The sequence below is a fragment of the Camellia sinensis genome, chromosome 8, assembly GCF_055761805.1.
Source record: "Camellia sinensis isolate YWXY chromosome 8, ASM5576180v1, whole genome shotgun sequence".
NCBI lineage: Eukaryota > Viridiplantae > Streptophyta > Magnoliopsida > Ericales > Theaceae > Camellia > Camellia sinensis.
This window is the reverse complement of record NC_138968.1, coordinates 125,467,133-125,539,221: the sequence shown is the minus strand read 5'-3', so window position 1 is coordinate 125,539,221 and position 72,089 is coordinate 125,467,133. Positions and strand designations below refer to the sequence as shown.

At 35.6% G+C, this 72,089-nt stretch overlaps 2 protein-coding genes and 2 long non-coding RNA genes across 14 annotated transcripts; 1 reads left to right on the top strand and 3 right to left on the bottom strand.

The window, feature by feature from the left end:
• Positions 1–6,717: 6,717 nt before the first annotated feature.
• LOC114311281 ((-)-germacrene D synthase-like) lies at positions 6,718–12,106 on the bottom strand. Of its 3 annotated transcripts, none has more exons than XM_082883364.1 (7): positions 11,859–12,106; positions 10,990–11,275; positions 10,478–10,850; positions 10,030–10,248; positions 9,798–9,936; positions 9,438–9,686; positions 6,718–7,319 (listed from the first exon to the last, which is right to left on the bottom strand). In XM_082883364.1, the coding sequence occupies exons 1-7, from the start codon at positions 11,991–11,993 to the stop codon at positions 7,011–7,013; spliced, it is 1,710 nt and encodes a 569-aa protein (XP_082739490.1). In that variant the 5' UTR covers positions 11,994–12,106; the 3' UTR covers positions 6,718–7,010. The 3 variants fall into 3 exon arrangements, with proteins under 3 accessions (XP_082739490.1, XP_082739491.1, XP_082739492.1); XM_082883365.1 differs by having other exon boundaries at positions 11,822–12,095; XM_082883366.1 differs by lacking the exon at positions 9,438–9,686.
• Positions 12,107–15,872: 3,766 nt separating this feature from the next.
• LOC145797096 (uncharacterized) lies at positions 15,873–17,993 on the top strand. The gene is made up of 3 exons (XR_014338176.1): positions 15,873–16,031; positions 16,964–17,017; positions 17,784–17,993. It is a non-coding gene; the product is annotated as an uncharacterized LOC145797096 (long non-coding RNA).
• A 38,620-nt stretch (positions 17,994–56,613) lies between these two features.
• On the bottom strand, positions 56,614–59,556 carry LOC114311279 (aconitate hydratase). Of its 5 annotated transcripts, none has more exons than XM_082883361.1 (6): positions 59,369–59,550; positions 58,862–59,023; positions 58,101–58,243; positions 57,921–57,977; positions 57,563–57,741; positions 56,614–57,010 (listed from the first exon to the last, which is right to left on the bottom strand). In XM_082883361.1, the coding sequence occupies exons 1-3, from the start codon at positions 59,405–59,407 to the stop codon at positions 58,166–58,168; spliced, it is 279 nt and encodes a 92-aa protein (XP_082739487.1). In that variant the 5' UTR covers positions 59,408–59,550; the 3' UTR covers positions 56,614–57,010; positions 57,563–57,741; positions 57,921–57,977; positions 58,101–58,165. The 5 variants fall into 5 exon arrangements, 4 of the variants coding, with proteins under 4 accessions (XP_082739487.1, XP_082739489.1, XP_082739488.1 ...); XR_014338172.1 differs by having other exon boundaries at positions 56,615–57,010; positions 57,646–57,741; positions 59,529–59,556; XM_082883363.1 differs by lacking the exon at positions 57,563–57,741.
• LOC145797095 (uncharacterized) lies at positions 59,557–64,418 on the bottom strand. 5 transcript variants are annotated; one of them, XR_014338168.1, is made up of 6 exons: positions 63,937–64,418; positions 62,693–63,785; positions 61,520–61,573; positions 60,893–61,160; positions 59,683–60,791; positions 59,557–59,596 (listed from the first exon to the last, which is right to left on the bottom strand). It is a non-coding gene; the product is annotated as an uncharacterized LOC145797095 (long non-coding RNA). The 5 variants fall into 5 exon arrangements; XR_014338167.1 differs by having other exon boundaries at positions 62,693–64,418; XR_014338170.1 differs by having other exon boundaries at positions 60,893–61,157; positions 62,693–64,418.
• Positions 64,419–72,089: the final 7,671 nt, after the last annotated feature.

Here is a 72,089-nt window from a genome sequence, read left to right as displayed (position 1 = left end):
CGGACTCTCAGACCAACTTATTCAATATCATCTACACCACCTATCAAGACTTACCAACGTATTTACCCCAAAACCGTTCCATGAAAACTTGTTTCTCAACATTCTTTTCTCAATGCAAATTTTCAAATCAACTTTCAAAGTTTAATGTAATCAAATGAATTGATATGTCAATTTCACAAGATGAATATAAATACTTTTATTCCAATTCATCACACAAGGAATAACACAATTCCCTCTTCTCAAGTATCCTCGACAATTAGTTATTTCAAGACTATTTCAACGTTTTGAACAATAATTTCCAAAATTAACAACAATTCTCATATTCCCTGAAATTCATCATTTATATAAATATAAATAAGAAATTTTCAAACATCCATTTATTTTGACACACAAAATAAATATAACAATATCATTCATGGATTTTCAATCTCTTTTAAAAATCCCTAACTTCTAGGTTTTCTCACCAAAACTATACAACTCAAATCCTTTGAAAGAAAACTTTTCAAAATCATATTTTCTTCAATCAACGAAGATCAAAACCCATAAGATCATTTTAAAAGAACAAGAGACAAACCCACTTTCAAAATCGCTCATCTTCTTGAATTAACAATCAATTTTGAAAGCCATCGAAAGATGATTTTGAAAATCATATAGATCTTGCAAATATATATATATATATATATATAACTCTAAGAAAATCCCTACCTCAAGCTTTGAAGAAGAAATGAGATGAAACCCCCAAAATCAACAGTGTCGAAACTCGATCTTCACCGCACACAATGAAACCCTTGAGAAGTTAACCAACTTTGATGAAGAACTTATGGCAAAACTCTAATGGATCTTGAGAAATCAAGGTTTTGATCCAATTTGACGTAGGGAAATGTAGATAGAAGGGAGAGGAAAGGTTTTTTTTTAGAGAGAGAGATATACAAAGTGATCTGAAATATCAGATTCACAAACTGATATAACATGGTCTGCTCAAGCGTGGAAAGCCCCGCTCGAGCGTCAAATACACTTTCCCAGTACTTTTGCAAACAGGTCAAACTTCTGAAACCAAACATTCTCCGCTCGAGTGCATAAACGGCCACTCGAGCAGACAAGCAACTTCTAATGGATTTTTCATTTTTGCTTCAGGGGCGCTTCCTTACGACCCACCAAGGGACGCTGCCCCTTGGACCCCCGCGAGCTGACCGGGCAGCTCGATCCCGACATACTCAGCAGAGTGGCAAAACTGAGATCGCTACAAGCAAAGTCTAGAGATTCAAGCTATCATGTAGGCTATAGTAGCAGATGTTGTTACTTCTCACCTTAGGTGATCAAGAGTAACTAGATTTTTCCCCTTCACTATCAATTTCACCATCTTCAAATGTGTGTTCATACTAATATCCACACCTACAGCAAACCATCCAAACCATCAATGCTTATATATGTGTTTGCACTTCTCAAATGTTTCCAAAAAAGCTCCTTCTAGCTTTTCCACATGGTTTTGACATAACATTGAAGCCCTCCTGAAATTTCTAAAAATTTCTAAAATTTGAAAGGCTTTTGTTAGTTACATTACATGTATCATTAATGTGAAAATTCTTTGTGCTCACCCTCAAATTTTGATGAAAATTTGGGTAAAATTGAGGAAAATATGGTGATCTCTACTGGGCGAAATTTTCAAAAGTAGTTTTTGGACAACTTTCGGCATACCAAAACCGCCCATTACACAAAGAAGTGAGAAAGTGAGGTAGTGTAGGGCGAAGTAGGAAGTGAGATGAAGAGAATGGTGAAAGATTGAAGTAGAACCGTCAAGAATCGAAAATGATATGAAGTCTGAAAGATGGCTCAAAGAAAAATGAAAAATGAGAAGAAAAGTCTTACTTTTTTATCAACTTTTAGAGCTCCGATAGCATACAAAAATAGGAAGAACGAGACATGTAAGATGTGATACAAAAACAAGACCGTGAGTTGAATCCAACGACATAAAAATGAGGCGAAACGGAGTTATGACGACGGAGATAGAAGGGCTTGAAGTGGTGGTTGGTAGTGGTGGTTTGCTGGTATAGGAAAGGGTGGGTTTGCATCTTTCTTTTGAAATTTGGGGCTAAAATGTAATTTTTTGAACTTTTTTCATTTCAAATATGACGGCAGGGACTGAATTGATAATAACTTAAATAGCATGGGGGTACGCGTGAAAATAAGAGTAGTTGGGGGGTCATTGAAAATCATGTAAAAATATAGAAGTAAAAATGAAATAATCTCATTCTTGACTGCTCTACTTTATTCTTTTGCCATTCTCTTCACCTCACTTCCTACTTCGCCCTACACTACCGCGCTTTCTCACTTCTTCGTTTAATTGGCGGTTTTGGTATGTCGAAAGTTATCCGAAAACTAATTTTGAAAATTTCAAAACATTACAACCCATATGGTGCAATTCTATGAAAAAAAGTGTTTGGTACCCTTCCCTTGCATCTCTCGCCACCATATCTTGACACTTCCGTTTGCGGAGCCGGTGAAGACCAACCCATCAAATCCGACAACCACCGCATTCACTGTGTCATCATGAACATGAATCGATTCCAAGCATTTTGAATTCGATGCTCTCCAAACCTTCATTGTCTTATCCCAAGAAGCTGAGTATAACAAAGATTTGTCTTCACTCAGACTAAGATACGAAATCACATCGAAATGTTTGATCCAAACCCTATTTCGATTCCTTCTCATCTCAACATAATTGCTCAAGAAGTGGCAAGCGAGTATATATGGCCTTTTTCGCGAACAAGAGAACCCATTAGGCCTGTGTATGAATAGTAATCATCAATTTGAGCGGCGTGAGAGGACCATGGAGATTTCGATAATGGAAAGGATTCGTCCCCAGAAGTCGCGTTTGTGGAGAAGTGTTAGGAGGGCTAGTGTCGACATTGCTGAATTGAAACGATTCATTTGTGGGCTAGAGAAGTGTTAGGAGTGCTGGTTTGCATCTTTCTTTTGAAATTTGGGGCCAAAATGTAACTTTTTTTAATGTTTTCCGTTTCAAATGTGACGGTAGGGGCAAAATTGATAGTAATTTAAATAGTATGGGGGTACGCGTGAAAATAAGAGTAGTCCAAGGGGTCATTGAAAATTATGTAAAAGTATATGGATAAAAATGAAATAATCTCTTTTTTAATTAATATATCAGTTTATCCCCTCTATATTGAAATCTTACGTCTATCTATGTCACCAAGTATCAAAGTCTAACGCTTTATTTTTGCATATGTGAGGCTAATAAAAAATAAAAAAGAATGGAAAATGGAAAATGCCTTCTCATGAAAAGCCTAAGACCACATGCAATATTTTCTTATTAAAAAATATCAATGGTGACCATCAAACCATGGTGTACGAATAGAATGCCACTTCTTTTCCTAAAAAAATAAAAACAAAAATAGAATGCGACTTGGGAAGACAAAATAAGAAAAATGTGTACACCATTCGGCCACACATTGTCGATTATATCCTAGTGGGAAATTTGTGGTGCATAGTTGCTACCTGATTAAAATAAAATAAATTAAATAAATTAAAGATATTTTAAGAAATCAAAAGTCCAAACCCAAATTTATGATGAATGGTTCAGATGCAAAATGCTCGTCATGTAACTAGGCCCAGACCAACCTAGATCTGTTTCCTAATGGAGTTGAACGATTGAGTCTAGCCCAAACTTATCTAGCAAGATTAGTTTCAAATTTGGCTTTTATGGGCTTGAATCTAAAAACCTAGTCCAATCCATGCAACGAAAGTTACTGTTGACTTCCATTCGCACGGGTGAGTGAGATCGAGATATTAGGATATCTCTTACCTAGTTCATGACAATATGGCCACGATTGGTTGGTAGATTAGGTTGGAGGGGATTATTAGTAAGAGAATGGTTAGTGAAAAGATTGTTAACATGAGAATTGTTAGTGAGAGGATTAAGTAAAAGTGTGTTTATTTTGATAATAGTGTCGGAGATGATTAATGATGGGATTGTTAAATTATTTTTAAATAAAATAAATTAAAAAATTATTTCTATATTAGAAAAATTAAAATAAATATTAAAACAAAAGGTGCACTTGGGATTGTTAAACAAAAAAATGTTGGCCGGCCAGCTATTTTTTTGTCTGTCTGAATATTGTTTTGGTTGGCCGACTATGTTTAAAAAAAATAAAAAAAATTGCACTGTACCGGAAGTCTGGGCGGCCGACTGGATTGAATGAAGCCGCTCACTATTTTCTTAATCTCACTCATTTCCCAACCAAGCTAATCCCCTTATTGAGGAGGATTACTAAGCCACTCAGACTGTGAAGCTGACCTTTCCAAACAACACCAAACATGCTATGAGTAGGACCCATAGCAATCCTACTCTAATTCGGCCAAACAAATGGGGCCTAAATAACAGGGCAAATCTGCTCACCAAACTTATCTATCTAGAATTTTTTCAGTGGGTGTTTATGTGGTAGAGATTAATTTGTAGTGTAGGGTTTACATGGGATTCATATAAGGTGCGGTGGAGATTTTTTTTTTAGATAATTTCTGGGTTAATAAAGGCAGGTATTAGAATATCTCCAACAGTGTATCAAATGTTTCACCAAATCTGAGTAAAAATTTAAGGAATTCCTCTACCTGATATCCATCTCTCCAACGGTGAATTTTTGGCTATCAACAAAACGTCGGTCGACTAGGGAGACGACAGGCCTTCTGCCGGTCGATCGACAAATACAATTCTTCATCTAATTATGCTTCAAGCTTCCTTGAAATTCATGTAATCACCAAAACCAGCCCAATTCTTATCTGGTCATCCCCATAAACAGAACTCCTATGGTATGCTGCACTATCCCCAGTAGCGCAGATAGATGCACGGGTGTGAAGAATAATAATTAATTTAGTTTAGGGAACAAACAATGGACGATCGAGACAAATGTATAAGCATGTCAATTTCTCAGCTATGCACAAGAGAACAAAAGTAAACCCATCTACCATATCATCATAATTTAACCTCAACAAAGATGAGATTATAGGTATCCGAGAACATGGACAAACAAATGGCAAAACCCATAATTAACACTATGCATTAAAGTAATCAAATCGCAAAAAAGAAAAAAGAAAAAAACAAAGTGAATTTAGAACTTACAGAAAGGGAAGAATCGATGTTCTCGAGGGAAGAGGAGGTAGAGGAAGGACAAAGGTGGTGGAGAAGAACTCTCTTTCTCTCTCTCTCTCTCTCTCTCACACACACACACACACACACACACACTAACTTTCTCTCTCTAGAACTATTGTGTGTAAAATACGTAAAGTTGAAGCAAAAAATGAGAGAGGAAGATACAGATACTCAAGTAACAGGATGACCGGGTAGACATCCAGCCGGTCATCTAGTGGGCCTAATACTCAACTGCTATTTATAGTAAAACGCTGAAAGGTGCCAAACATTCTCAGTTTGGTGAAACATTTGTTATATTCTGAATTTGATATATGTTTGATGAAACCATTGAAGCAAAAAAAAAAAAAAAAAAAGGATATTTTTCACCAAATTTAAATTTGGTGATGGATTTGGTACAACATTGGAAATGGCCTTACTTTAAATAAAAAGGTAAATGCTTATGTTGGTTAGGATGAAAATAATAGAAAATGAAAAAAAAAATCTAAATTTGTTTAGCATGAAAGTGGTGAAAGTTACAAGGAAGTCAATTTTCTTGTACGACTCATAATAGTATGGTAACTAGGCTTGTAATTCTTGCAAAAAAATACTAAAAAATACAAGAAAGTTTAAATTTGTTGTAAAAGTAGTCACTTATAATTAGGATTCTTATTTTCCTGCAAATTTTCATCCTAATTAAATTCATACAAGAAAATTTATTTTCTTTCTTTTTACTTCACTTTATACTATTTTCTCTTTTCGTCATTTATTTCTTTCTAATCAAATAGAGCCTTAAAAAATAATAATAATAATTCAAAGTTTGACCTTTTAATAAAACGAATCTTTAGTTTTTTATTTTTAAAATTTTGATTATTTTCAATATAAACAATTTTTCTATTTTCATTAAATAAAATTGATAAAAAAGGGTATTTAATTATTAAACTCAAAAAAAAAAATATTTAGATATTTTATGTACACCAATATTAAGTTTAATAATTAAAGTATCAATTTTTTGCTGATTTTACTTAATGAAAATGGACAAATAATTTAAATTAAAAACAAATCAATTGACTTTAGTGCAGTTGATTTGGACCCATCTCCAATTTTTAGTCACAGAGAATTGTCTTGCTCTCTACTTCGGCTGAGGTTTCAATGGGTCCGAGAAAAGTGGTAGAAATTGATTTGATTTGCTCCAATTGAGGGAAATATTTAATATCTAATCAAAATATAAAATTTCACCCAAAAAAAAAAAAGAAAAATGAAGAAAAATGGTGATTGCTTTATAAATGTATTATTTTTCTTCTTTTTATTTTAGCATTAATTGCTTATTTTTTAACACTTATATAATCAAAATATAAAATCATTTTGCTATAGTAATTTATTTTCAAACCGGTACCAAAAACTAAAATTCAGTTGATCTCGAAGCTTGGTTCACCAATTTTTTCTTACAGTCCTAGGAATATCACAACTTGGAAATAATTCCAAGCTCGATTCATTGTTTTCCACTTGTCACAAATTAGACTACTTAACTCAGTTATTTTCAAATATTTCTTTGAGTTTGAGATGTACAAATATGATGATGCTAACAAAAAAATTCCTTTCCTAAAAATGATTTCATATCATATTACAATCTTTCAGGAAAGAGATTAATTCGGACTTCTCGTTACAAAGAGAATTATTTGTAGCGTAATGCTAGTTCTGTTACAAATATAAAAATCAAATAACCCAAAAAAAAAAAAAAAAAAAACACACACACACACACACACACACAATATATATGTATAAATAAGATTTTATAGAATTTATTGGTGGATCTATTTTTGAAAAATCTTGTCAGTCCATAGACATTATGTCTCCAATTTGTAATTCGCTTTTATGCTTTGTATGTTGATGTTGGCACCGAATCGATAAGCACCGAGGTCACAAAACCTTTGAGCTTGGTTCCAGAATGTGTGTATCCATCTTCGTCCTTGTATAAAACATCCATCACTCGTGCAAGATTGACTACTCGCAACAAGAGAGGCATTGGGACTACTGTTGGGCGAAGACACTCTTGATTTATGTCTTTCCATGCATTAGTAACCTGCTTTCGAAATTCAACGAGCACTTCTTCCTCTGATGCACCATATTGTTTCATGTAACATTCGACAGAAGAGACTACGTGACCTCTTTTTTGCTCAAACTACAATTAGTGTTATCATCAAGTTAGAGGATATGATATAAAATTAATAATCTCTTCAAATTTCATAAATATTGTAATGTATTGTAATTTATCTATTTTAATTTAGAGAAATAAATTTTTTTACACCTACATAGACCAAATCTGTCAAAATATTATATTTAAATATTTTTATATTCACATTTTGAATTAAAATTTAGGAGAGGCATTTACAGAGCATTCTCTTCCATCTCTTTTCATTTACTTATGATATTGGATTCTAGAAAATTTTATAAAATCCTTAAAATTTCTAGTAAATAATCATTTATTTACATAAATTGAAAAACTGAAGGGTAAACTATCAATAGGTTTTACTAGTTAGACTTAATCATCATTAAGTCCTATTGAAAATAAGTCTAAGTAAAATCCTTGCTAAAAATAATTTTTTGTGATGATTTTTTACAAATGTCGCTAAAAATTGAATTAGTGACTTTTTTTCTTATGATTTTTATAAATTGTAGCTAAAACTTACAATTAGTGACTTTTTTTATAACGAATTTTTCAAACTATTGCTAAAAGTTGAAAATTAATGACATTTTATTGTGACAATTTTTTTAAACTATTGCTAAAACATATAATTAGTAATATTTTTTTTTTTGTGACAATTTTTAAACTATCCCTGAAAATTAACAATTAGTAACGTTTTAATAATATTTGATGAAAAACGCTATTAATTATTATAAGACCTATTGGATAATAAATTCACCTATTAAGACCTACATATAAGTCTCTCAAAACTAAATAACCCAAAGCATAAAACATTGATTAGTTCACGTATTGATTAGTTTTAGTTTCTCAATTAACAAAATTAAAAATTTTGAGTCCACATTACATTTTTTTTCTTAACACCAACTGAACCGAAGTACTTACTCTGATAACTATCGAAATCAAACCAAACAAAAAATTGGAATTAACTTAAACTTGTTTTGGTAAGTTGGTTAAAAGCTGATTTTTTAGTTTTTAGTTTTTTTTTTTTTTTTTGAAAAAACGTGTAAAAAAGTTGATAAAGTTCCCAAATTAAGCCTTAGTGCTCGTTTGACATGTGAGTTTGGGTTAGTTTTGGGTTATTTTAGTTGCAAAAAGATAAAATAGACTTTATAGTGGGTTTGGGTTAGTTTTGAGCTATTTTAGTTACAAAAAGATAAAATAGACTGTTAGTCTTGGCTAAAAGTTGTTATATTCAAACTATAATTATTTTTTTTTTCCACAAAAGTCAAAAAATAAAAAAAACTCATCCCAAACGAGACCATCTTAACTCCAGGCTAGAATAGTTAAAAAATCAAAAAATTAAAAGCGAACCCCACATCCCTAACGAAACCTTAAGTCGGCGATGAATTAGCCACAATGATGAGGGCTCACTGTAGACTGATTAGTACCCACAAGCATCATTACACATGTGCAGAGTCGAAGTTAGTGACGATGGGTTTGCCTTATTTTCTTCTTGGATTTTACAAGCTATTAAAAGAAAGGAAAATGTTTGAGGGTCAAAATTTTTGTGGCCATAATGGCTCAAAACTGTTAAAACGATGTCGTTTTGGGTGCAAAACATGCCAAAACGACGTTATTTTGACAATTTTGAGCCATTATGGCCACAAAAATTGTGACCCTCTAACATTGTTGTAAAAGAAATTAAAATAAATAAAAAACGCCTTGACATGAAAGGCCAACTACCACCTCAAATTAAAGTTATTTTAGAAAAATATCTGAAACTCTTATAATTATATAGGATCCAACTTGTGGCAGACACAGGGGGTGACAGGCGGGGGCCATTGCCCCTCCAAACTTGTGAAAATTTGCATTTCAACATGTAATTTTTAATAATTATAGAATAAATTAGTATTTTAGTCACTCCAAACCTTTGAAAAATCTCAATACTATAATGTTATTTTGAGTTTTTGTAAAAAAAATTAATATCTTAGTTCAATTCTTCTAAAATAAATTAATTTTGCTATAAATGTCTATTATTTTTTTTTTCTTAATTCAGTAAAGATGAACAAAGTTCACCACATTTACAATATCGTGTGATTATCGGGATTACATCATAATACACCATTTTGTAAGACTTATGATTTATCTTATTACCTCGTGGCTAACCATGTCATCCATGAGTCTGTTAACTACTGATGAAGCTTGAACAATTAAAGGATCACTTGACACCCAATCAAAAGCCTCTTTGGACACCACCTCTCCCATCCCAACAAGGGAAGCGGTTGCTAGCATTGTGTAACCACCGGTTACTAGTGCAACTCGCATATACTCTTCGATACTTGGAACATAGCCTTGGTGAAACCATTTGGCTTCTTCAAAGTATGCTCTAACTAAATTTTTCATCTGAGATTTGCATAAAATCGATCAGTACTATTGCTTTTTGATCAAATTTCACATATAATCTTATTGCTAATCACAAATCATTTGTTTGTAACCAATCAGTACGAGACTTACTGTAGATTTTGCGTAGTGGACACGATATGATCTTCCTTTCTTGGCCATCTCTTCATCAATCATGTTGTAAACATCTAGAAGTGCTTGATAACATGGTTTCATGTACTCTGGAAGTTGATCTATGGCACTGATTTCCCACCTGAAATACAGATAGATAATGAACAATTGCAGAGATTTTGATACTTCTATAAGATCAAATGCAAAGTTCATTAGGGAACGAATTGGTTTGAACCTCTCAATTGCATCAGTGAAGAGCGCAAGTTCTTCTAAAGTACCATAGACATCATAAATGTCATCAATAATGGAAGTCAAGGCAGTCACTTTGGTTAGTATTCTTCTAGCAAGTAGGTATTGGGGCTCAAAATAAACTCCCAATATCCAAAAATAGCACTCCACTATTCTGTCTCTGGCAAAAGGCATTTTCTTTGCAAAATCCAATTCTTTCCACCACCTGAAATATGTAATAGGATCTATGTTTGTTAATTTTTAAACCACTTCAATATGATTGGAAAATCCTGACTTAATTAACAACCTTACATATCCATAAAAAATATTTAAAGAAGTGCTCAGAATTTGAAATGTGTGGATCAAAAAAGTGCACAATTTAAATTTATACTATACATTTAAATTCAGAGAATTTTCCAATTATTTTTTTTCTGGGCATAAATTATGTAAGTCACCTTGTGATTTCGCTTAGCTCCCATTGGTGCATTTTTTGCAATAGGTTGAAATCTAATTGTGCAAAATTCAGTAGAACTTTATTGTGAGAATCATCTTGCTCATAGAAGAAGAAGTAACGGGTTGCCTCTAGCCTTGTCAAGCCCTTGTGTATGGGCTGATTCAGAGCATGAATTACTTGTTCTTGAACAATATTGCTCAAGTTGGGTACCGCAGACTCAAGGTGAGTGATGGTAAAAGACAGTGCTTCATCTAGTATATCTTCTCCTCGCAGCCTAAGATGTGCAGCCTCATACAAGCTTAACAGTCCTCGCACATCGCCAATTAAGGATTCACGAATTTTGCCATTGTCATCCTTGAATTTGTTAAACACATCTGTGTAATGCATCCGACACATGGTATATTAGTGTGGCCAAAATAACATATGAACTTGTATGGTTGTGTTTGACTAGTTTAGCCTTGTTCAGATACCATCATATACCAAAACATCAAATGCATGGCAAATGAGACTTACCACTAGAGATGGGATATCCTTGTTGTCTAAGCAACCGAAACAAGAGAGCAATAGTATAAAGATCATCGTTGGCTGTGTCATCATGGTGATCATAATCGGTTTCATTTTCATATATGTGTTGTAAAGCTATCGCAATCTCACTTTCAAAATGGTAAGACACCCCTAGGCGTTGGATTGCATCGATGAGGTTCAGTTTCTGTGAAAGTTGATCATTGGCTGCCACTAGCATCTTTCTCACTTCCTCTTTCTGCGGCTGAAGTTGTTGGCCCATTTTAACATCCACTTCCTGCATAAACAATGAGAATATAGGATATATGAAAATTAAACTATATTCTTACTCAAAATTTATATATAAAACAAAGCAAGAATAATTTGATAATGTTATTTTTGTAAATCAAATCAAACTTCACAGTTCATAATTAATGTTATTTTTCAAATGGAATAATGTGAATTTGAAAAATAATAACCAAATTAGTTATTATCAAGTTTTTCTATATGAAACAAAGATATTAAATATGAAAACAGAGTTGTTGCTCCATGTTAACATCTACTTCCTGCAACATGAAAACATATATATATATATATATATAAATACATGTGTGCAACAAAATTCCATGATAATAAACATGGTTGTTCAACAAAATTCCATGTAGTTTCTTTTGTGTCCATGTTGTCAGATTTTTAATATAAGTTGATATGTAATAATATTTTAGACTTTTGGTACCAATATTTATAGATATATTGGTCGATATCGGTTGATATATAACCGTATCCTTACTAATACCTGTTCTAATACTATTATTCAAAACCTTGCACAAAATTAAAGACATACATTAAATATGTGCAATGCTTAACAAATCCAATTTTACCACAACATGAGTGGCGTATGTGAGGAAATGATCTCCCCAAATGCTAGGATGATAATTGGCTGAGCGTCGAGTGACCTCCGGTACCATATTTTTGGTTGAATCGGGAATAGGTAAAGCATGAATAGATAATTCCATGTTTTTGGTTGTGGTTGTGTGACGAGAAAATGGAAGTGAACAAGAACACTTTTGTGGCCTCTTTTTTTTTTTTTTGTTGCACTTCTTGCCTGTGGTTGATATGGGCCGAAGAGCTCTAGTGCTTTGCTATTTATACTGCAATCCCATGTATTTGGAGGCGAAACATTAAGGAAGAATCCGAGTTCGTGCACGTGAAATTTACGTTCCAATTTCTACTAAACCAAAAAACAAATGTGGACCTCAAGAATCATAGTATTAGGAGGTAAGAAAAATTAAAAAAAAAAAAAACTAATCAAATCGATTGAACCAAACCAAATCGTTCGTATTTGGTTTGTTTTTTTAACAAGAATTGGTTTATGTTGTTTTTAAATTTGATTTTTTTTTTTAATTTTCAGTTCAGTATTAGTTTAAGCACTTTATATACCAAACCAACCGAAACCGACCATTTTAACATATATTATATTTACAATATATATAATTTAATAACACAATAATATTAATAAGTATAATAAATTATTAATATCAATTAATTAACCCCATCATCCTCTACAACCTAAGTTAGTATACCCTTATTAGATATAATATTAACTCTAACACACTATTTTTGAAATTTTAATATTTATTATTAGTTTTTGTTTGTATTTTTGTTAATTTAGAAATTATAAAATATTTATTAAATGGATTGATAGGATATATTTGAAATGATTGACAAATGACTACGACTTAAATTTGAAAGATACTAAACCAATCAAATCGCACCAAACCGAACTATTTCAATTGGTGCGGTTTGGTGCGATTTGATGGGAGAAGCGGTCTGTATCGATATTTAAAATAATAAAACATATAGTATTAATTTGGTAAAAAAATTTACCTAAATACTGACCATGTCAAACCAAACCGAATCCCAATTCTTGTATATTTAAGATTGTAAATGCATGGTCCCCGTGTGTGAATGGGGTGGTTCTTGTATATTTAAGGTTGTAAATGCATGGTCCCCGTGTGTGAATCGGGTGGTTCTTGTATATTTAAGGTTGTAAATGCATGGTCTCCGTATATATTTGAAATGATTGACAAATGACTACGACTTAAATTTGAAAGATACTAAACCAATCAAATCGCACCAAACAGAACTATTTCAATTGGTGCGGTTTGGTACGATTTGATGGGAGAAGCGGTCTGATATTTAAAATAATAAAACATATAGTATTAATTTGGTAAAAAAATTTACCTAAATACTGACCATGTCAAACCAAACCGAATCCCAATTCTTGTATATTTAAGATTGTAAATGCAGGTCCCCGTGTGTGAATGGGGTGGTTCTTGTATATTTAAGATTGTAAATGCATGGTCCCCGTGTGTGAATGGGGTGGTTCTTGTATATTTAAGGTTGTAAATGCATGGTCCCCGTGTGTGAATGGGGTGCATGGCGATCAGCCTCTAAAGGTTGGAAAATAGCAGCTCCACGCAAAAATTGTTGGCTTTTTAAAGATGTGTTTGGTTCTTAGATTTGAGAGAAGATTTGGAAAAAAAAAAAAGAGTGAAATATAAATAAAATATATTTACATTTTATCTATTTTCACACGCCTTTTTTTTTTTTTTAAATCTATCCCTAAATTCATAAACTAAACACAACATAAGAGGATAAGATAATGAACAAATATCAAGTATAATGCTACGTTGTGCCACCGACTAAAAAAATAAATGATTCGAGGGTAAAAAAAAAAAAAAAAAAAAACAATATCGTGTATACCTACCAGAAGAAAGAGAAGTTGCCTTAAGTTCAAAAATTTGAGAAGAAATTTATAATAAAAAAAAAATGAATACATAAATAAAATATCAATTAAATTTGTCACTTTTCTTTCATTTTTCCTTTCTTCTAAAAAATTCTTATTCAAATCTGGATCCAACAAAATTTATACTTGTGGTTCCAAACCTAGTTTTTTCTACACATGCAAACCACCCACCCTCTTATGGTTTATAATAGTATCATTATTTATACATACACAACATAATCATATAAAAAGGTCTATAATATTTATTTGTGTATATATATACATATCTATCTCGTCCCAGAATATCTCGTGGTCATACTCCCTCAGTAATTATCATTTATTATGACTCTCATATTTCTCAATCATGCAACACAAATAATCAATACTTTACCTTTTCATCAATCATACTTCCACAGAACACTATGTGACTGTACTCCCAAATTACCGAATAATCACTCAAGAAAGTAAGGATGGATCGACGATTTGAAAAGGGAGTGTGTATATCATTTTTCATGTAATTAGCATGATTAGTTGACAATTAGAAATGATATGAGAGAGAAAATTATCTTAGATATTCTAAGGCAATGCCACATTATTGGGTTTAAAAAGTGGGTTTAATTTTTGGTCTAAATAGCATCACCTACAAGTTTATTTTTTAGACTAGATCCAATGATGTGTAAGTTAAATAATTGGTTGATAATTAGAGAATATATGAGAGATGGAGTTACCTTAGATATTCTATAGGAAATTACTATTCAGAGTAAATTACACAACGGTGAAAAAATTTATAATTTTAATTATTAATATTTATAATGTTTATCACTTTTTTATAAATATTTTTTTTTCTAACTACCACTGATACATAATTCTCCTGATATTCTAAGGCAATACCACATCATTTGGGTTCAAACGTAGGTTTAATTTTTTGGTCTAAGTAGCATCACCCTTCATTTTATAAAACCCTTCAAATCTCTTATAAATAAACTTTCATTTACATTATTAAATAAAAAAAATTAAAATACTCAAACTATGTGATTGGTTTTAAAATTGTTTTTGAATCATGAGTTTAGATAGGTATTTGCAAGGGTGAAGGAAAAAAAAAACAAAAAACGAAGTATATGTTAATAAAATATAAACTAATTTTTTTTGCTTCAATTCCCTTTTCAATTCTAAATTTCTTTTCAAAAAAAAAAACTTAAGATTTTGGTTCGACGGTAAATTTTTTATTTACCGAACAACTTAGGGAAAGGAAAAATAATATACAAGCTTACTTTTTAGACTCACTTTTTAAATCTAATGATATGTAAGAAAGATGATTGGCTAATAATTAGAAAAGATATATAAAAAATAAAAATAAAAAAATTATCTTAAATATTCAAATTAATTGCCACTTAAATTTAAAAATTGTCTCTAATTTGTGGGTTAATTATTTATAAGTCCTATTTGGAAGACTCATGTTACAAATAGTCTTGTGAAAAAATTTATGTTTTTGTAAGTCCTGCGGGTTTCTTGTTGACACATTTACACCCAATATTATTTGATAACCTAATTAATGGCAATATCATATAGGAAATCCAATGTTACCATAAATTGTGATCATATCTATGTGATTGAGAATTTGAATTTTAAAATTGACGTTTCATATATAAGAAATCCAATTTTATCATAAATTGTGATCATATCTATAGAGTTGAGACTTTGACTGTGGTTTGGTGTATAATGGTATTGTTGCCACCCCCATTTTATGTTTGTTCATTAAAATGTGTACAAGTTAAGGTGTGAGAACCTAAATATAAAAATTAAGTAAATAATTAAATAATAATAATATTATAATCTCAAATATTTTGATGGTGAATTCTAAGGTGCAAATTAAATATTATTGGAGGATCTTTTAATTAATTTTAAACTTAAAATAAATTTGTGGTGAAAGCATTTAATTTAGAGGCAAGATTTATTATAAAAAATGTATATATAGAGAGGAGGGTGTGACTTGAACTCTAGACCACAAGGTTAATATATAAAACTCTTACCATTTGAGTTGCATATAACTTATATATATGTTTTGTATATTTATCTATTTATTTGACCTATGTGTGCCCCCCACTAGTATAAAATAAAATAAACACAAACCCTACTCTATTATTTGTTCACCACATAGGGCAACAACACAGCAGCCACGGGAGAGGGTTTGAGAGAAGGAAAAAAAGAAGAAGATGTTGCAATCAAAGAACTTTTGGGTGTGTTGTGTTGTGTGTGATCATCAAAGGTTAGCCCTCCTAGGTTTTCTTCTCTTCTTTCTTTGTTCTTCATCCTTTTTCTATAATTATTTTATTCATTCACGGAGAGGTTGTAGGTTTATGTATTTTGTATATATATATATATATACTGTTAAGAAATTTGAGGAGTTAAATTCATGTATAAAGAATGGGTATTATTCTTAGTTAAAAAAAATCTGTGCATAATCACGAACTTTAAAAATCAAGAAACCATATCAAACGGATGAATTTTAATATGAAATTTTTATGGTAGATTAATTACATATTGAATTGCATATCTGAATTTTTTCATAATTTTTGGGAGTCAAAATCTATATAAATTGAGGTATTCAAATCTGTCCAGGAAACCAGTCCGAAACAGTAAATTCGGGAGTGTTGTTCTCTTTGGGTATAAATCCAAAAATTATCAAATTAGTGTCATTAGAACGGGTTACGAGTCTAGTTTCGTACGTTTTTTGCCTTGCATTGATTGCTCGTGTATATTAAGAGAACCGTCAATTTCTTTAAAGTGCTGCAGAAAATAACCTGTTTCGATATAATAAATTGTAGATAATTATTTTGATAAGAAAATCAAGTGAAACCAATTGGATTTGAAACTTAGGATATATTAGTTGATATCTGGAGATTTTTGGAAATTTTCAAATAGCGTGGAGTGGGTTTTGTAATTTTCAAAGTTAGCGAATAGATTGGGAAAACTTGTTTAAAACTCTGTTTTATCTCAAAGTCACATTTAATTAAGTTTTGACCGGAACCCATGTCTTGGGTGATTTTAGACCGTGAAGAACATGAACTTAGATAATATTTAAGAGTGGGGGTGAGTTGGGTTGAGCCGTGTTAGTGCACTTTAAGTTTGAGGTTACTTAGTTCCTATTCTTTAGTGTTTTTAAATTAGTAGTGACGTGTAGTTTCATACTTGGCTCAGGGCACTAGTTGGACGTTCATACTCTATTCGAGGATTATATTATTTCGGTTTCAGGTGAGTAGTTTCATGCTACATATTTTTATAAATGTTCCCCTACCCTGAACTGTTGGAAAATTAAATTGTTGTTTCATGACTAAACTGTTTTGATAAATTATTATATTATCAATTGAATCAAATTATTTCTAAAACATGTGTGAACTTGGCATACTGTAAAATATTTGTTTTGGTCTCATGTTTATAATGATGAACTACCATGTTTTGTGAAACTGATGTGTATTGATTATTGGGACCATATGTGTATTTAGTCCAGGGAAATTATTCCACTGTGTGTGGTGACTCTGGCCACTAGGGAACAGATCCGGGTTGGGCCGTGATGACTCTAGTGCTCAACGATTATAAGGAAAAGACCTTTAAAAATAACTAGGTGACCTTCCATCGGATCGTCTTTGAGAAAAGGCTCAGGTGCCACCTTAAGGATGACTCTTAGTTCGGTATTGGATCCAACGGGGCTTATAGCCTTGAGAACTGTGTGGCAGATTATTTGTTTTTATTGGTATCCAGAAAATTATTGGTGTTCATGTTATAATCTGTTTTAAGTGGAAAATGTTGTTTGTCATGTTCTTGCGAGACATGAGTATTTTAAGTATTGAACTGTGGAACCTTCTTTTTGAAACAGATTGTATTTACCAAACTGTATGCCAATCTAGTTTCTGTGATATATATCTTATTTTGGAATTGAACCCTGTTTTCAAAACTGTATTTACTATCCATGTTGCTACTCACTGAGCTAGCAGCTGACTTAGTTGTTTACCATTTCCAGGTGTTAGAAGGACTTAGAGTCGGCTCATGGCGTAGCGGGGACTCAATTGCATGGACCTCTAGGGCATTTATTTAATTTGTTTTAGGTTGCTTTGTCGAGTTTTGTGCATACATTGTGGTTGGGTTTTATTTAGAATTATTTTATTTTGTGGGCGGTTTGTGTCCCATTTAGTATATATATTTTTAGGAAGTTGGTTATGACTTGTTTTCACTTGTGGTATGTCACTGGATTGAGTGTTGATTTATTTATTTCTAGGCTATCATCACATTTATTCTTTTTGGTTTTTGGGTTCATGTTTAGGCTTACGTGTGCCTTGGGCTAAGTCCCTATGGGCCATGGCCGGTCATGCCCGGATTTGGGGTGTGACATAAGGGACTTTCAAGCTACTACATTTGTTGTCCTTGACAACGTTAATGTCTTAACCCAGGTTAATGTGAACGTAGTGGCAGTTTACATCAACCTGATTTACTGTGAAACATAAAGTGAATGTGATGGATTCACACGTTAGTGGCCATTGCGTCAAGTTTATTGGCACAATTTGAAAGAGAAACTGATCTATTTTTTATATGAAATATAAATTGCCCAATATAAATGTGAGTTCACATTGAATGTGAAAGTTACATTCCCATACGTAGCCCGATTGGGCAACGAGACAATGACGCACTCGGAACATCCACCAATCGTTGGCTCTAAACTATGAAACACAATGTCAAAGTGTACACACTTATGAAGTCAATGTGACGTGAACATTGAATCTAATGTAGAAAAATTGAATGTGACAATGGGAATCCTCCAATGTATACCCTGTTGGAACAATCTTCTGTGTAAATAAAATGCAATGGCAATTAGCATTCTAATGGATGTTATTCTAGTAACCGGTGAGTATGTGTCAAAGTAATCTAGACCTTCTTTTTGTCTAAAACCTTTGACTACAAGTCTTGTCTTGTATTTGTCTATTGATCCATCTGCTTTCAATTTTCTTTTGAAAATCCACTTGTACCCAAGAGATTTACAACCTGGTGGCAAGTCCACTAATTCCCAAGTGTGATTTTGCAAGATGGATTCAACTTCACTGTTGACAGCTTCTTTCCATAAAGGAGCTTCAAGACTGGACATAGCCTCTTTAAAAGTTAAAGGCTCATTTTCTAACAAAAATGTTAGAAAATCTGGACCAAAAAATTCTGAGGTTCTAGCACGTTTACTATGCCTAGGTTCTTCTTCCTCATTTTGATCTAACTCTTGTTCTTGATCATGTTCTTGATCATTACTAGTAATAGCATCAAAAGATCTCTTATTATTACTAGTCTCTTGTCCAGTCTTATTTGGAAATACATGTTCAAAGAAAGATGCATTCCGAGATTCAATAATAGTATTTACATGCATTTCGGAATGTTCTGATTTATGAATCAAAAACTGATATGCACTTCTATTCTTAGCATAACCAATGAAAATGCAATCAATGGTCTTAGGACCTATCTTAGTCTTTTTAGGACTAGGAATAGCCCCTTTAGCCAAACACCCCCACACTTTTAAGCATTTGTAGGATGGTATTATTCCATGCCACAATTCATAAGGTGTTTGATTCACTTTCATTCGGGGTACTTTATTAAGTATATAATTAGCAGAAAGTATTGCTTCCCCCCACAAGTTCTGAGGTAATCCAGAACTGATTAACATGGCATTTATCATTTCTTTTAAAGTCTTATTTTTCCTTTCAGCAATTCCATTTTGCTGAGGTGAGTAACGAGCGGTGGTTTGATGAATTATTTCATGTTTTTTACAAAATTCACCAAAAGGTGATTCATATTCACCACCTCTATCACTTCTAAGTTTCTTGATTTTCTTACCAAGTTGATTTTCAACTTCATTCTTATATTGAATGAAAGTTTCCAAAGCTTCATCCTTGGTTCGAATTAAATAAACATAACTATATCTAGTATAGTCATCTATAAAAGTGATAACATACTTTTTCCCACCTCTGGTTTGAATTGATTTAAAATCACAAATGTCACTATGAATTAATTCAAGTGGTTTCGTACTTCTTTCAATTAAATGAAAAGGAGTTTTAGAAAATTTTGCCTTAACACAAATTTCACATTTATGATTTGAATCAATGTCAAATTTAGGTAAACATTCCATATTAATTAATCTACGTAAAGATCCATAATTAACATGTCCTAGTCTACCATGCCATAAATTTGAAGACTCAAGCAAGTAAGAAGAAGATGTATTATTATTCATAACTGAGGGTACAACGGTTATTACATTTAATTTGAAAAGGCCATCAGACATGTAACATTTTCCTACATACATCCCATTTTTGGTAAGTACAAACTTGTCACTTTAAAAAACTAGCCTAAACCCATTCTTACTCAACAAAGATCCGGAAACTAAATTCTTGCGAATGTCTGGTACATGCAGCACATTGTTGAGAGTGAGTTCATTTCCAGATGTCATCTTAAGTACAATCTTTCCTTGTCCTTCAACTTTGGAAGTTGAGGAGTTGCCCATAAAAAGTTGTTCACCATTGTCCACTGTAGAATAAGATGTGAATATCTTTTTGTCGACACAGATATGGTGAGTAGCACCAGTGTCCATCCACCATTCTTTAGGATTTCCGACAAGATTTGCCTCGGAAACCACTGCAGAAAGATTGATGACATCTACACCATTGGAAATTTCATCCATTTCGGTCATTTTGGCTTTAGCAACCTTCTTACTTGATCTTCCTTTGCCTTTACCTTTGTAACGGCAATCTTTGGCCCGATGTCCCTCTTTGTTACAAATGTAACACATGCCATTAAACTTGTACTTCTTAGTTTCCCCTCCTTTAGATAGCATTTTCTTCTGCCATCTTTTAAAAACGGTTTCTAAGAACTTCTCTGGTTTTTCACCATGATTCACTGGCACAGTCTTAACATAAGGAGGGGTTGGCGTGATGGCAATCACCATACCAGTACTGGTTTGAACATTAGTTCGACCAGTTTTAGTAGCCATAAATTCTAAATTATAAAATAAAATTAGAATTTTATACTACACAGAAAATTTAAACCAAAAAACACAGAATTTTAAATTCTGTAAAAATAAAAGAAACAAGAATTGTAATTTTTATTTCCTATTAATTTGAAAATAAAATAAAATTTTATTTAAACAAATTAAACCAAAACTATAGAAATAAATTCTGTTAAAATAAAAGAAAAAAAACAAAATGTAACTTTTATTTTCAATTAATTTGGAAATAAAATAAAATAAAATTTTATTTAACCAAATTAATTCCACACAGAAAACTAATCCAAATTCACAGAAATAAATTCTGTAAAAATAAAAGAAACAAGAATGTAACTTTTATTTTCCAATTAATTTGGAAATAAAATAAAATTTTATTTCACCAAATTAATTCCACACAGAAAATTAAATTTTGTAATATAAAAGAAATAAAAAAATAACTTTTATTTTTTCAATTAATTTGAAAATAAAATAAAATTTTATTTAACCAAATTAATTCCACACAGGAAATTAAATTCTGTAAAATAAAAGAAATAAGAATATAACTTTTATTTTTCAATTAGTTTGGAAATAAAATAAAATTTTATTTAACCAAATTAATTTCACACAGAAACTTAAATCTCTTGTAACACTCCAATAATTAAAATACTGAAACAGAATTTTAATTAATGAAAACTCAGAAAATAATTTCTAAAAATCAAAATTAATTTTCTGACAAAATTCCACAAAAATATATTGTGAATTGTTAATCACACCAGTATCGTACTACTAGTTGTCAAAGAAAATAGACAGTATATTTTTACTATCTGTCAAATAGCATATAATCACTATTTGTTTTTCCAACCTGAATATTATTTTGTAAATCCACAGAAAATATTTTCCTTTTTTAAACGAACAAAGAAAAAGGGAAACAAACGAAAAATTCTGTAAACAGAATAATTCGAATATGTCTTAAGAACAGAATGTCACACACTCGACTTGGTCTCTGGAGAAAGTTCATCACAAGGCTCTAAAGGAGGGGATAATAAAAAGTACAAGTTTAATGACAAATGTTACATCTGTGACAAAGAGGGACATTGGGCCAAAGATTGTCGTAGCAAAGGCAAAAGCAAAAGAAGAACAAGCAAGAAGCCTGCTCAAGCCCATATGATCGAAGTGGACAATATTTCCAATGGTATCGATGACATCAATCTTTCTGCAGTTGTTTCCGAGGCAAATCTTGTCGGAAATCCTAAAGAATGGTGGGTGAATACTGGTGCTACTCGCCATATCTGTGCCGACAAAAAGATGTTCGCATATTATTCTACAGTGGACAATGGTGAACAACTTTTTATGGGCAACTCCTCAACTTTCAAAGTTGAAGGACGAGAAAAGATTGTTCTCAAGATGACATCAGGAAAGGAACTCACTCTCAACAATGTGCTGCATGTACCGGACATTCGCAAGAATTTAGTTTCCGGATCTTTGTTGAGTAAGAATGGGTTTAGGCTAGTTTTTTAAAGTGACAAGTTTGTACTTACCAAAAACGGGATGTATGTAGGAAAAGGTTACATGTCTGATGGCCTTTTCAAGTTAAATGTAATGACCGTTGTACCTTCAGTTATTAATAATAATACATCTTCTTCTTACTTGCTTGAGTCTTCAAATTTATGGCATGGTAGACTAGGACATGTTAATTATGGATCTTTGCGTAGATTAATTAATATGGAATGTTTACCTAAATTTGACATTGATTCAAATCATAAATGTGAAATTTGTGTTGAGGTAAAATTATCTAAAACTCCTTTTCATTCAATTGAAAGAAGTACGGAACCACTTGAATTAATTCATAGTGACATTTATGATTTTAAATCAATTCAAACTAGAGGTGGGAAAAAATATTTTATCACTTTTATAGATGACTATAGATATAGTTATGTTTATTTAATTCGAACCAAGGATGAAGCTTTGGAAACTTTCATTCAGTATAAGAATGAAGTTGAAAATCAATTTGGTAAGAAAATCAAGAAACTTAGAAGTGATAGAGGTGGTGAATATGAATCACCTTTTGGTGAGTTTTGTAAAGAACATGGAATAATTCATCAAACCACCGCTCCTTACTCACCTCAGCAAAATGGAATTGCTGAAAGGAAAAATAAGACTTTAAAAGAAATGATGAATGCCATGTTAATTAGTTCTGGATTACCTCAGAACTTGTGGGGGGAAGCAATATTTTCTGCTAATTATATACTTAATAAAGTACCCCGAAAGAAAGTGAATCAAGCACCTTACGAATTGTGACATGGAAGAGTACCATTCTACAAATACTTAAAAGTGTGGGGGTGTTTGGCTAAAGTGGCTATTTCTAGTCCTAAAAAGACTAAGATAGGTCCTAAGACCATTGATTGCATTTTCATTGGTTGTGCCAAGAATAGTAGTGCATATCAGTTTTTGATTCATAAATCAGAACATTCTGAAATGCATGTAAATACTATTTTGGAGTATCGGAATGCATCATTCTTTGAACATGTATTTCCAAATAAGACTGGGCAAGAGACTAGTAATAATAAGAGATCTTTTCATGCTATTACTAGTAATGATCAAGAACATGATTAAGAGCAAGAGTTAGACCAAAATGAGGAAGAAGAACCTAGGCATTGTAAACGTGCTAGAACCTCAAAATCTTTTGGTCCAGATTTTCTAACATTTTTGTTAGAAAATGAGCCTTTAACTTTTAAAGAGGCTATGTCCAGTCCTGAAGCTCCTTTATGGAAAGAAGCTGTCAACAGTGAAGTTGAATCCATCTTACAAAATCACACTTTGGAATTGGTGGATTTGCCACCAGGTTGTAAACCCCTTGGGTACAATTGGATTTTCAAAAGAAAATTGAAAGCGGATGGATCAATAGACAAATACAAGGCAAGACTTGTAGTCAAAGGTTTTAGACAGAAAGAAGGTCTAGATTACTTTGACACATACTCACCGGTTACTAGAATAACATCCATTAGAATACTAATTGCCATTACATCTCTATACAATCTAGAAATTCATCAAATGGATGTTAAAACCGCTTTCTTAAATGGTGAGTTAAATGAAGAAATTTATATGGAACAACCAGAAGGGTTTTCTGTTCCAGGGAAAGAAAAGAAAGTGTGTAAATTGGTTAAATCATTATATGGTTTAAAACAAGTGCCAAAGCAATGGCATGAGAAATTTGACAAGGCAATGATGTCAAATGGATTTAAAATTAATGAGTGTGACAAATGTGTTTATATTAAAAACACAGATAAATGTTAGGTCATTGTATATCTTTATGTAGATGATATGCTCATCATTGGTAGTAATAATGACATGATTAAAACTACCAAGAAAATGTTGAATAAACATTTTGACATGAAGGACATGAGCATTGCTGATATAATACTTGGTATGAAAATTATCAAAACATCAGAAGGATATGCTTTGTCACAATCTCATTACATTGAGAAAATACTTGACAAATTCAGCAAAGATGACGATCATCTTGCTAGAACTCCTGTAGATGTTAATTTGTATCTTTCTAAGAATGTACAGGAAAGTATTTCTCAATTAGAGTATGCCCAAATTATTGGAAGCTTAATGTACTTGATGAACTGCACTCACCCAGATATAGCTTATGCAGTAAGTAAATTAAGTAGATATACGAGTAATCCGGGAGTAGAACACTGGAAAACAATTATAAGGGTTCTTAGATATCTCCGATTTACTCGTAACATTGGGCTTAATTATATTAGATATCCAGCAGTACTTGAAGGATACTGTGATGCAAATGGGATATCGGATACAAGAGACTCAAAGTCCACTAGTGGGTATGTCTTTACTCTTGGTGGGGCGGCTGTATCTTGGAAATCTTCCAAACAGACTTGTATTGCTAGGTCTACTATGGAATCTGAATTCATAGCTTTAGACAAAGTAGGGGAAGAGGCAGAATGGCTTCGCCACTTCCTTGAAGATATTCCAATTTGGCCAAAACCAGTGCCTCCTATATGCATACATTGCGATAGTTAATCAGCTATAGGTAGAGCACAGAGTCATATGTATAACGGTAAGTCACGACACATTCGTCGTCGACATAACATCGTGAGACAACTACTCTTTAATGGAATTATTTCCATAGAATATGTTAAGTCTAAAGACAACATAGCAGATCCACTAACCAAAGGGTTAGCAAGAGAGTTCGTTGAGAATTCATCGAGGGGAATGGGACTTAAGCCTATTAAATAAAAGTTACCACAATGGCAACCCAACCTAGTTGACTGGAGATCCCAAGATCTAGGTTCAAAGGGACAACCGAGTTGTGATTGACTCAGAAGGATCACTGGGGAGTCTAACTCCTACCCATTTCTTTGATGAAATAGTGATGTCTGCAGCGTTTGAGGTTAAGTAAAATTTTAATGATTCTTATTTATAGGTAAACCTAGTGGAGTATGGCAGGATACTCTTCATGAGAATCACCTATGTGAGTGTGAACTGGGCCGGTTCTATAAGATTTGTGAAGGGCTACAAGTCTTTAGAGCACTCATGGAAGACCAGGTTGTTCAGGGCCAAAATGAACACAATAGTGAGACCTAAACTGTGTCTGGGGATATACTGTGTGGGTTCTATTGTCTTGGTTTACACAAACGGCTGAACAGTTCAAGACATCTTGTTCACTGGTTAGCTAGTAAATCTGATAGTGACTCACAAGGGAATGTTCAAGGCCAAAAGCTACCTATCCTTTCCAGAATATTTCCAATTTCTGTATCTCTGTAATTAGATCATGTTGTTGCATTTTCTCTCCGTCAAATTCCATTCATGTGGGGGATTGTTGGAAAAATGGTTTAATATAGGCATATTTTTTAACCCAAAATTGAGTGGGCCCCAAACGTCTTTTGGGGTGGGTCCGAAGAGGTGAAGTGTTCCTTGTCGCGTGGCAAGCCACACGGTGAAGACGGAACGTCAAAACCATTTATGAGTGAATAGGAAGTTGATGTCGTTTTCGGGTTTAACATTAATTTTTTTTTAGACGAAGTTCTTTTGAATTTTTTCAATAAAAATTATTGTGGCAATTTAAATTTTAATATAAATTTATTTTTGGTTTCCTAAAGTGGTTTCCTAAAAATGATTAAACTATTCAAAATAGTTTAATAAAAGTATTCCAATAGTTTAGTAAAACTATTCCACAAACCAACGATACTTTTTCAAATAAATTGAAATAGTGTTCAAACTTTGTCTCAAAACGGCACTTTTTCTTTTGTTTGAATATTAGTTATAAGTACACGGTCAGATTTGTTTGAATTTAACAGTTGCATCTGTTTATTCAATTTTGAACCTGTTCGGACCGCAGTATGTTGCCTATAAATTGAGATTATATTCCAGCAATCTTGATACTTTTTGAGGGTTCCGAAAATCAGTCTGCAGATTGTCTAAATTGTTGTCCAATTTTTCTCTAGTGCATTTATTCTTCATATTTAGTTTTAGAATAAATTAAAGAGAGTATAGATCATAGGTTTGGTTCGCCGAACAAATTGTTTGGAGTACTACTACAATTTGTGAAGATCATTGTGTTGGAAATGGTTATAAATTATGGGAAAAACTAGAATTTTATCCTAAGTTCGGTCTATTTTTTAGGTGGGCCTCGTGCGTCGATTTTCACGGGTCAAAGTGGTAACGCGTTCTATGTCGTGTTGTGATTCACGTGGTATATTTGGTTGCTTAAAACCATTACCGAGTGAATGGAAAATTGAAGCCAAAGTGTGCTCCATGGAAATGAAGTTTTGGTGGAAATTCCTTAATGTTGTAAAATGGCTTGTCCCACATTGATTTGGTGGGAAGTTTTGAATGGGTTTATAAGGCTTGGGTTTGGTACTTGGGGTGTGCCCCAAGGGGTACCCAAGTGTTTTAGAGGGAGAGGTTATGGGCAAAATAGGCTAGACCCATTAGACCCAAAAATCACCACACATGCGCGCGCGCCGCCGTCCGTCCGGGCAGGCTGGGCCTGGGCTTGGACGCGGGTGCATGGTGTGTGGTTGGGTTGGGCTTGTTCAGCTCAATATTTGAATTTAATTTTATTTTTGGTAAAATAAAATCCAGAATTCAAAATTAAACTGGTTTGGTTTTACTGTACATCCAAACAGGGCCCTTCCCGTTTTTAAACCGGAATTAAACTAGTCCGGATTTACTGTACACCCAAACAGGGCCCTTCCCATTTTTGTTATTTGTTTGAATTGTAATCCAACAGATTCAAATCTGTTTGAATTCGAAACCAACAGGTTACATACCTGTTCAATTCAAAACCTATAGCCACTATTACATCTATAAATAGGATAACCCTCATTTGGATTTAAGAACTCAAATTTTCGTCCTTCATAATTTTGCAAACATCCTCATCATTTTGCTGCATTATTTTCTTGTCAGAGAGAATATAAACACTTAGTGTGTTCGTTAGGCAAACAATTTGTAGTGCTGCTATTGTTTGTAGTAGATCATTTTATCCTGGGAGATAGACGTCCAAATTCTGAAAGCACCGTGAAGAGGACGAATCTGTCTTAAGAACACAGTGTCAAACACTGGACTTGATCTGATAATTATTTAAAGAAATTAATCAAGTAAGTTGTTTAATTTATTATTCTGTTTTATTTATTTAAATCAAATTTTAATTTTGTTTTTTGTAACAAAATAAAATCTATTTTTATTTATTTATTTTTATTTCAAGTTTGATTTTTGTAATCAAACAAATTCTCTCATTTTCTTTATTTCTTAATATTCTAGTTGTTGTTTTGTACACAATAGAATTTAATCTTTTTAAATACAGTGAAAATTGTCCTACAATCTTAAGACAAATTCTTTTTTTGTTTTTGGTATCTTCATTGTATTTAATTTTCTGTGTTTTCAAAGTAATATTCTGGTTAGAAAAACAAATAGTGATTTATGCTATTTGACAGATAGTAGTAATATACTGTCTCTTTTCTTTGACAACTAGTAGTAATATACTGGTGTCATTAACAATTACAGAATATTATTTGGTGTTACAGAAAATTATTTTGGTATTTTATTTTTCTAGTTTTAGTAACAAGGAAAATAAAATTATATTATTTTCCAGTTTTAGTAACAAAGAAAATAAAGTTATTTTGGGTTTTAATTTATTTTCTGGTTTTGGTAACTAGAAAATTATTTTGTGTTTTTTCTTATTTTTGTAATAAGATAGTTTTGTGGTATTTTATTTTCTAGTTTCAGTAACAAGAAAAATAAAATTACAGTATTTTTTAGTTTTAGTAACAAGAAAAATAAAATGATTTTGTGTTGTAATTTATTTTCTGGTTTCAGTAACTAGAAAATTAATTTGTGGTTTGTTTTTCTGATATTTTGTAATCATATATTATTTCGGTATTTTATTTTAATAGTTTAAATAACAAGGAAAATAAAATTATTTTATGTTATAATTTATTTTCTGGTTTTAGTAACTAGAAAATTAATTTTGTTAATTTATCATAGTTCTTTTGACTTTATCGTAGTACATGGGAGAATTTGTTTCTGGAGTAAAATATTAATTTACAAACAAATTTCATTTTTATTACAAAGAAACCTTTGTGGCAAGTTTAGTTTCTTTATTGGTTTTTTGAATCTTTTTTTTTACATTTTTGTGTGTGGATCTGTAGTCGTGAATAGTTTCTGCATATGAGTCGGAATAATATATATATATATATATATATTCACAAGGACTTTTGCATGCATATTTAATTAGTTTATTTAAGTACAAATCAAACTTATTAAATGAAGGTATGTTTTGTCATTTTGGAGTTTAAAATTCAAAACACATTGAATTTTATTTATGAGTTGAGAATCTTTTTATCTCATGATGCAAATTTTGGGATCATGCATGATTAAATTATTTTGTTAATTCATTATTTTTAGTTGATGCGTTTGATATGCATGTATGATGTCAAATCAAGTTATTTCTTAACAAAAATTTCATGTGATTTGGAATGTTAAATTGATATGTTGATTAATTTGAGTATAGCGACCCCGGTCTTCTCCCATTTGATTATTGTATCCGGACTTAGGTTCCGTAGATTCTGTCATTGTATAATTGTTGTTGTTGTCCCTTATTTTCTCATTTGGACTTATAGGATGTGTTGGGCAGGTTTGTTTCAGGTTGGTTGGGTTTAGAAACCAAGTGTTGCTGTCCAGAATTTTGGATCTTCGCTCGAGCGAGGAGTTAGTCGCTCGAGCGAGCTGTTATTTTTGGTTCTTCGCTCGAGCCGGGGTTTGGTAGCTCGAGCGAGAGGTTGCGTCTGATTTGGACCTGTAGCTGTGCATTCTTGGCTCGAGCGAGATTTTCTTCGCTCGAGCGTGTTAGTTCGTTCTTCGCTCGAGCGATAGTTCCTTCGCTCGAGCGTGTGTCTGGTTACAGACCTGAGGGTTTGAGTTCTTCGCTCGATCGAGTTTTCTTTCGCTCGAGCGAGCTTTTGGGTTGTTGGCTCGAGCAAGGCTTCCTTGGCTCGAGCGTTGCTTCTCTGTGTCTGGTCGCTCGAGCGACCAAGTCTTCGCTCGAGCGAGCCTGTCCAGTTTATATACGCAGCAGCGGGTTTTGATCAGTCTTTTTCATCTTCTTTTGATTCCAAACCCTAGGTCTGACTTCTCTCTCTCCCTACTCACCTTCTTTCTTAGATTTGATCTATTTAGAGGGTGTTTCTACCCTAGTTTCTTTATTAAAAATATAGAGGGAGTCGAGGGCTTTCATTTAATCTGAACATTTGGCGATTTGGAGCACATTGGTATTTGGGCACTCATCTCTGTCTTCACCATTTGGGTTGTTTTCTTCGAGGTAGGGATTTCCTACTCCATTTTATAGGCTTTGTTCTAAGTTTTGGTATTTTGATATGTTGGGGATACTTTGGTAAATTTTGGGAAAAACCCTAGTTGTATTATTAAATTAATTTGTATAATTAATTCATGGAATTGGGAAAAGATGGTTAAATTCATGGAATTGGGGAATTCATTGATTAAATGGTGTAGTTGGTTAATTTGAATCATTTGTCTATTGAATTGTTGACATAGTTATTTTCAGTTTAGAAATAATTGTTTTGGGCTATCGGTGGAGGATAGTCGTGATTGTTGTAGACATTGCATGTGGATTAGGAATAACTGAAACTAATCACATTGGTTAAGTCATTAATTTTGACTATTGCATTGATACAGAAAATACGTGTATTGATTGAGCATTGCATTTGCATACATTGTTTTGTGTGGGAGGAGATAGGGGATGTACTCCACGGTTTAGGGGAAGATAGGGGATGGACCTCTAAACCGGATCTTGTTTGGGAGGAGATAGGGGATGGACTCCATTAGCATCACTTTTATGTGTGCTTATATATATATAAGTGTTTTATTGATACAGCACTAAAATGTGTATCAATCTGGAAGTATGAAGTGTTTGATTTGAGCTTGAGTCTCATTTGTTTGTTGATATTCGAAGGACGTGAATATGATATATGTAATTTACTGTTGTAAGTTTGGCCAGGTTCTGAGCCATGTTGATAAAATTGGAAAGCAAACGTGTGTTAGACAATAGTGTCATGAGACTGTAAAATGAAGTAATTGATTATCTTGGTTAACCATCTGTTGAATGCTATTGCTTTATTCATTGCTTATATGTGGTTTAGTATATTTCTACTGGGTTGTGGCTCACCCTTTATGGGAAAATTATTTTCAGGTTCAGGTGATAAGCTACCTCCAAGGACTTAGCTTGGAAGGACTTGGATTTTGAAGACTATTTTTAGTTATTTGTTTTTCATTGCTAGTACATGTAAACACTCAAGCCTAGGGCTTTATTTATATTTGAGTTAGAACTCATACTTTGTGTCCAAGTGTTGGCTTGGAAAGATGTAAGCCGGTAGGGCATTTACTTTGATGTTACATGTAATGCTTTGTTTAGTAAGACTCTGATGGATATTATAATGACTTATTAAAGTGTTTTCTTTAAATAATGCATGTCAATGATATATATAGAATGGATATATTTTTGAGGGCGTTACAACTTGGTATCAGAGCCTACCGGGTTTGAATACTTTGGGTACGTGGGAAGTGATTAGTATCACAATGGGTTCGTCTTGTTTGATAGAGACTTAGTGTAACGTTATATGCTTATGTGATAACATGTTTATGTGATTATGTGGGTATGGAATGTAGTTTCTGGGATGATGATTGGACCCTTGAGTTTCTAGTAGTCTTGTTGGAAAGGCACTTGATCACTGCTACTTCCAACCGGAACTATAGTAACGCATTGGGACTATCATTATCCGGGAATCAAATTCGTAGGTGCTTATGTGATTATGTGCTTACGTGGAATGAATTATTGTTGTCCAATGCATTAGGACGTGAGTGTTTAGCTTCGGCACATTTATTAATGTGCTAATGTCTTTGTTTCCTTTAATGTGCTAATGTCTTTGTTTCCTTCACCAAACTACAGCACCTTATTCTCCACAGCAAAATGGAATTGCTGAAAGGAAGAATAGAACCCTAAAAGAAATGGTGACTGCCATGATACTAAGTTCAGGCTTACCACAGAACTTGTGGGGGGAAGCAATGTTGTCTGCTATTTATGTTCTTAATAGAATACCCCACAAGAAAACCAAAAGCATTCCTTATGAATAGTGAAAAGGTCGACCACCTTCCTACAAATACTTAAAAGTGTGGGGGTGTTTGGCAAAAGTTGAAGTTCCTGTTTCTAAAAAGACTAAGATTGGACCAAAAACAATAGACTGTGTGTTTTTTGGTTATGCTCAGAATAGTAGTGCATATCGGTTTCTGACTTATAAATCAGAAATACCTGATATAAATGTGAACACTATTATAGAGTCAAGGAATGCTGTGTTTTTTGAACATGTCTTTCCTTACAAGAAAGGACAGGAATTAAGTTCACAAAAAAGAACTTATGATTGTACACAAAGTCAAGAGACTAATGACAATCAAACACAAGAGACTAGTAATAGTCTCGACCAACAGGATTTAACTGATGATGAACCAAGACGAAGTAAGAGAGCGAGTACATCAAAATCCTTTGGTCCAGATTTTCTGACATACCTATTAGAAAATCAACCTCAAAGCTTTAAGGCAGCAATGACAGGTCTTGAAGCACCTTTGTGGAAAGAGGCTATTAATAATGAAATTGAATCCATTATGCAAAATCATACTTGGGAATTGGTGGATCTTCCACCAGGTTCTAAACCTCTTGGATATAAATGGATATTCAAGAGAAAAATGAAAGCAGATAGTTCAATTGACAAGTATAAAGCAAGACTTGTAGTTAAAGGTTACAGACAAAAGGAAGGTCTGGACTATTTTGACACATATTCCCCTGTGACAAGATTAACATCCATTCGCATGCTTATTTCTATAGCAGCATTGTTTAATTTAGAAATACATCAAATGGATGTTAAGACAACTTTCTTAAACGGTGATCTAAATGAAGAGATCTATATGGAGCAACCCGAAGGGTTTGTAGTATCAAGGCAAGAAAAGAACGTTTGTCGACTTGTAAAATCCCTTTCTGGATTAAAACAAGCACCTAAGAAATGGCATGAAAAATTTGATCATACAATGCTTACTAATGGGTTTAAGATAAACAAATGTGACAAATGCATCTATGTTAAAAACACTGACCAAGGATATGTCATAGTTTGTCTTTATGTGGATAACATGCTTATCATTGGAAGCAGTCAAAACATGATCAAATCAACTAAACAGATGCTTAACAGAAGATTTGATATGAAAGATATGGGGGTCGCAGATGTTATATTAGGAATGAAAATTACTAAAACATCTGACGGATATGCATTATCTCAATCACATTATATTGAGAAAATTCTTGGTAAATTTATCAAGGATGATATGAATTTAGCTAGAACACCTGTAGACGTCAAACTTTATTTATCGAAAAATAAAGGTGATGCAGTGTCTCAGTTAACATACTCCCAAATCATTGGAAGCCTAATGTACCTAATGAATTGTACTCGTCCTGATATAGCTTATGCTGTCAGTAAATTGAGTAGGTACACTAGTAACCCCGGAGAAGATCATTGGAAAGCGATCATTCGGGTTCTTAGATATCTAAGATTCACCCGTGATCATGGTTTGAACTTTACTCGATATCCAGCAGTACTTGAAGGTTATTGTGATGCAAATTAGATATCGAATACTAAAGATTCATAATCCACAAGTGGATATGTCTTTACTCTGGGAGGTGCTGCTATTTCTTGGAAGTCTACGAAACAAACATGCATCGCACGATCCACAATGGAATCCGAGTTCATTCCTTTAGACAAAGTAGGAGAAGAAGCAGAATGGCTTCGTCACTTTTTAGAAGACATTCCAATGTGGCCAAAACCTATGCCAGCTATTTGCATTCATTGTGATAGTCAATCTGCAATAGGCAGAGCACAGAATCATATGTATAACGATAAGTCACGACATATTCGTCGTCGACATAATATCGTAAGGCAATTGTTGTCAAACGAAATAATCTCAATAGATTATATAAAATCTAAAAAGAATATTGCGGATCCGTTAACAAAAGGTTTGACAAAAGAGCTAGTGTATAGTTCATCGAAGGGGATGGGATTAAAGCCTATTACATAAGAGTCATCATAATGGTAACCCTACTTATATGACTGGAGATCCCAAGAACTAAGTTCACAGGGACAACTAAGTTATGTGTGGCTCGCCAGAAATCACCAAAGGATTAAGTTCCTACCCATTCCTATGGTGAGAGTGATATCTGCAACATATGTTGTATGCAGGGGTATAAGGATAAGCTTTGCTTTTGATGATTACTTATATCTTGATTGAGGCATAAATCAAGACGAGTATAAGGAGATACTCATAATAAGAATCACCTATATGAGTGTGGGGCCGGTTCTATGAGAATGAAGAGGCTAAATTCTCTAGAAACACTTATGAAAACCAGGCGCGTTCAAGGTCAAAATGAACACAACAGTGAGAACCACGATGTGTTAGAAGATATTTTGTATGAAATCTATTATCTTGGCTTACACAAACGGCTGAACAATTCAAGGCATCGCGTCCATTGGTTAGCTAGTAAGTCCGATAGGTTATCACTAGAAAAGGTTCAAGGCCGAAAACTACCTATCCTGATGCAAGATATTTTCGACTTATACTTTTTCGATAAATCTGCATATTGTTGCATTTCCGTTGTCATCAAATTTCATTCATGTGGGGGATTGTTGGAAATGGTTATAAATTCTGGATAAAACCAGAATTTTATCCTAAGTTCGGTCTATTTTTTAGGTGGGTCCCGCGCATCGATTTTCACGGGTCAAAGTGGTAATGCGTTCTATGCCGCGTTGTGATTCACGTGGTATATTTGGTTACTCAAAACCATTACCGAGTGAATGGGAAATTGAAGCCAAAGTGTGCTCCATAGAAATGGAGTTTTGGTGGAAATTTCTTAAGGTTGTAAAATGACTTGTCCCACATTGATTTGGTGGAAAGTTTTGAATGGGTTTATAAGGCTTGGGTTTGGTACTTGGGGTGTGCCCCAAGGGGTACCCAAGTGTTTTAGAGGGAGAGGTTATGGACAAAATAGGCTAGACCCATTGGACCCAAAAATCACCACACATGCGCGCGCGTGCCGCCGCCGCCGTCCGTCCGAGCGGGTTGGGCCTGGGCCTGGGCTTGGGCGTGAGTGCGTGGTGTGTGGTTGGGTTGGGCTTGTTCAGCCCAATATTAATCTTTTTGGGTCAAAAATATTTGAATTTAATTTTATTTTTGGTAAAATAAAATCCAAAATTCAAAATTAAACTGGTTTGGTTTTACTGTACATCCAAACAGGGCCCTTCCCGTTTTTAAACCAGAATTAAACTGGTCTGGATTTACTGTACACCCAAACAGGGCCCTTCCCATTTTTGTTATCTGTTTGAATTGTAATCCAACAGATTCAAATCTGTTTGAATTCGAAACCAACAGGTTTCATACCTGTTTAATTCAAAACCTACAGCCACTATTACATCTATAAATAGGACAGCCCTCATTTGGATTTAAGAACTCAAATTTTCGTCCTTTATAATTCTGCAAACATCCTCTTCATTTTGCTGTATTATTTTCTTGTCAGAGAGAGTATAAAAACTTAGTGTGTTCGTTAGGCAAACAATTTGTAGTGCTGCTATTGTTTGTAGTAGATCATTTTATCCTGAGAGATAGACGTCCAAATTCTGAAAGCACCGTGGAGAGGACGAATCTGTCTTAAGGGCACAGTGTCAAACACTGGACTTGATCTGATAATTATTTAAAGAAATTAATCAAGTAAGTTGTTTAATTTTTTATTCTGTTTTATTTATTTAAATCATATTTTAATTTTGTTTTTTGTAACAAAATAAAATCTGTTTTTATTTATTTATTTTTGTAATCAAACAAATTCTCTCATTTTCTTTATTTCTTAATATTCTAGTTGTTGTTTTGTACACAATAGAATTTAATCTTTTTAAATACAGTGAAGATTGTCCTACACGTTCTATCCTATGAGATAGACGCCACTCAACCGTAAGTACCGTAGCGGGGCGAATCTGTCTTAAGGACAGAGTGTCACACACTCGACTTGGTCTTTTGATATTAATTTGGTTCGATAAATAAATTCGGTATGTTATTTATTTATTTTGTTTGAGGTAGTTTCAATTCATTTTGTTTACACAGAAGATTGTTCCAACAATCTTAAGATTGTTGTCAAAGAATCTTCTGTGTACATAAAATAACTTGAAATAAATTCAAACAAAATAAATAAATAACATACCAAATTTATTTATCGAACCGAATTAAAATTAAAAGACCAAGTCGAGTGTGTGACACTCTGTCCTTAAGACAGATTCGCCCCGCTACGGTGCTTACGGTTGAGTGGCGTCTATCTCCTAGGATACAATGATCTTCACAAACTTGTAGAAGCACTTCAAACAAATTTGTTCAGCGAACCAAACCTGTGTTCTATACTCTCTTTATTATTTTCCTAAAACTAAAATGTAGGAAAATGCACTAAATAAAAGAATTGGACGGCAACAAGGTATTTTGCAGACTCATATTTTCGGATAGGAAATTGGATTACAAAGACTCAATTTCCCGGGGGTCTAGAATGCTGGATTAATGGCTGTATATATAGGCAACCAACTCTGCCCCGAACAGGTCCCAAAAAATAGTGAAAAGGTGCATAATGAATATAACTGTTGCTTGAATTCTTCTTCAAAAAAGTTTGAAAAGTGTTAGAACAAATTTCAACCAATTTGAAAATAGAACCGTTGGAGAACAGTTTCAAATTGATGGACCTTTATTATATAAACTATATGGAATATATATATATAACTATTTAAATATATATATTAAACTATTGAAATAGTTTAATAAATAAAGAGGTACAAACTTTAGAAAACCACTTAGGAATCCATAATTTGAATTTAGAATTAAATTAAATTCTCATAATTACAAACTTTAGGTAACCATTTAGGAACCCAAAATTTGAATTCAGAATTAAATTAAATTCCCACAATAATTTTTATTGAAAAAATTCACATGAATTTTATCTAAGTAAATTAATGTTTAGACCTGAAAACGACGTCAACTTGCCATTCACTCATAAATGGTTTTGACGTTTTGTCTTCACCGTGTGACTTGCCACGCGGCAAGGAACACGTCACCTCTTTGGACCCACCCCAAAAGACGTTTGGGGCCCTGTAGACACCCCATTTTTGACCGCCCTTAAGACTTGGGCACTACTGATGGTTTGCTCGGTGTTGAGAGATGTGCAGGGCAAAAAAAAATTAGTTTCTTGGGCTAGAAGAGAGGAAAATCTTTCAAAACACTTTGTTTAGGGTTTTGGAGTTGAAGAAAAAAGGAAAGGAGAGGAGAAAACTAATTTAGGAGAAGTTCGGCATGAATCCGGGTAGAAGCGAGTTGAGCAGCCCTCGCTGAATCGGGCTTATCTGTCTGTACACTTGGATTTTAGCTATGGGGCCACCACCGTCGGAAAGCTTACTTCCGGGGCTTCATTTTGCACTCAAGAATCTCCTAGAGCCAAGTCCGGGTGGGGGAGATATGATCAGTTGAAGTCGGGCATCATCCCGGTTGGATCGAATCTGCGCGGCTTCACGAAAAAGGGCATAACTTTTTGCACAGGAGGAATTTTGATGCAAGGTTTGCGCCATTGGAAAGCTAACTTCCGGGGCTTCAATTTGGACACCCACCGGCATTTTTTTGACCTTGGCATCATCTATCGGCAATCTATTTTGCCGACCGGCAAAATATTATGCCGACCGACACTTTATTTTGGCCGACGACCAAATTTTCTGGCCGGTTTGCACCATTTGCACCCTCCAAGCTTGGTGCATCCCAGCTGTGCCAGCTGGGATGCACAGACCCTACTCCACGTGCATATATGTGGCTATTTTGAGCCTTTGCACACCCTTTGGCCCCTTTTCTTGCACCCTTTGCTCAAGGCTTCTTGAGGAAGCCTTGACCCCTTATCTTGGCTTCCTCAAGAAACCTACCAGCTGTCCAAGCTTCTCCAATAAGCCTTGACCTCCCCTTTAAACCCCTTTGACCCTTTGAAGCTTGTCTTGGAAGCTTAGTATTGCCTATATAAGGAAGCCATCCTCCTCCTTTGTTTTGGTTCAGCAAAAACCAGACCTAATACATACATATAACATATATATCACCCTCTCTCTCTATATCTCCCTCTCTCTCTACATTTGGGAGTGTTATAGTGATCAAACACCCTTGTTCTTGGGCCATTTCTTCATCAACTCATAGCACAAGGCATCCAACGCCTATTCCAGCAGCTTGAGGCTGTCCTCCAGAGGTTAAAAGCTCCCAAACTTGGTCCAAGAGGTGTTGGTTTGCTGGTCTTCAAGGGTGAGTCTTCATCTTCCCTTTTCTAGCCTTTTTTTGCTTCATATCTAAGCCATAGTTGCTTGCACTTTTGGGCTCCGACCCAAACTTCAAATCATCATATTTTGAGGTCCTCTTCATGTTTGATTGAGGACCTCTTGCTGTTTGAGGACAGTATCTTGCACTTGCTTCAATATCCTCCTTGAATGCCATAATCTTGCATAGAATTTTTGGCTTGCGTGTGATCTGTTTTAGAGCCTGATGTAAACTGAAAATAGGCTTACTTTGAGCCCCTCTTCAACATTGAAGAAGGGCTAAACACTGTTTGGGACTTCCATGTTGTACTTCCCTTTATATCCTCTTTTTGGTCCCATTTTTGTATGTCTTGGCAGCCCCTGATGTTGCTGTTTTTGGACCTTGGTCCGAACTAAAAGTGGCTTTATTTTGACCTCCTGAACATGTTTTATTAAGGATATTTTCTTTTTTGGTGAATGTTTTGTGTACTTCATGTTATAGCCCTTTTGTGGCCTTAATCTTGCATAAATTGTTTGCCATGCTTGTATCTGTTTTCGAGCCTTGTCATGAACTGTGAATGTGCATATTTTGGGCCCCTCTTCAATGTTGTTGAAGGGCCCTAACATGTTTGGGGACAGAAGCTGTGAGTTGCTTCATAATCTCATGTTTAGGGCCGTTTTTGTAAGCCATTGTTGCCCTATCTTTTTTTGCTTTTTGGCCATGAGTTGTACTAGTAAAATGCTAATTTTAGGGCTGCCTTGCTACTGTCTATTCATTTCATATCCATGTTGTGCATGCTTTGTATAGCTGTAAGCCATTTCGGGTGCCAAAAGTCCATGTTTCAGGACTATTCCATGCATCGGGTGTGTTTTCGCCTCATTTCGGGGCTGTTTTCCCCCAAATTTCAGTGCTGAAATCCCATTGGCATGTTTGAATATCATTTTCCGTGCCATTGCATTGCATATGCCATTGCCTCGGTTTGCGTGCCCGTGCGCACGCATTTCGAGGCACTTCATTTTCATCCATCGGCCTCTTATGTGAGTGTGGCTGAGGCTCTCTCATGTTAGTATAAGTCCATGTTGCATTCTATATGCCGTTTTAGCCATTGCATTGCGTATGCCATTGTCTCGGTTTGCGTGCCCGTGTGCACGCATTTCGAGGCACTTCATTTTCATATTATGGCCACTGTTTTGGGCCTAACTAGAGCTGCCTAATTCATGTTTAAGACCATCCCTTGCTTATTTGCATGCTCACCTTGCATGTTTGCTTGTATCGGCATGTTGCATCCTTAGCTCGTATGCCTAGGTTGCATTGCATTGGCATGCATGCCTTGCCTCTTGATCATGTGATAGAGGTTGGGTTTTAGTTTGTTTGATTGGTTTGCATTTCATTTGACATGAAAGTTGCATACTTGATTCCTTGGGCCATCATGCATGGAAATGCGTGATTGGTGGTCCGAGAATCGAGGCACATGCCCCTTTGGGTCATTACCATGATAAGGGACATGAATGGTGCATATATGCCTTGAATTGTGCCGCCATGCTTTGCTTTGCACTCTGTTGCTGTCAATTGCAGGTTCTGCAGACATTCCTTGCCGACCGGCAGTATATATTGCCGACCGGCAGTAAACAAGCAGCCGATGGATTCATCTTGTGCCGATGACTACACCACACTGCCGGTGGCGATTCTACTCAGCCGGTGGCACTCCTCAGTGTCCAAGGAAGCAGTCCTGAGGTTTTGGTAGCCTTCAGAGGAGCAGAGGAAAGAAAACAGAGGCAGCCTACGCATAGCGGCGCGCTTCCCGAGGCGGTTTACCTGTTTTCCTAGATTAGTTAATTTGTTAATTAATTAATTAATTTGTAATATTTAATTAGCTTGCGTAGTTAATTAATTTGTAATATTTATTCGGTCCCTTCGAGCGAGGGCAAATTTGTAATAAGTGTGCGTGAGTGTGTGTATGTCTTCCAACCCCCACTTCTTTCTCCCTTTTATTTACCTGCTTATGATGGTAGATTAGGGCACATTTATTTTAGCATACCTTATGCTATGCATGTGTGCATCCGTGCATTTGTATTGCATGCATTGGGCTCGGTACATCACGCTAACTGCATTTGTACTTCAATTCAAAAATTGACTATGTGATAGTTGATTGCATTTCACATGCCATGTTTAAGATTAGCCGAGCCCATCTAATTGCATCCTGTATGTGTTGCATTAGACAATTTAGCATGAACTAGGACACGCATGTTTTGCTAACTAGTTTACTGTTTTGGCACGGAGTACGATGTAAGTATTTATGCTTTAGCATCTCGCATGTGTGTGAATGTTAACATGACAGTATGCTTACCATGAGGCTAGCTGCTTATGTGATATAACTGTTTTGAATGCCTGTGGGTGAAGGTTGGATTGTTTGAGTTGGAAAGACTCGTTGAAATCCGCATTTTAGCCTACTTGCGAGTAGCAAATTCCAAAGCATTTTCAAACCGAACGGATATGCAATGTTTATTTCCAAATTAGGCAATCTAGTCTATACTTGTTTGCTGTGCGCATAACATAGTAATTCTAGGCTGATAATCGGAATAAGAACACATAAAGTTTTCAAAAACAGATATCACGGTTAGTAGAGGCCGGTCTTCGGACCGGGCGAAAGGGGGTGCTCATAGCTGACCTTCCCCGATCGTACCCAAGCTCCCGAGCCGAGACAACTCCGGTGATGACGGACACGTGGCCTTCGGCACCGAGTCAGGGTTTCCTAAATTCTCCCATAAAAAATATTTAGGTGGCGACTCTGTATCTGGCAAAGCAGTCCATGTTTGGCACTACTTTTTCAAAAATCTATTTCTCAAAACGATTTGCCAGATTTGGACTCTTTGGTTTAGATTAAGAACCGTGACACTAATCGAGTCCGAACTGTAGCACGAGGCCCGCGGGCGCGTCTACAGGCCCACTCAAATTGGGATAAAAAATATGCCTATATTAAACCATTTTTTCCAACAATCCCCCACATGAATGGAATTTGACGGAGAGAAAATGCAACAACATGATGTAAATACAGAGAGTACAGAAATTGGTAATATTCTGCAAAGGATAAGTAGCTTTTGTCTTTGAACCTTCCTTTGTGAGACACTATCGGATTTACTAGCTAACCAGTGAACATGATGTCTTGAACTATTCAACTGTTTGTGTAAACCTAGACAATAGAACTCGCACAGTATATTCCCAAACACAGTTTAGTTCTCACTATTGTGTTCATTTTGGCCCTGAACAACCTGGTCTTCATGAGTGCTCTAGAGAATTGTAGCCCTTCACAAATCTCACAGAACCGGCCCAGTGCACACTCACATAGGTGATGCTTATGAAGAGTATCCTGCCATACTCCACTAGGTTTACCTAAATATAAGAATCATTAAAAAATTTACTTAACCTCAAACGCTGCAGTCATCACTATTTCATCATAGAAATGGGTAGGAGTTTGACTCCCCAGTGATCCTTCTGAGTCATTCACAACTCGGTTGTCCCTTTGAACCTAGATCTTGGGATCTCCAGTCAACTAGGTTGGGTTGCCGTTGTGGTAACTCTTATTTAATAGGCTTAAATCCCATTCCCCTCGATGAATTCTTAACTAACTCTCTTGCTAACCCTTTGGTTAGTGGATCCGCTATGTTGTCTTTAGACTTAACATATTCTATGGACATAAATCCATTAGAGAGTAGTTGTCTTACGATATTATGTCGACGACGAATGTGTCGAGACTTACCATTATACATATGACTTTGTGCTCTACCAATTGCTGATTGACTATCACAATGTATGCATATAGCAGGCACCGGTTTTGGCCAAATTGGAATATCTTCAAGAAAGTGGCGAAGCCATTCTGCCTCTTCCCCTACTTTGTCTAAAGCTATGAATTCAGATTCCATAGTAGACCTAGCAATACAAGTCTGTTTGGAAGATTTCCAAGATACAGCCACCCCACCAAGAGTAAAGACATACCCACTAGTGGACTTTGAGTCTCTTGTATCTGATATCCAATTTGCATCACAGTATCCTTCAAGTACTACTGGATATCTAGTATAATTAAGCCCAATGTTACGAGTAAATTGGAGATATCTAAGAACCCATATAATTGTTTTCCAGTGTTCTACTCCCGGATTACTCGTATATCTACTTAATTTACTTACTGCATAAGCTATATCTGGGCGAGTGCAGTTCATCAAGTACATTAAGCTTCCAATAATTTGGACATACTCTAATTGAGAAATACTTTCCTGTACATTCTTAGAAAGATACAAATTAACATCTACAAGTGTTCTAGCAAGATGATCATCATCTTTGCTGAATTTGTCAAGTATTTTCTCAATGTAATGAGATTGTGACAAAGCATATCCTTTTGATGTTTTGGTAATTTTCATATCAAGAATTACATCAGCAATGCCCATGTCCTTCATGTCAAAATGTTTATTCAACATTTTCTTGGTAGTTTTAATCATGTCATTATTACTACCTATGATGAGCATATCATCTACATAAAGACATACAATGACATAACCTTTGTCTGTGTTTTTAATATAAACACATTTGTCACACTCATTAATTTTAAATCCATTTGACATCATTGCCTTGTCAAATTTCTCATGCCATTGCTTTGGCGCTTGTTTTAAATCATATAATGATTTAACCAATTTACACACTTTCTTTTCTTTCCTTGGAATAGAAAACCCTTCTGGTTGTTCCATGTAAATTTCTTCATTTAACTCACCATTTAAGAAAGCGGTTTTAACATCCATTTGATGAATTTCTAGATTGTATAGAGATGCAATGGCAATTAGCATTCTAATGGATGTTATTCTAGTAACCGGTGAGTATGTGTCAAAGTAATCTAGACCTTCTTTTTGTCTAAAACCTTTGACTACAAGTCTTGCCTTGTATTTGTCTATTGATCCATCTGCTTTCAATTTTCTTTTGAAAATCCACTTGTACCCAAGAGGTTTATAACCTGGTGGCAAGTCCACTAATTCCCAAGTGTGATTTTGCAAGATGGATTCAACTTCACTATTGACAGCTTCTTTCCATAAATGAGGTTCAGGACTGGACATAGCCTCTTTAAAAGTTAAAGGCTCATTTTCTAACAAATATGTTAGAAAATCTGGAACATGGCATTCATCATTTCTTTTAAAGTCCTATTTTTCCTTTCAGCAATTCCATTTTGCTGAGGTGAGTAACGAGCGGTGGTTTGATGAATTATTCCATATTCTTTACAAAATTCACCAAAAGGTGATTCATATTCACCACCTCTATCACTTCTAATTTTCTTGATTTTCTTACCAAGCTGATTTTCAACTTCATTCTTATATTGAATGAAAGTTTCCAAAGCTTCATCCTTGGTTCGAATTAAATAAACATAAATATATCTAGTATAGTCATCTATAAAAGTGATAACATACTTTTTCCCACCTCTGGTTTGAATTGATTTAAAATCACAAATGTCACTATGAATTAATTCAAGTGGTTCCGTACTTTTTTCAATTGAATGAAAAGGAGTTTTAGAAAATTTTGCCTCAACACAAATTTCACATTTATGATTTGAATCAATGTCAAATTTAGGTAAACATTCCATATTAATTAATCTACGTAAAGATCCATAATTAACATGTCCTAGTCTACCATGCCATAAATTTGAAGACTCAAGCAGGTAAGAAGAAGATGTATTATTATTAATAACTGAGGGTACAACAGTTATTACATTTAATTTGAAAAGGCCATCAGACATGTAACCCTTTCCTACATACATCCCGTTTTTGGTAAGTACAAACTTGTCACTTTCAAAAACTAGCTAAACCCATTCTTACTCAACAAAGATCCGGAAACTAAATTCTTGCGAATGTCCGGTACATGCAGCACATTGTTGAGAGTGAGTTGCTTTCCAGATGTCATCTTAAGTACAATCTTTCCTTGTCCTTCAACTTTGGAAGTTGAGGAGTTGCCCATAAAAAGTTGTTCACCATTGTCCACTGTAGAATAAGATGTGAACATCTTTTTGTCGGCACAGATATGGCGAGTAGCACCAGTGTCCACCCACCATTCTTTAGGATTTCAGACAAGATTTGCCTCGGAAACAACTGCAGAAAGATTGATGTCTTCGACACCATTAGAAATATTGTCCACTTCGGTCATATGGGCTTGAGCAGGCTTCTTGCTTGTTCTTCTTTTGCTTTTGCCTTTGCTACGGTAATCTTTGGCCCGATGTCCCTCTTTGTCACAGATGTAACATTTGCCATTAAACTTGTACTTTTTATTATCCCCCCTTTTAGAGTCTTGTGATGAACTTTCTCCAAAACTCTCGTTTCTTGGTTTTTGAAGCATGTTCCACCACATTTGCCTTAGACTCCATAGGATGATTATCAGCCCGCTTTTCAGAATTGTGGTTGTCCTCCTCAATCCTCAAACGCACAATTAATTCGTCCATAGAAATTTCTTTGCGCTTGTGTTTGAGGTAGTTCTTGAATTCCTTCCAGCCTTTTGGTAATTTTTCAATTAAGGCTGTAACTTGGAAGGATTCAGTAAGAGACATGCCTTCTGCGTGAATGTCATGCAGAATGAGTTGGAAATCTTGAGCTTAGCTGATCATAGTTTTTGAATCAACCATTACAAAATCCAAGAATCTGCCAACCACAAATTTCTTTGAGTCGGCATCTTCCGTTTTGTACTTTTTCTCCAACGATTCCCAAAGTTCCTTTGCTGTCTTGATTGGACTGTAGACGTTGTATAATGTGTTGTCAAGTCCGTTCAAGACGTAATTCCGGTAAAGGAAATCGGCATGTTTCCAAGCATCAACCGCAGCAACCACTTGCCGGTCGGTTTCATCCTCTTTCAGGATAGGAGCCTCTTCACGGAGAAAACGAGCCAAGTTCAGAGTTGTAAGATAGAATAACATTTTCTGTTGCCATCTTTTAAAGTCAGTTCCTGAGAACTTCTCTAGCTTCTCTCCATGATTTATTGGTACTGTCATCACAAGAGAGGGGGTTGGTGCAATTACAGCCACCACAGTAGTACTTATTTGGGCATTTGTTTTAGTAGCCATCAATTCTAATTTATAAAACAAATTTACACTACACAGAAAATTAAACCAAATGCACGGAATTAAATTCTGTAAAAATAAAAGAAACAAGAATGTAACTTTTATTTTCCAATTAATTTGGAAATAAAATAAAATTTTATTCAACCAAATTAATTACACACAAGAAATTAAATTATGTAAAATAAAAGAAATAAGAATATAACTTTTATTTTTCAATTAATTTGGAAATAAAATAAAATTTTATTCAACCAAATTAATTCCACACAGGAAATTAAATTCTGTAAAATAAAAGAAATAAGAATATAACTTTTATTTTTCAATTAATTTGGAAATAAAATAAAATTTTATTCAACCAAATTAATTCCACACAAGAAATTAAATTCTGTAAAATAAAAGAAATAAGAATATAACTTTTATTTTTCAATTAATTTGGAAATAAAATAAAATTTTATTCAACCAAATTAATTCCACACAGAAAATTAATTTCTGTAGCACTTCAATAATTAAAATACTAAAACAGAATTTTAAGTAATGAAAACTCAGAAAATAATTTCTAAAACCCAAAATTAATTTCTGAAAAAATTTCACAAAAATATATTCTGAATTGTTAATGACACCAGTATCGTACTACTAGTTGTTGTCAAAGAAAAGAGACAGTATATTACTACTATCTGTCAAATAGGATATAAACACTATTTATTTTTCCAACCAGAATATTATTTTGTAAATCCACATAAAATAATTTTCTTCCGAAATTATTTACGAAGAATGAAAAGGGGAAACAAATGAAAAATTCTGTAAACAGAATAATTCGAGTTTGTCTTAAGATTGTTGGAACAATCTTCTATGTAAATAAAATAAATTGAAACTAATTCAAACAAAATAAATAAATAACATACCGAATTTATTTATCGAACTGAATTAAAATCAAAAGACCAAGTCGAGTGTGTGACACTCTGTCCTTAAGACAGATTCGCCCCGCTACGGTACTTATGGTTGAGTGGCGTCTATCTTCCAGGATACAATGATCTTCACAAATTGTAGTAGTACTCCAAAAAATTTGTTCAGCGAACCAAACCTGTGATCTATACTCTCTTTAATTTATTCTAAAACTAAATATGAAGAATAAATGCACTAGAGAAAAATTGGACCGCAATTTAGACAATCTGCAGACTGATTTTCGGAACCCTCAAAAAGTATCAAGATTGCTGGAATATAATCTCAATTTATAGGCAACATACTGCAGTTTGAACAGGTTCAAAATTGAATGAACAGATGCAACAGTTAAATTCAAACAAATCTGACCATGTACTTATAACTAATATTCAAACAAAAGAAAAAGTGCCGTTTGGAGACAAAGTTTGAACACTATTTCAATTTATTTGAAAAAGTACCGTTGGTTTGTGGAATAGTTTTACTAAACTATTGGAATACTTTTATTAAACTATTTTGAATAGTTTAATCATTTTTAGGAAAGCACTTTAGGAAACCAAAAATAAATTTATATTAAAATTTAAATTCCCACAATAATTTTTATTGAAAAAATTCAAAAGAACTTTGTCTAAAAAAAAATTAACGTTAAACCCGAAAACGACGTCAACTTCCCATTCACTCATAAATGGTTTTGACGTTTCGTCTTCACCGTGTCACTTGCCACGTGACAAGGAACACGTCACCTCTTCGAACCCACCCCAAAAGACGTTCGGGGTTATAGCGATCCCGGTTGTCCCTTTGCTGTTCTGTTGTATTCTGGACTCGGTTCCGTGAAGTTGGTAGTAGTATCTATCTTGTTGTCGTCCTTTAGTTCCACTTGATTGAGTTTTAGGATGTTTTGGGCAAGGCTGTTACAGGTTGGTTAGACCTTGGTTTCAATTCCTTGTTGCCCAGTTTTTAGGCGTTCCGCTCGAGCGGGTCTTTTTGCGCTCGAGCGGGGATTGCACAAAACTAGTATTTCGTGTTCCTGCAAAACCTTCTGCAGATGTGATTTTTACGCTCGAGCGGGTTTGTTTACGCTCGAGCGGTGGCGCTTGAGCGGGTCTGGTGGCGCTCGAGCGGGTAGTACTTTCTGGGTATAAGTTCTGGGGGATGGTAATCTACGCTCGAGCGGACTGGTTTTCGCGCTCGAGCGGAAGTGCTTTATTCTTGTGTCTTGGCGCTCGAGCGGGCCTTATTGCGCTCGAGCGTGTGCAGATTTTTGTTCTTGGCGCTCGAGCGTTGTGTTCTCCGCTCGAGCGGGTCATACGTCTATGAGTTATCCGCTGGGTGATTTTAAATCACTTTTTGTTTTTCTTTCTCTCTCCTACTTTTTCTAAAAACCATTTTTGAGAGCCTCTCTCTCTAGAAACTCCCTTCTCTCTAGGGTTTGATCTAGTTAGAGTGTCCTCCTTCTCTTCGGCCTTTGTAAAAGTTGTGTGGATCGTCGAGGGCGTCGTTTTGATCTGAGAATCTTGGTCTTTGGAGCATTTTGGTTTTGGTTTCTTCTCCATCTGAGCTCTAACTTCGAGGTAGGGATAACCTACTCCTTACTATGAGCTTTGTCTTTAAATTTTAGTATTTTGAGATGTTGGGGTTGGTTTGGTAATTTTGTGAAAGTTTGGGGCCTTAGTGTAATTTTACAAAAGTTGGGGTTTTTATTTATATAATACCAAAGTGCATGTTCGGCATGGGAAAGTGGAATTAATGTTGAAACATTAATGAGAATCGAACCTAAGGGTTGTAATGTTAATTATGGAAAATGCCCTAATTACATTGATTGATTAATTTGTATAATTAATTGTTGGGAATGAGGGATTGACTTGAAAATGTGGAAATTGGAAATGGAGGGGGTTAAAGGGTGTAGTTGGATCATTTATCACTCACCTAGTTGAAATGTTGATTATATATCCATTGTTGCATTTATTTTCTGTATAGAAATAACTGCTTTGGGCTATCGGTGGAGGATAGTCTTGATTGTTGTAGACAATGCATGATGATTAGGCAAATTGAAACTAATCACTGGAATGTGTCATTGAGTATGACGTTTGAAAGAATACATTAAATTTATGTGTTGTGTGATGATGTGTATAATTATTGTTTATATGCATTGTGTTGTGTTGGAGGAGATAGGGGATGTACTCCACGGTTTAGGGGAAGATAGGGGATGGACCTCTAAACCGGATGTGTTGGGAGGAGATAGGGGATGGACTCTATAGATAGAGCTCATATGCATATCTATTAATGTGTTGACAGAGCTCATATGCTTGTCATTGGAAGTGTGATAGTGCTCATGTGCATATCTGTGGAAGTGATGATATAGCTTGTATGCTTATCTGTTGGTGTGTGATATAGCTAGTATGCTTATCTATTTTGAAATGGGAAAGTGCTTAGTATGAGTTACTGTCTCATATGAGTTGTTTGGCCAGGTTCTGAGCCATGGTTATAAATTGAGAATTTGAAAGGAATTGGAAAATGAATGGTAATATGGACTTGTATGTCATGAAAATGTAAAGTGTGATAAGGGAAAGTATCAGTGTTGGTCATCTATCAACTGCTAATCTTTTAGTCATTGTTCATAGTTGGTTTAGTATATTTCTACTGGGCTGTGGCTCACCCTATATGGGAACATCATTTTCAGGTACAGGTAGCATGCCACCTCCAAGGACGTAGCTTGGGAGGCTAGAGGCAGGCGGACTTTTGTTGCTTTATTTCTTTGATGTATTACATGTATATTCAAGCCAAGGGCTTAATGTGTAAATGAGTTAGTACTCTTTTGTTGTAACCAAGTGTTAACTTGGAAAGCTGTAAGCCTATAGGGCATTTGCTTTTGTTGTTAACATGCAATACTTTTGGTAATGGAACTCTGATGAATAGAAGAAAGTGAAACTTTTATTTATATCAATACATGTCTATATTGATGGGTTTAATGTTATTATTTCGAGGACGTTACAACTTGGTATCAGAGCGTACCGGGTTCGAATACTTTGGGTACGTGGGAAGAGATTAGGATCACGATAGGTTTGTCTCGCTTGATTGAGACTTAGGTGTAGTGTCATATGTTATGTGCTTAATTGGTAACATGCTTATATGACTATGTGGGTATGGGATTTAGTTTCTAGGATGTTGATTGGATCCTTGGGTTTCTGTGAGTCTTGTTGGAAAGGCACTTGATCAATGCTGTTTCTAACCGGAACTCTAATAGCGCCTCGGGACTATCATTATCCGGAAATGAAATTCGTAAGTGCTTATGTATTTATGTGCTTACGTGGAATGAATTACAGTTGTCCATGTATTAGGACGCGAGTGTTATAGCTTCGGCACATTTATGAATGTGCTAATAGTCTTGGTTGCCTTTATTAGGATGTCAGGACGAGGACGTGGTAGGCGTGGCAGACGTGGTAGGCAGGAGATGCCTTTACCGGAAGAGGTTCCGGCAGTGCAGGAGGGAGTTGGTCAGGCCAATGTGGCCGAGCCAGTGGGTCAGCAGGCTATGAGTGCCTTGGCACGAGAGATAGCAGGAGCTTTGGGTATTCTCAGAGCTGGGAATCAGGTAGCTGAGGCAGGGCCTTCTTTCTTGAAGAGAGAGTTCTTTCGGTCTAACCCGGATGAGTTTGTTGGGGATCCAAAGGAGCCACTGAAAGCTGACGAGTGGTTGGAACAAATGAGTAAGACGTTCGAGATGCTTGGCATCGAGGACGGGGCACTGAAAGTGACCTTGGCATCCTTCCAATTGAAGGGAGAAGCGGGTCAATGGTGGAAGTACGAGAAGGCTCATGTGGGTGGTACATGGGAGGCGTCTGTGAATGCTTTCCAGGAGAGGTTCTTATCTGCAGTTGCTAGGGAGAAGCTGAGGGATCAGTTTAGCCGGCTTAACCAGCAGGGTATGTCTGTGGCAGAGTTTGAGGCCACTTTTACTAGTTTGTCCAGGTTTGCTCCTGAGTTGGTGGCATCCGAAGAACGCCGTTGCTATGAGTTTGAGCGGAAGTTGAGGCGGGGACTCAAGTTGAGGGTTGGTGGGTCTTACATCCGAGAGTATCGACATTTAGTGAATGCTGCAGCTCATATGGAGCTCATGATGCAGGAGGAAGACGAGGAGAAACATAGAGGCTCCAAGCGGGGCCAGGAGGGTCACGGTGATGGCAAGAGACAGAGGGGTTATAACCCTCAGCAGTCTCAGGGTGGAGTTGCTAGGTCGACCTTCTCGGTGCCGAGTGCAGGCTCGGGAAGATGTAGTCAGGGAGGCTTGACTTGTTTTGCGTGTGGCCAGCTGGGTCACAAGTCTTCGGTTTGCCCGCAGAAGGGAGGGGGTCAACGAGCTGCTTCCTCTTCAGCTAGACCTCAGGGCCAGAGTCAGGGCAGGGGCTAGCCCTTGTCTTGCTATCAGTGTGGTCAGCCTGGGCACCTGAAGAGGTATTGCCCGCAGCTGAGTGCTACTTCAGGAGTGTCTGGTTCTAGGCAGACGCAGAGTTATCAGCCATCTCAGTCTGTGCAGGCCTCGAGGGCCAATCCGGGAGCTTCGTCATCCCAGTCTGTGCAGCAGTCTTTTGCTCCGAGGGGTGAGCAGGTGGATCAGGGGCCTACAGGGCGCGTGTATGCTGTTACCGCGCAGGATCTAGTACCGGCTCCATCAGTAGTGAGAGGTACCTTTTTGTTTTGCAACTCGGTTGCTAGTGTGTTGATTGACACGGGTGCATCTCATTCTTTTGTATCTGCTGCATTTGCATCTATTTTGGAGTTGGAGTTGGAGTTAGCACAGTTAGCATCTCGTATTTGTGTAGTGTCACCTCTTGGGGGTGAACTGATCTTGAAACAAGGTGTTAGAGGTTGTGATATAGAGGTCGCCGACCATAGGCTTCCTTTTCCGTTTGTTGTCATGCCCATGAAGGGCTTTGATGTTATTTTGGGTATGGACTGGCTATCGTCATACCGGGCTGTCATTGATTGCTACCGCCAGAGGGTTACGTTATGTACCTTGAGGGAGGAGTGGTTCCATTTCTTGGGAGACCGGGTTGGTAGTGTTCTGCCACCGGGGTATGATTCGCGAGGGCGGAGTGAGCTTAGTGGTCTACTTGCTAGCTTCGAGAGTAGTGAGTGTGGTGAGACCCAGCTTGTGTTGTCGAGGGTGGTTTGTGAGTATTCGGATGTCTTTCCCAAGGACCTCGTTAGTTTGCCACCTCACCGAGAGATAGAGTTCTCTATTGATTTAGTGCCCGGCACGGCGCCGATTTCAATGGCACCTTACCGTTTTGCTCCAGCAGAGTTGGTTGAGTTGAAAGTTCAGCTCCAGGAATTGCTAGATAAGGGTTTTGTTCGCCCTAGTGTTTTGCCGTGGGGAGCACCGTCTCTCTTTGCTAAAAAGAAAGATGGTGCCTTGAGATTGTGTATAGACTACCGGAAGTTGAATCGGGCTACGGTAAAAAATAAGTACCCTATGCCCCGTATAGATGATCTGTTTGACCAATTGAAGGGTTCCCGTTGTTTCTCTAAGATAGACTTGAGATCGGGTTACCACCAGTTGAGGGTCAGGGAGGAGGATATTCCTAAGACGACATTCCGTACGCGGTATGGCCATTATGAGTTTCTGGTGATGCCATTCGGGCTTACCAATGCACCGGCAGTCTTTATGGACTTGATGAACCGGATCTTCCGGGAATTCCTGGATCGATTTGTAGTCGTTTTCGTGGACGACATTCTTATCTATTCGCTTTCTGAGGAGGAGCACGAGGAACACTTGAGAGTGGTGCTTGAGTTGCTTAGAGCCCATAGGCTGCACGCCAAGTTTGGGAAGTGTGAGTTCTGGCTGAGGGAAGTCAAATTCTTAGGCCACGTGGTATCCGGGGAAGGGGTGTCTGTTGATGCATCCAAGGTTGAGGCAGTGCAAGATTGGGCACAGCCTAAGAGTGTGTTTGAGATCCGCAGTTTTCTGGGATTAGCTGGGTATTACCGTCGGTTTGTGAAAGATTTCTCTAGGCTAGCTTCGCTGTTGACTAGATTGACGCGGAAAGGGGTCAAGTTTGTGTGGAGTGAGACTTGTGAAAGGTCGTTCCAAGAGTTGAAGGTTAGATTGACCACCACTCCGGTTTTGATTATTCCGGAGAGAGGGTTGGGTTATGCAGTCTATTGTGATGCCTCGCGAGAGGGTTTAGGTTGTGTGTTGATGCAAGAGGGGAAAGTGGTAGCTTATGGCTCACGTCAGTTGAAAATTCACGAGAAGAATTACCCTACACACGACCTAGAGTTAGCAGCAGTGATATTTGCCTTGAAGATTTGGAGGCACTACCTTTATGGTGAGAGGTTCGAGGTGTTCTCGGACCACAAGAGTTTGAAGTATCTGTTTACACAGAGAGACTTGAATTTGAGGCAGAGAAGATGGATGGAGTTCATTGAGGACTATGATTTTGAGTTGCACATCATCCGGGGAAGGCCAATGTTGTGGCCGATGCCCTTAGTAGGAAATCCATTAGTGATGTAGCTTGTATAGCCATCCAGGAATGGGGGATGTTAGGTGTACTTGGCGAATTTGATTTGCATCTGGGCGAATCCGTTGAGGCTGCGGCCTTATTTTTTGTTGTTGCGCAGCCTACCCTTGTGACTCGAGTGTTAGAGGCACAGAAAGGTGACCTTGAGGTAGAGTCCTTCCGAGAGAAGATCTCCGGTGGGAAAGTTGAGAAGGGTTTGACGGTGTATCCCGACCAGAGTGTGAGATACCGAGACCGTTTGTTTGTGCCGGAGTCTTGCCGAGAGGAAGTACTCCGAGAGTTCCATCATTCACGTCTTGCAGTGCATCCCGGAGGTACTAAGATGTATTAGGATTTGGGTCGCCAGTTTTGGTGGCGGGGTATGAAGAGAGATGTGGCCGTTTTCGTGTCTAAGTGCCTTACTTGCCAGCAAGTGAAGGCCGAGCATCAGAGGCCAGCGGGTTTGTTGCAACCCTTGCCTATTGCTGAGTGGAAGTGGGAGCATGTCACTATGGACTTTGTTGTAGCTCTTCCAAGGACTCAGCGGGGTAGTGATGCTATTTGGGTGGTTGTAGACTGGTTGACTAAGTCGGCGCACTTCATTCCCATGCGCGTGAGAGATTCGGTAGATCATCTCGCCGACTTATATATTCGGGACATAGTGAGATTGCATGGGGTCCCAGTGACGATCATCTCAGATAGAGATCCTCGTTTTACTGCTAGGTTGTAGCAGAGTTTGCAGAGTGCCTTGGGCACTAAGTTGACCTTTAGTACGGCCTATCATCCTCAGACTGACGGGCAGTCCGAGCGTACTATCCAGATCCTTGAGGATATGCTTCGGGCTCAGACTGACGGGCAGTCCGAGCGTACTATCCAGATCCTTGAGGATATGCTTCGGGTTGTGTCCTTGACTTTAGTGGGATGTGGGAGAGGCACTTACCATTGGTGGAGTTTGCCTACAACAACAGTTTTCAGTCTAGCATCGGTATGGCACCGTTTGAGGCCTTGTATGGCCGACCGTGTAGGTCTCCGGTTTGTTGGGCTGAGGTGGGTGACGCACCTCTGTTGGGTCCGGAGTTGGTTAGAGAGACGACGGAGAAAGTTGAGCTTATCCGTAGGAGGCTTGTTACAGCCTAGAGTCGCCAAAAGAGTTATGCTGACCATAAGAGGAGACCTTTGGCGTTTGAGGTAGGTGATCATGTCTTCTTGAAGATATCACCTAGGCGAGGTTTGATGAGGTTTGGGAAGAGTGGGAAGTTATCCCCTCGGTTTATTGGGCCTTTTGAGATCCTTGAGAGGATTGGCGAGGTTGCTTATCGTTTAGCCTTGCCGCCGCAGTTGTCCGGAGTGCATAACGTCTTTCATGTTAGTATGCTTCGGAAGTATGAGCCGGATCCATCCCACGTGTTGGATTGGACCGACTTGGAGGTAGACGAGGATGCCTCGTATGAGGAGAGACCGGTTCGGGTCTTGGATAGGCGGGACCAAGTCCTGCGTGGCAAGACCATCCCTTTGGTTAAGGTTTTGTGGAAACATCACGGAGTGGAGGAAGCCACTTGGGAACGTGAGTTGAAGGTCCGCGAGAAATATCCGGACTTGTTTATTGATGAGTAATCTGATATTTAGATTATGTAATGTTGTTGAACTTAAGAGCTTTATATATGTCTTGAGTTGTAAAACATTGGTAATGTTTTGGTATTAATGGAAGTATGTTGTAGGACTTACCTTGATATGGAAGTTGATTATGATATTGCATATGTTGGCTATATTGTAGAATTGGGGTTGTATCATGTATATTGATTATGATATGAACTGTGGACCATGTATGTTGGAAATGATTGAAAATTGAAGAAAATTGCATATTGATAATGCACTTGTAATATATGTTGTGAAATGCCTCTTGAAAAGATATGGAATTGACCGGTAATGGGTCGGGTTGTTTAATACTATGTTGTAATATTGTTGAGAATGGAGAAAACCTGTTTTTGAAAAACTTGTGTTTAATTTCGGGGACGAAATTCTTTAAGGGGGGGAGGTTATAGCGATCCCGGTTGTCCCTTTGCTGTTCTGTTGTATTCCGGACTCGGTTCCGTGAAGTTGGTAGTAGTATCTATCATGTTGTCATCCTTTAGTTCCACTTGATTGAGTTTTAGGATGTTTTGGGCAAGGTTGTTACAGGTTGGTTAGACCTTGGTTTCAATTCCTTGTTGCCCAGTTTTTAGGCGTTCCGCTCGAGCGGGTCTTTTTGCGCTCGAGCGGGGATTGCACAAAACCAGTATTTCGTGTTCCTGCAAAACCTTCTGCAGATGTGATTTTTACGCTCGAGCGGGTTTGTTTACGCTCGAGCGGTGGCGCTCAAGCGGGTCTGGTGGCGCTCGAGCGGGTAGTACTTTCTGGGTATAAGTTCTGGGGGATGGTAATCTACGCTCGAGCGGACTGGTTTTCGCGCTCGAGCGGAAGTGCTTTATTCTTGTGTCTTGGCGCTCGAGCGGGCCTTATTGCGCTGGAGCGTGTGCAGATTTTTGTTCTTGGCGCTCGAGCGTTGTGTTCTCCGCTCGAGCGGGTCATACGTATATGAGTTATCCGCTGGGTGATTTTAAATCACTTTTTGCTTTTCTTTCTCTCTCCTACTTTTTCTAAAAACCATTTTTGAGAGCCTCTCTCTCTAGAAACTCCCTTCTCTCTAGGGTTTGATCTAGTTAGAGTGTCCTCCTTCTCTTCGGCCTTTGTAAAAGTTGTGTGGATCGTCGAGGGCGTCGTTTTGATCCGAGAATCTTGGTCTTTGGAGCATTTTGGTTTTGGCTTCTTCTCCATCCGAGCTCTAACTTCGAGGTAGGGATAACCTACTCCTTACTATGAGCTTTGTCTTTAAATTTTAGTATTTTGAGATGTTGGGGTTGGTTTGGTAATTCTGTGAAAGTTTGGGGCCTTAGTGTAATTTTACAAAACTTGGGGTTTTTATTTATATAAAACCAAAATGCATGTTTGGCATGAGAAAGTGGAATAAATGTTGAAACATTAATGAGAATCGAACCTAAGGGTTGTAATGTTAATTATGAAAAATGCCCTAATTACATTGATCGATTAATTTGTATAATTAATTGTTGGGAATGAGGGATTGACTTGAAAATGTGGAAATTGGAAAGGGAAGGGGTTAAAGGGTGTAGTTGGATCATTTATCACTCACCTAGTTGAAATGTTGATTATATATCCATTGTTGCATTTATTTTCTGTATAGAAATAACTGCTTTGGGCTATCGGTGGAGGATAGTCTTGATTGTTGTAGACAATGCATGATGATTAGGCAAACTGAAACTAATCACTGGAATGTGTCATTGAGTATGACGTTTGAAAGAATACATTAAATTTATGTGTTGTGTGATGGTGTGTATAATTATTGTTTATATGCATTGTGTTGTGTTGGAGGAGATATGGGATGTACTCCACGGTTTAGGGGAAGATAGGGGATGGACCTCTAAACCGGATGTGTTGGGAGGAGATAGGGGATGGACTCCATAGATAGAGCTCATATGCTTATCTATTAATGTGTTGACAGAGCTCATATGCTTGTCATTGGAAGTGTGATAGTGCTCATATGCATATCTGTGGAAGTGATGATATAGCTTGTATGCTTATCTGTTAGTGTGTGATATAGCTAGTATGCTTATCTATTTTGAAATGGGGAAGTGCTTAGTATGAGTTACTGTCTCATATGAGTTGTTTGGCCAGGTTCTGAGCCATGGTTATAAATTGAGAATTTGAAAGGAATTGGAAAATGAATGGTAATATGGACTTGTATGTCATGAAAATGTAAAGTGTGATAAGGGAAAGTATCAGTGTTGGTCATCTATCAACTGCTAATCTTTTAGTCATTGTTCATAGTTGGTTTAGTATATTTCTACTGGGCTGTGGCTTACCCTATATGGGAACATCATTTTCAGGTACAGGTAGCATGCCACCTCCAAGGACGTAGCTTGGGAGGCTAGAGGCAGGCGGACTTTTGTTGCTTTATTTCTTTGATGTATTACATGTATATTCAAGCCAAGGGCTTAATGTGTAAATGAGTTAGTACTCTTTTGTTGTAACCAAGTGTTAACTTGGAAAGCTGTAAGCCTATAGGGCATTTGCTTTTGTTGTTAACATGCAATACTTTTGGTAATGGAACTCTGATGAATAGAAGAAAGTGAAACTTTTATTTATATCAATACATGTCTATATTGATGGGTTTAGCGACGTTTTAGAAACGCCGTCATAGGTTTTTTGTTAATTTTAAAATTTTCCAACCCTTATAGTGGCGTTTTAGAAACGCCATCTTTTTTTTTTTTTTGAAATTGTTCTAATTTTATGTGATCAAACTAAAAGAATACTTGTAATAAAACGAAATAACACTAATATGAAATAATAACTCCCATTCAAATAGCAAATATAGCATCAATTCATTTTCCCATTCAATTTAATATCCAATCACTGTTACCCACAAAATAACATATTCAAAAATTGAATTCACAATTCTTAATCAAAAAATTGCTACATTATATACAAAGCCATAAAATAACATTACCCTCTTCTCTCTCTCTCTCACCACTCCCCCATTTAACACAAAAAATAAGAAGAAAGTGAACCAAAACACCTAACCCCCCAATCAGATCAGAGGGAAAAAAAGAAAAAAAGAAGAGAAATAAAAATCCAAAGGATTTTAACACAAAAAATAAGAACAAAGTGAACCAAAACACCCAACCCCCATCCATCCTTCATCGTCATTTTGAATCGCTTTTCATGCTACTTCCCATGGCCTTCAATCCTCTTGGTCTCTGCCAATCGTAAAACATAATAATAATAATAATAATAATAATAATAATAATAATAATAATAATAATAATAATAATAATAATAAGCCAATAAAAGAAGTGCAGTAAATAGATAACAAAAATAAATATGAGAAGTTCAAGCTACTGAATGTTATTTTAAATAGTCACATTAGGTCAAATTAACCTTGGATATTTCAAACTATTAGAAAGTACACAATCCCATGTCATACTCAACGTAATGTTTCTCTAAAAAAAGAAAAATAAACTATAAAAGATTACTAAGAATATTAATGCCAAAGCACAAAGAGAAAAGTAGCTACACACGTCACACCATCAGTAACAAAGGCAAATAAAACACACATTTACTATGTTAACATGAATGCAAATACAAATCTAATGGCATGTACATTCTTAATGAGAACCAGGTCAAAAATTGCCTCACCATGTTAGACAACCACACGCCTCATTCATGTACATTCTTAATGAGCTGTAATACCACATTCAAGAAATTGACATAACAAATTACAAACACAGAGAGAGTATTTAGTTTCTTACAAGCCAAATTCCAATCGAAAGAACATATTTTAGCACAACATAACCAAGCCTGTGTGCAAGTTCTGTGTTGCAAGAATAACTACATGGAACCCATGATCACGGGCAATGTCGATGACAGTTTTTCGTGTGATCCCTGGAAGAATAGTCCCACTAGTTGGTGGAGTTGAAATAAGATTTCTCTGTGAAGGTTGATATATACATGAGTCTACAATAGATACAAATTTATTTAATTCTAGGAAATACTGTTAAAACCAATGTAAGTCAAAAATTTTGTAAAAGCTAAATCGAGGCAAATAGTTATATCCCAAATGGAACTTACAGGAGTAAATTATGAGAAGAGAAAGGGACAAAGTCTTACCTCATTATAGTCAACAAACATGTTATTTGCACGCAAATATGCTTCAATCATTGCCACCTGAATTTTAACACAGATAAGTACAACCTCGTGAAAATTTAAATAAAAGCAATAAGATGAGACATACATCAAACATCATGGTCATTAGATTTATGCACACACATGAAGGTTGAAAATACTTACAGTTTCATCACTTCTTCCAGTCAATTTCAGATATTACAAAGTAACCTTGTCAACAGGAAAGAACCCTATTGTTGCACCATACTCAGGAGACATATTGGCAATAGTGGCCCTGTCAGCTTATGATATTTTACCCACGCCTTCTCCTACGTGAAGGACATATTAGTGAGTTAGACCTGTTGTGGACGAAATCATGGCAGTTGAAAATTACTAAGGCTTAAATTTTTATTACCATAGAACTCAACAAATTTACCAACAACACCATGCTTCCTTAGCATTTGGGTCACAGTTAAAACCAAATCAGTAGTTGTGACACCATTGTTTAATTTTCCAGACAACTTGAATCCAACCACACTAGGTAACACCATACTCATTGGCTGTCATATGTGACTAAATAATTCTTATTTAAGCATGTAATATGTATATACAAGAAATAATACTAAAGTGATAGAGAATATGATAATTAAGTTCCATTATACGCAATACAGAATGTAGGAAAATACAACTTAAAGCTTCTGCATTCACAAGCTGCAATATTGACCATAATATGCATATGTCATAGGGTGATGGGGGTGATGCCTCACCAGGCACTTCAATAGCATATAAGCAAGAAAATGAGTGTGCTAACAAAACCGGCACAATCACCATAAACAAAGCAGTTACGATGAAATAATGCTTTTCAGAAAACAAAACAAATACACCATTCAATCATAGGTCTGGGAAAAACCTTCCTGCAGTTTTATCACATCAAGTGCATTATTTACCTGACCAAGCATCACTGCCTCTGCTTCAATACATCCAACTCCCCAACCAGCAACTCCTAACCCATCTAATATAGTAGTGTGAGAATCAGTTCCAACCACACTATCGGGATAGAGCATGCCATCAGAGTTAAAAACAACCCTTCCAAGATATTCAAGATTAACCTGCATGTTCATCATGACAATCTACTTAGTAACATCATATTATATACAAGAAAATTTAACAAATTAACAAACTCACTTCACTTTAAAAATTAACTAAGCCTGAAAGGAAAAACTTAAAGCGTAAGCCAACTGAAATTATCAAATCTTGCTTCACTTTGTAAAAGAATAAAAATTTAAAAGTTTTTTTTTTTTTTAAACAAAGCCTGAAGAGGAAAACTGAAAGTGTTTAAAGAAAATTGCATGAAAAACAAAAACAAAAACAAAAAAAGAAGAAAAAAAATAGATAAGCAATTCAATATATTGAAACACTATAATTTGCCAAAGCAGCTATGTTAACTCCCATACCTGATGAACAATACCAGAACATGGAGGAACAACAAGCATGTTATGAAAAGCGCTCGACCCCCATTTTAGAAAAGAAAATCTCTCCTTGTTCCTTTGGAGTTCAAGCTCAATATAACTAATTCTCAAGGGACAATACAAAGGCAGTTAATGAGAATGACACCAAAGGATTGATCTTGTTAGAATCGCTGTACAAGCAAGGTTGACCACAGCTGGAACACCAGTAAAATCCTGACACAGAACAGAAGATTTAGTTTAGAACCAGAATACTTGTCTAATAACACTATGTGCCAATGTGGGATATCGTTGACCAATACTTTAAGGAGAACACGAGCAGGCTTGAAGGGAATTTCTACTAAAGTGTGTTGTTTTACCTTTGATAAGCCAAGGTCACCAATCTAAAAAGAAATGTAGACAATGGATGAGCGATCACATTTTGTAATAGAAGCACCATGTAACAAGAGTTAAACATGAACATGTATCAAGTTATCTAACAGGAACATGTATAATGAGATGAAGATGAACCTATCAGAAAATGAGATGGAGATAATAAACAGATGCAGGCTAGGTACATGATATAAATGTACTAATCATGTGAATGAGACAGTTAATAGCAGGTAACAAACTACAAACAGAAACAACCAACATTCTCTATTCAACATATGTATCCAATAAAGGAAAACCCATAAAACAAAAAAGTTGCAGTTTTCTAGCTATCCAAGCACCTACATATTAAAAGCTCACATCTTTACATACTAGCATAAAAACCTCAGGGGTTGGATTGATAGATAAAATATAACTACTAAACTTTATTTACAATTCAAAATACCAATCCTAGATATCCTGAATCTAGAACAAATGACTCCAAGCAATTCAGTTTCTGATATACAACCAAGCAGCAAATGTGAAGAAACAATAATAATAAAAATAGCATTTGGCTGCAGTTCTAGAAAACTAATGAAAGTAATCCATAAAACTATTCAGAAAGCCCAAAATGGAAATCACATCTGCTCTGCTTCATATTCGAACATAAAACAAGTCAAACACCCCTCTAAGCGGTTAAACAGCTCCCAACCCCTTCCTCAAAACACCTATTAATACGGCCATGCCTTTCTTATTATGTCAAAAACAAACTTTTTATGCACACATGCACATATGGCCATGAACAAAAATGTACACAAAGACAGGCAAGTAGTTCTACATATGTATATTAAAATTTAAAATACAGGATTTTGTTAAAGGCACATGTTATGAAGGTTAAAATGATTGTACATTCTATGCTTGTACAATCAAAATCATTCAAATAAATGTGCACTTAGGACACACATTAATAAGGCCCTAAAACATAATATGAACTAATACCCACTTGAGAATTATGTCAAGAAGTTCTGCCCCTGCTTTTGAATCAAATACCTCAGCTTGATGGCTGTTATTCCAAGAAAAAAAGAAATTTGAATTCATCTAAACATATAATCAATGTAATTTCAAATAAATGATCATAAAATAGTAGATAAAACATTTAATCACCTCACATGACATCTCAAAGGCCTCATAGGATTGTTAGTCAAGAGTGCAACTCGCCGAGGTATTGGACAAACAACCGAACCCTTCCAATCAGGAATAGAAATAGAGCCTATAATCTCCTGATTAGGAGACATAAAGGCATTGCTATGCTGAAAATCACAATAATTCATCTTCAAATTCCGCATAAGAATGCTTGTTCATCGTATCAACACAACAGTCTCAGCCATCAAAACCATGGGTGGGTCTATGACCTAAAACCCAAAAATTCCTCCTTACAACAAGACAATGAATATCACACAATTAACAAAACCCACAAACTTTCCCAAAAAAAAAAAAAAAAAACTGATTTGGAAGCGTATGTGCAATTCAAGTTAAAGTATTACAACAAGCTTGTATTGTGATGTTTTCAAACTATAGCCTATATGTTGATCAAATGGTAGACTCATGTTATATTGTACACACAACAGTAGATTTCTGGGAGGGTTTTGTGCAAATTAAAGTGAACAAATTTAAGCTTCTAGAATTGTCATTTCAATAGAACCATTTGGCCCAACTAGAATTGTCGTGTCAATGCTAAAACACAGGTCCTTATAGGCAAACTAATTGCAAAAAAGAAGCAACAATTCTCACCAGTGATCAACTACTCCAGGAAATGCACAAGCAAGATACCTAAGAATTGCATGACTGCAAAGCATATCAAATGCATAAGATAGTCAATATAAGCTTAAAAAAAGAATGTATAATTTAGAACGTTAAAAGAACAAAAAGATTGAAGAGCATCATCCCAAAATTTTGTAGATGCAGTAATGACCAACAGTCTCTACAATTCATATATGAAAAAGAATACTAACACTAGGGGAATGTGCATAACAGTGCCTTTAATACCTAGAGCCCCAAGTACTACAAAAAATATGCAAAGAACACTTGAACTAACCAAAAGCCATGGAGGGATAAGCAAACTAAACTTTCCATTTTGAACTAGATACATATCTTATGGCTTTGTAAGATATGAAACTTCTAGAATTTCATCATTCAATTACAGGAATGACATAGAAACAAGGGCCAACTATCTAGGAATGACATAAAATTTGTGAAAATGCATTACGCCCCACTAATTTTCCTAGTTATACAATGAATCCAATTTGTCAAAATAAAAAAAGACCAAGTTGTCATAGGATCTGAGATTCTGAATGAAACAGAAAAAAAAGACTCGTAGTTCAGTGAAAGATTTGAGTGGGTTGTGCAATTCTGATAATGGTCTAATCGAACAGCTTTCTCATAATGAATAAGTAAATCTAAACTGATTTGATTAATCATTTTTTAAAACAGAACCAACCAATTTTTAACTTTAATTTCCCCCTCATGATTAGTTTACACCAATGAACATCTCCACCCACTCCCATTTCATTGACTATGCAAGAAAAATAACCTTTGCAAATACACCAAATCCTCACCTATTTTTTTTTTTGTATATAATATTTAATCTCAATAGACTACACAAAAGGTACGCAACTATTGTGGGAGACACACACCTCAACATATAACAATACCTTTGTATAGCAAGAAAGAGATGGACCATCCTTTGCAAGGCCAAAAAAAAGAAATATGGAGGAGAAGAATGAGAAGATGAAGAAAGTGAAGAAGATGAAAATGCATTTCTCACAATTGTAGAAAGTCCATTATTCAGTTGCTTGAGAAGACGAGAATAGTTTGGCTACTCAAGTAACAAAACTACTATCAGAAGACAACAATGACTTAAAAATAATAGTAATAATAATAAGAGAATGAATAATAAATCTTTACCACAGTGGCCCTATTTCCCTCATCCATCAATGATGCACCAGCAAGCATTTCTTTAATGTCAATTCCCTGAAATAAGAATCTATTGTAAATAATTGCAAAGTCCTGAAGTAGAAAAGATGACACATTGAATTCTGTATATAAGGACAACTTACCTGAAGCACTTCTGAAGTAGAAAAGTCTCTTAGCTGCTTCTTTCTTTTCAATTGTTAGCTTTTTAAGCCGAAAAACAAACTCTCTTTTTTTTTTGGCTTAAATAGCCAAAAAGTGGCTTTTTTAGTCGAAAAAACAGAGCCTTAATATGATGTTTATGTGTTTAGGCAATGTATATGTGGAGTTCTCCATCTAGACAGCTTTTTACTGTCTAACTGCTGACCTTATTTGCGTTGCATTACTAAATCCAACACGGATACAAAAATTTGGGGAATGTTTATAAAACAAGGCCCTAGCCAGTAGTAGGTCATAAGGAAAGAGGGGGAAAAATGCTACAAGACCAAAATAAATTCCCATCAGTCATTCTAATATGAGGACATTTCAACCCTAGCTTATTCCTCCCTCCGTTCTAAATAATGATTATTTTATGAGTTATTCTAATATAAAACGTTCATTGTTTAAAGGCCTCCAATTGCATTGTTTAAATCCAATTCCTCAAGTGCTTCAATTAAACTAGGCAATGGGATAAGTTGCACACTTGATGAGTATGTAGTATGCAGCACCTGTATTTGTTCTATTTCTATTTGTAGAGTTGAGATGTCAAATACCTAACAGTATTTGAAAGAGTGGTAGATGATTTTTTGCGTTTACTAGTAAAAGTCCAGACATTAAAGTAGGCAATTAATGCAAAATGAAAATGATAACAAAATACAGAATGAGTCAAAAAAAAGATTATTCAGAACAGGCCATTGACTCAGTAAGAAGATAAATTCAGTTTAATAATGCTAACTGCACAACTGAAATTCAACTAGTTATTAGAAATCTAATCTTCCCGCAACAAATTCCCACAGTCTGGCTAAGCTACCAACCAGATTTTAACCATACAAGTGTAAGTGATCTCAAATCCAACAAATGTCATAATCACAAGCACATCTAGCATTTTCTGAAAACAAAAAACAACATATTAAGAAAGAATGACAAAGCAAACAAAAGAAGAAATTGAACAGGTTTCCAAGCAAATAAATACCAAATCGAGAGATACGGGAATGAAGGGCTTGAGAGAGAGAGAGAGAGAGAGAGAGAGAAATCGATACCTCGCTGGAGCTTTGAAATCGAGAGAGAGAACTTCAAAATCGAAATCATTCTAAGATGAAATCACTGAGACCGATCTGAATCTCTGAATCTCAAAGCTGAAGAGAGAGATCTAGAGAGAGAGAGAAAGACACTCTGGAGCTTCGAAATAGAAATTGCTCGCCGATGGTGGTCGCTACCTCGTCAGTGGTGGCGGTGGAGCTTCGAAATCGAAATCGCTCTAAAAGATGACACCGCTCTTGAGCAACATTGTGAGAATGATAAGGGTTTAGAGAGGGTTGAGAGAGAGGCGAGATTTGAAGGCGTGAGGATTCAAAATAAGGGTTTACAAAGGCTTTAACAATTATTCTCCGATTCAAAATAAGCTTCGAAATTGAGAAAGAATCACCCAAACATAGATTTCAAAATCGAAATCGAGAGAGAGTCGATTAAGGCTACAGCGAGAGATGAAGGAGAACGAGAGATGAACGAGAGCGAGAGGGTGAAAGACTCACTATGTTTGGTAACCTAGGAGAGAAACGTTATAAAAGAAAAGAAAAAAAAAAAGAAATGATTGTGATTTCTCTTCTTTTTGTTTGGAAAAGGAAGAAATAAAAGAAAAGAAATGATTGTGATTTCTTTCATTATTGTTTGGTTGGATTTCATTAAGAGAAAAGAAAAGAAATTATTTTATGTTATATTACCAAAATAACCATTTTATATTTTCAATCATTTTATTTCTTTTATTTTTATAGGGACAAAATTGGTATTATGAAAATAGTGATTTATTTTCTCTCCCAATCTCTCCACTTTTGGGAAGATTGAAAATGAGGCTTATAAGAGAAATGAGTTTCTCTCCATTTCTCTCAATTTCTTTCCATTTCTCTCCACTTAAGTTATCCAACAAGTAAGAGAAATACATATCTCTCCATTTCTTTTCTTTTCTCTCCAAATCACTCAATCCAAACATAGCCTCAGAGATCAGGGCTACAAAATGTTATATTTGATATTCACCCGCTCACCCACTTAAGAGAGGAAGAGATATAGGACATTCGAAGGCATTTTCAAACGCCTTTGGTTAATGAAACGGTGCCGTTTTGATTTAAACAAAAAACAACGTTTAAAAAAAGTCGTTAAATATTATAAAATGTGGCGTTTAATAAAACGTCGTTAAATAAACGTCGCCAAAACTCAAATTTCTTGTAGTGTACTAGAAGACCCAAGTGTTGACTTACAAAATGTATCAATATGAACCCACATTTGTTGACATCACATCCTATTTTCAAAAGTCATGTACACATTGTCATCAAGATTTGAGGATATACATTTGAGGATTCCCATTGTCACATTCCATTTTTCTACATTAGATTCAATGTTAACGTCACATTGACTTCATCAGTGTGTACACTTTGACATTGTGTTTCATAGTTTAGAACCAACGATTGGTGGATGTTCCGAGTGCGTCATTGTCTCGTTGCCCAATTGGGCTACGTATGGGAATGTAACTTACGCATTCAATGTGAACTCACATTTATATTGGGCTATTTATATTTCATATAAAAAATAGATCCGTTTCTCTTTCAAATTGTGCCAATAAACTTGACGCAATGGCCACTAACGTGTGAATCCATCACATTCACTTTATGTTTCAAAGTAAATCAGGTTGACGTAAACTGCCACTACGTTCACATTAACCTGGGTTAAGACATTAACGTTGTCAAGAGCAACAAATGCAGCAACTTGAAAGTCCCTTAACTTGTACACATTTTAATGAACAAACATAAAATGGGGGTGGCAATAATACCATTATACACCACACCACAGTCAAAGTCCCAACTCTATAGATATGATCGCAATTTATGATAAAATTGGATTTCTTATATATGGAACGTCAATTTTAAAATTCAAATTCCTAATCACATAGATATGATCACAATTTATGGTAACATTGGATTTCCTATATGATATTGCCATTAATTAGGTTATCAAATAATATTGGGGGTAAATGTGTCAACAAGAAACCCACAGGACTTACAGGAACATAATTTTTTTCACAAGACTATATGTAACTTGAGTCTTCCAAATAGGACTTATAAATAATTTACCCCTAACTTTTAAACTTAAACAGTAATATTATGAATAAAGTCGAAACCAAACACATGGAAGCTAATTGTCGGTTTTAATTATCTCTAAATTATATAAATTTGTTTCTTTTAAGTTTTAAAAACTTTAAATGGTCTGTTCGTTTGAATTTTTAAAAGCTTTAAATAGTTGGCTTTATATAATATGAAACTTTGAGATCTAAATGTAGAAATTAATGTTGTAGTTTTTTTATAATTTTTTTTATTTATTAATATATCTGTTTGTCCCTTCTATATTGAAATCTTACGTCTGTATATGCCACCAAGTATCAAAGCTAATAAAAAATAAAAAAATAAAAATGAATGGAAAATGCCTCCCCATGAAAAGCCTTAGACCACATGTAATGCCCTGAAAATTGGGCGGAGTATATTTATTTATGTAACAAAACCACCTGATAGACAAACACACATATATAGTTAACTATTACATACATCCATTTCCATTAAATTCCAAATGGCAAATACATGTTGTTCACATCTCAATGCCCCAGTTCCAATCCCAAGCATGCATTTTACAACAAGTATGAAATAGAAGCCAAACAGATAATAAGTGCCCTACAGGCTTACAAATTTATCCAAGAACATTCTTGGTTACACAAAATGGAGTTTCAACTCAACGCAAATACAGCCCTGGGCTTACATTCAACAAATAACAATAAAACCAAAAATGAAGCCTCAGCTCCGAGTCATCGCAAGTCAATGCCTTGGCGGAGGCATAGCACTTGTACCTGAAATGGTTTCGCTTATAAGGTGAGCCGCAACCCAGTAAAGATATACTACACAACATATGAACCATGACAAGACTAAAGAGGAATATGCTCATGCCATGCTCATGATAAAACAGTCTATCTCTCTTTTATAAAGCATGCAATGCTGAGATGCAACAACAGATATAAAGCCATTTCCATTTTAAACCATATCTGTTACATGAATATAGGCTCTGTGAATCTCTAAGTGAGTGTCTGCAAGTAGGTTCAACAGATTAAACTATCTAAGTAGGTTTAAAAATGCTGTAGTTCCGGACAGTTTCAATCTGTTCCTAGACAGATTCAAATCTGCTTCATACTTGTTCAAATTTGAACTGTATCTGTCCAAGTTGTTTTGCACTTGTTCAATTCAAACTTGAACCTGTTCCAACAATCACTACTTGCCTATAAATTCAGAATTGTTCCAACAAATTTCTGACGTCCAGAAAATCAATCTTGCTTCCCGTTTTTTCTCTTTTGCATTGTTATTCTTCATATTAGTTTTAGGAAAAATTTCAAATAGTATAGAACACAGGTTCTAGTTCGCCGTATAAATTGTTTGGAGTGTTACTACAATTTGTGTAGATCATTGTATCCTGGGAGATACACGCCATTTATCCATAAGTACCGGAGCGAGGCGAATCTGTCTTAAGGACAGCGTGTCTCACACTTGACTTTATCTATTTTTGTACTTGTTCATTTCGGTAAAATAAATTATGTAAGTAATTTATTTTTATTTGTTTGAGTTGTTTCAAGTTATTTTATTTTACATAGAAGATTGTTCCAACAACTAATACATATTCTAATACTATTATTTAAAACCATGCACAAAATTAAAGACAAACATTAAATTTGTGCAATGCTAGCAAATCCAATTTTACCACGACATGAGAGGCGTATACGTGGAAATGATCTCCCCAAATGCTAGGATGATAATTGGCTGAGCGTCGAGTGACCTTCGATATCATATTTTTGGTTGAATCAGGAATAGGTATAGTGTGAATAGAAAATTCCATGTTTTTGTTTTTGGTTGTGTGACGAGAAAATGGAAGTGAACAAGAACACTCTTGTGGCCTCTTTTTTTTTTTTTTTCCCTTTCACTTCTTGCCTATGGCTGATATGGACCGAAGGGCTCTAGTGCTTTGCTATTTATACTACAATCCTATGTATTTGGAGGTGAAACAACAAGGAAGAATCTGAGTTCGTGGACGTGAAATTTACGTTCCAATTTCTACTAAACCAAAAAAAAAAATGTGAACCTCAAGAATCATGGTACTAGGAGGTAAGAAAAATTGAAAAAATTAACCAAATCAATTGAACTAAACCAAACCGTCTGTATTTGGTTTGTTTTTTAACAAGAATTGGTCTATGTTGTTTTTAAGTTTGATTTTTTTTTTAATACTTTCAGTCCAGTATTAGTTTAAGCAGCTTATGCACCGAACTAACCGAAACCAACCGTTTTAACAGATATTGTATTTAAAAAATATATATATAATTTAATAATGTAATAATATTATTAAGTATAATAAATTATTAATTTCAATTAATAAACCCGATCATCCTATCACCTAAGTTAGTACACTCTTATTATATATAATATTAACTCTAACACACTATTCTTAAAGTCTTAATATTTGTTATTAGTTTTTGTTTGCTTTGTTAATTTAGAAATTGTAAAATATTTATTAAATGAATTGATAGGATATATTTGAAATGGTTGACAAATGACTATACTAAAAAAGGGCTTAAATTTGAAAGATATTAAACCAATCAAATATCACCAAACCGAAGTGTTTCAATTGGTGCGGTTCGGTGCGATTTAATGGGAGAAACAGTTTGTATCGATATTCAAAATAATAAAACAGACATTATTAATTAGGTAAAATATTTTACCTAAATACCGAACATACCAAACTAAACCAAATCCCAGTTCTTGTATATTTAAGGTTGTAAATGCATGGTCCCCGTGTGTGAATAAGGTGGATGGCGATCAACCTTTAAAGGTTCTAAAATAGCCGCCCCACGTAAAAATTGTTGGCTTCCTAAGGATGTGTTTGGTTCTTAGATTTGAAAAACGATTTGAGAAAAAATGAAATTAAAAAAAAAAAAGTGAAATGTAAATAAAATATACTTATACTTTATCTACTTTTACATACCTTTTTCATTTCTCCTTTTAAATCTCTTCCTAAATCCATGAATCAAACACAACATAAGAGAATAAGAGAATGAACAAATATCAAACATAATGCTACGTTGTGTCACCGACTAAAAAAATAAATGATTCAAGGTAAAAAAATAAAAAAATAAAAAAATAAAAAAAAATAAAGATCTTCGTCACTCGTGTATACGTACCAGGAGAGAGAGTTGTCTTAAGTTCAAAGATTTGACAAGAAATTTATAACGGAGTATAGCGATCCCGGGTTTACCCTTGCTGTACAGTGATCCGGACATGAGTCCGTGGATGTTGGTAGTTGTTTATTATCTTGTTTGCATCCTTTTTACTTTGTATATTGAGTATGGGATGTGTTGGGCAGGTTTGTTACAGGTTGGTTGTGTTTGGGAGCCTAGTGTTGCTGCCCAGATTTTTGGCTCTTCGCTCGAGCCAGGAGTTTGTCGCTCGAGCGAGAGTTGAGTTCGTGTCTGGTGGGTCGAGCCAGAGTGGCTTCGCTCGAGCGAGCGCTTGCACTTGGTTCTGGACCTGAGAGTTGTGTTTCTTGGCTCGAGCGAGCTTTTCTTGGCTCGAGCGGTCTGGTTTGTTCTTCGCTCGAGCGAGTAGTTGGTCGCTCGAGCGTGCTTCTGGTTGCAGACCTGAAGGTTTGAGTTGTTGGCTCGAGCGAGAAATCTGTGGCTCGAGCGCACTTTTGAGTTTTTGGCTCGAGCGAGAGTTCCTTGGCTCGAGCGAGAGCTTTCTGTGTCTGGTCGCTCGAGCGACCAAGTCTTCGCTCGAGCGACCAAGTCTTCGCTCGAGCGAGCGTGTTTTATATCAGCGGACAGTAGCGATTTTAAACATCACTTTTTCACCTTTTCTTTTGATCAAACCCTAAATCCGAGACCCTCTCTCTCTACACTTATATTCTCTCTAAGAATTGATCTCCCTAGGGTGTTAATCTAGCCTAGGGCCTTTGTTAAAAAGATAGAGGGCATTGAGAGCTTTGTTTTAATCTGAAAAAGTTTGGATTTGGAGCAAGTTGATCTTTGAGTCTTCATCTCCTTTTTGGCTCAAACTTCGAGGTAGGGATATCCTACTCCTCTCTATGGATTTTGTCTTTAAATTTTGGTATTTTGAGATGTTGGGGTTGGTTTGGTAATTTGGTAAAAGTTTGGGGCTTTTGTGCAATTTTACAAAAGTTGGGGTTTTATTCATAATAAACCTAGATGCATGTTTGGCATAGAGAAATGGAATGAATGTTAAATCATTGATGAAAATGGGACCTAAGGGTTGAAATGTTAATTATGGGAATTGACCTAATTACATTGTTTAATTAATTGGGATAATTAATCGAGAAGAATGAGGAAATGAAATGTTGAATGAATATCCATTGTGCATTTATTTTCTGTTTAGAAATAACTGCTTTGGGCTATCGGTGGAGGATAGTCGTGATTGTTGTAGACAATGCATGATGATTAGGCAAACTGAAACTAATCAATGAAATGTGTCCTGGAATTCGACGGTTGATAGAATACATTAACAATATGTATTGAGTGATTGTATATAGAACCATTGTGTTTGTATACGTTATGTGTAGAGGAGGAGATAGGGGATGTACTCCGCGGTTTAGGGGAAGATAGGGGATGTACCTCTAAACCGGATAGTGTTGGGAGAAGATAGGGGATGAACTCCGTAGATACAGCTCATATGCTTGTCTAAAGAAGTGAAGATAGAGCTTATATGCTTATCTTTGTGATGTGTGGATATAGCTCATATGCTTATCTGTGGATATTGTTGATATACATATCTGTTGTAGAATGTGGATATAGCTTATATGCTTATCTGTGGATATTGTTGTTATATATATCTGTTGAGAATGTGGCTAGTGCTTATAAGCCTATCCGTTGAAAAAGGGAGAATGAAAAGGAACTTGGACTTATGAGTCGGTTGACATAAATATGTGATTTATGTGAATGTATCAGTGTTGACCATCTATCAATTGCTAATATTTTAGTCATTGTTCATGGTTGGTTTAGTGTATTTCTACTGGGCTGTGGCTCACCCTATATGGGAATATCATTTTCAGGTACAGGAAGCATGCCACCTCTAAGGACATAGCTTGGGAGGCTTGAGGCGGACATAATGTTGTTGTTTTACTTTTTGATGTATTACATGTAACTTCAAGCCAAGGGCTTAATGTGTACGAGTTAGTACTCTTTTGTTGTAACCAAGTGTTAACTTGGAAAGCTGTAAGCCCGTAGGGCATTTTGTTTTGATGTTAACATGTAATACCTATGTAATGGAACTCTAATGAATAAAAGAATGTGGTTAATTTATATGTAAATGCATGTCTTATCTGATGGGTTTAATGTTGTTATTTTGAGGGCGTTACACGGAGAAAATAACATTTTGCCCTCCAAATTTCTACGCATTTTTTAATTTGCTTCCTACACTTCAATTAATATCAATTTTACACCCAAACTTTTAAAAATTTGATCAATTTGGACCCTACCGTCACATTCCATCTACAATTAGACGGAATGTGCTGACGTGGCACCAAAGTTCATTTGAAATTTTATTTTATCCCTAAACTACACTTTAAAAATCAATTTGCCCTCCAAACTATACCTTAAAATTCAATTTGCCCGCCACAATAACACATTCCGTCCAATTGTAGATGGAATGTGACGTTAGGGCTCAAATTGATCAAAAATTTTGAAAGATTGGGTGTAAAATTAATATGAATTGAAATTTGGGGATTAAATTAAAAAATGCTTGAAAGTTTAGGCGAATGCGAAATAAAAAGAAAAAATGAAGACATGAATAAAATATCAATTAAATTTTTGTCACTTTTCTTTCATTTTTCCTTCTAAAAAATTCTTAATCCAACACAATATATATTTTTGGTCCCAGTTTTTTCTACAGATGCAAACCATCCACCCTCTTATGGTTTGTAATAGTATCATTATTTATACATACACAACAAAATCATATAAAAAGGTCTATAATATTTATTTGTGTATATATATACATATCTATCCATCGTCCTAAATACCACATAACCATACTTCCTCACCATTTATTATTTATTATGCCCCCTCATATTTCTTAATCATGTAACACAAATAATCAATACTTTA

Excerpts from the sequence above, each read along its gene's own strand:
- LOC114311281 (XM_082883364.1), bottom strand. The coding sequence starts at position 11,993 with ATGGAATTATCTATTCATGCTTTACCTATTCCCGATTCAACCAAAAAT. Across the intron at positions 11,276-11,858 it reads CATACGCCACTCATGTTGTG|GAAGTGGATGTTAAAATGGG; the intron begins GTAAAATTGGAT and ends TTGTTTATGCAG. Across the intron at positions 9,937-10,029 it reads TTCACTGATGCAATTGAGAG|GTGGGAAATCAGTGCCATAG; the intron begins GTTCAAACCAAT and ends TCTGTATTTCAG.
- LOC114311279 (XM_082883361.1), bottom strand. The coding sequence starts at position 59,407 with ATGCTTGTTGTTCCTCCATGTTCTGGTATTGTTCATCAG. Across the intron at positions 59,024-59,368 it reads GTTCTGGTATTGTTCATCAG|GTTAATCTTGAATATCTTGG; the intron begins GTATGGGAGTTA and ends ATGAACATGCAG. Across the intron at positions 58,244-58,861 it reads AGGCAGTGATGCTTGGTCAG|GAGAAGGCGTGGGTAAAATA; the intron begins GTAAATAATGCA and ends TCCTTCACGTAG.